Source organism: Solanum verrucosum, unplaced genomic scaffold, assembly GCF_900185275.1.
Source record: "Solanum verrucosum unplaced genomic scaffold, falcon-dt-bn FXZP01000102.1, whole genome shotgun sequence".
Taxonomy (NCBI): domain Eukaryota; kingdom Viridiplantae; phylum Streptophyta; class Magnoliopsida; order Solanales; family Solanaceae; genus Solanum; species Solanum verrucosum.
In genome coordinates, this window is record NW_026019930.1 from 2,610,716 (window position 1) to 2,682,094 (window position 71,379).

The window sequence follows — 71,379 nt, forward strand, 5'->3', positions numbered from 1 at the left end:
GGGTCGTGTCCCTACTTATGTTTTGTGACTGTGTCTAAGATGGTCATGTGAGACTTAGACTTCCGCTGTGTGTTTTTAAAGTTGTTTTAATGAAGTTTAAATGTGTGGATGTAAATAAGTTTTTTTTTATTATTCCGCACTATTTTCATTATTGAATGCAATGAATGACTATGTGGCTCGTATAAGACCCCTTCGGGGTCGAATACGCCATGTTACGACTAGGGGGTACTCTCGGGTCGTGACAATAACAGTAGAAAAATTTAAGAATAAGAAGATAGAGGAGACTCCTAGGGTTAAGCGGGAGTGATATTGAAAGAAGGGAAAATTATGTGCATAAGCAAACATATACTAGTTAATTACTTAACATAGCTATAGTTTGTCTTAATTACAATTCGTGATCTACTTTTAGCTATAATTCTACGGCTCGGTTTTTTAGTTTTGTATAATTCGCACGTCTGTATAATTGAAATTTGTATAATATAATTTGTATAAATTGGAATTTGTATAATATAATTTGTATAAATTGAAATTTGTATAATATAATTTGTATAACTGTTTACACTTCTGATGTTTGTAATTGTATAAATTCGTTATTTCGAGTTTATACAAAAATAAATGAATTATACAAATGTACCCGCGAATTATACAAACCTGCGAATTATACAAATGAGGCAGCTTAAATTGTAGTTACATCCCGTAAATATGCAAACTATAATTATGAGCATAATTAAACTTATTATAGTGGCTATTCGCAAAAGTTCCTCTTGAAAGAATTGTTTTAGGTCACCAAAAAATAACATTTGGGTTATAATTGGGTCATAGTGGGTAATTATGGAAGATGGGTGGATTTTCAAATTTTGCTTAAAAAATTAAATAAAAAAATTGAGTAAATTATTGAGATGAAGCCACATATCCAGCCGTTAACTTTAAGGGTACACACATGCCAAAAGATTGACAGTAGAAATATATACAACTTTAAAGGATAACGGAGAGTATATACATACCATTTATCGTAGTGTGGAGGTATTTATCCTTTTTTCCTTTATTGAAACACTTCAGAAAGTTCCAAAACTTGGAATTATTCTATGTACTTCTACCAACCATCAAGTTTGAGTAATTACTTTTTTTTCCTTTTTTTAATCATTCAAGATTGTAGTCAAGTGATAAATATTTCTTCATTTTTAATTAGAAATTTTAAATTTGAGCTCTAAAATATGAAATTATCTTTAATAGAGAGCGTTTTACCTCTTAAAGTAAAACTTTTCTAAATAAATTTAAATTAGTCAACCTCATATGTTTATCGGGCACCGAATATCAATTCAAAGTTGTGCTCCTTTTCATTCAGATCTCTATAGGCCTATATATGTTCGTTAAAATACAAGGTAAGCACAATAATTACATATTTCAAGAATTAATTAAGGCTTTATGCATGTTATATTCAATGGATGGCAGAAAAAATAATTGTAGACGCTGAAATTTTAGGAGACTTTATAAGATGTGCTTAATTTGAATTGGGACTTTAGAAGTTGTGTTCAGTTTCAATTAGATTTCTTGGAGGCTACTCAATCCTAAACCTTAGTTTATACCTATATAAAGGGTATTAAATTCCCTTAAAAGACATTTCGAATATTCTGCAAATTCATGAAATATTCATATAGAGGTCTAATCTAAATCATCCCAGTTGGAGAAATACACCACTAATGACCCTCGAATCATGGATAAATCTTAGGAGAGTAGAATCAAGGGAGGAACAGAATTGTATGCGCACTATTTATCAATAAAGTTAGGTTTCCTCATATTTTATTTGTGATTGCAATTTCTTTTTCGTCACTTTAAAATTTGTTGCAAATAATAATATCACTGAAAAGATTGAGCATCAAAAGTCTACAAACCTCCTAGTTGATTCCAACGAGTAAAATTTTTGTGTGCTTTAGAACACCATAATAACAACAACGAATACGCTAAACTGTTAGGTAGATCAGAAACCACAACAATTTTTTTTTAAAAAAAAAAAAAGTGTTAAATGGCTAGAAAATTTAAAAAACTATAATATTTTTTTTATTTTAAAATAAACTGATTTTTTTCCATTTTTTACTTAAAAGGTGTTAAAGTTAAAAGGGTAAAAATGTTTTAAAAAATAAAATATTATTCTGACCAAATTTTTTGACCAAAAAGATTTTTCCTAAAAAAAATATTAACTTCCAAATAAAAATCAAGCAAAATTCATGTGAAAGTAATTACTCTCTATAAAAAAAAATTAGAGGGGAGAGGGGCGCTGTCCCAAAGTGATGGTTCGTAATTAAGACACCACCATTTAGGACCCGTTTGGTAGTTAGATAGAATGATTCATGGATAAAAATTTAGTTCATCTAATACATTGTTTGGTTACTTCATTTAATTTAATTCATGGATTGCTTATCCATCATACGTGGTCTTATCTTATCCCTAGAAAATGGAGGGATAACTAATCCAAGGTTTGTTAAACCTTGGATAAGACCCCTAAATGACTAAACTAACCCCTTATTCCTTTTCCTAAATTTATTTTGTAATTTAATTTCCTTTTTATTTATATTGGAATGGTTATAAACGTTCTTTTTTTAATTTTTCAAATCCGTTTAGTGTAATTTAATGATTTCACTAATATTTTTTTCTCCATTTTTTTCTTGAATTTTTTTTAATTCAAGATAGTTTGTCGATTACCCGCTTGAACTATTTGTTTTTTTTAAAAAAAAAAAGCTTTAGGTATTGAACAATTTAAGTAGTCTTAAATCTATGTTAAGATTAAGATATACTTGACCAACAAAAAATTAGAAATAATTAATGATCTTCTTAGTAGTACATCACACCTTATAATTAATAACAATTTTATGTACACACACACAAGTCCTAAAAAAAAAAGTCCGGTCCGGTGATTATCTACCTTGACTCAATTATATGAAATAAACACTCATAATAACACAAAGGTATAATAGGAAAGAAATTTTTTTTGTATAGTTTAAATCAAACACAAAATTAATAGGAAGTAGTGAACCAAACACTTGACAAAAAATAATCTTTGCATTACTAATCTGTGCGTTACTAATATCTCCATTACTAATCCTTGCATTATCAATGTTTGTACCAAACGATCCCGTTAATGGCAAAATCATATCTTCTCAATTACATATTTACAAGCTTCAAGGGGCCATTTAAAGAGAAATATTTTTTGGCTTATTCACAGCCACACAATTAATATAATTAATCTGCCCAACACTATGTTTTATTTTAATTATTATTAATTAAAGAGAGGTGAGATCCTTTTTAAAAAAACCAATTATTTCTTGCCGCTCTAATTATTCTTTTCGGATCATTTTACTTGTCATTTTTATCAAATATAGATAGCTTAAAATCATTTTTACTTCAGAAAATTAAAATAAAAGTAAGTAAATTTTTCTCATTGTAATAATAATTATTCTTGAAATTAGAAATAATTATGGACTAATTAGCATAAAAAAAGCTAAGTGAAGAGAACATATACATATTTTAATATTGTGATTGTTTAATAAACTATTTTATTATTTGTTGAAGAGATATTAAAAGGAAAATATTTTATTGAAGATAAATTAATATTTTGAACAAATAAAGATAATAAATAAAAATATAATAATTAAAACACATAATTTCTTTAAAAATATGGTAGGTAAAATGAACCGAAAAATTGATATTTATGCATAGTCTATAATAGCCGCTTATCACATGGTCTATTATTTTCTAATGTAATTAAATACACTAATTAATCAAGAATAGATTATAGACCTACCTCCAATAAAGTGAAAAATTCATCGGCGGTTATGTTAAGCTATTTTTTGTCCTATATATATATTATCAGATCATGTCTATTACAGATAATTTCGTACAAAAAACATAGGTTAGGGACTTATAAGAAACATAATACCTACTCTATTATTTGGGGAGTTGAATAAAGAAAATAATTATAATTTTCTCAAAGAATTTTTTTAAAATCATTAATTGTATTGATTCATAATATTTATCGTATATTTTTTAATTTACTTATTTGATATTTTTTAAAATAAAATATTTCATATGTCATTTTTGTCATATTAAGAAAAAGATAAATTATCATTTTTCAATTTGTCCTCGCTATTAATTACTTATTTCTCAAATTATTTAAGACTATATATTAATTAATTTGAGTATTGTGGGGGAAATCGAAAAAAGAAGAAGAGTATTGTAGTAAATACTCATATTAGTCATTACAAACCTGAGTTGTAGTGTACTGGTGAGAGTGTTTCACCCTTTACCAAAGGTCTAATTTGTATAAATCATACTCCCTCCGTCCCTATTTAGTTGTCTACTTTAGAAATGACACACAGATTAAGGCAACAATGATTAGCATAGTGAAGTTACAATTTTACCCTTATAGTACAATTTACAATTCCAAAATAAATTAACTCAAGATAACTAATCAATGTTGGGAAGTTCATAAGTTTATTTACTTTATTTAAATAAGGGTATAATAGGAAAATATTTGTTGTCCTTTCTTGATTTGTCAAAATGGACAACTAAATAGGGACAACTAAAAGAGGAAATATGGGCAACTAAATAGGGACGGAGGGAGTATTTGTATGCTATAATTATAGTTTGTATATAATTGTGCTCCATAGCAAACTTTATGTTTGTTATGGAGCATCAAATTTGTATAAATCGCTGGCAGCCTCTCATTTGTATAAATCGCTGTCAGCCTCTCATTTGTATAAATCGTTGGCAACCTCTCGTTTGTATAAATCGTTGGCAGCCTCTCAATTCAATTGTGTATATTAACTACTATGTATATGCATCAATGAAATTTGAATTTGTATACAATTGAATCGAAATAAAACATTTGTATATCAAATCTCTCTCTCTCTCTCGCTTTATACAACACAAATTATACATTGTAATTTGTATAATTTGTGTTTGTATAAAGCGAGAAAGAGAGAAAATGCAAAAGAGAACTGGTAGGGGAGATCTGTATTTGTATAATTATAAGTGCATAAGACGAAAATATATGTATTTATATTTGTATATACAGTTTTCTCTCGCTTTATACAAACACAAACACAAACACAATTTATACATTTGTGTTTGTATAAAGTGAAAGAGGTGAGGGAAATGGCGAGCGAGATCTGGGAGAGTGGCGAGCTAGATTCGCTGGGGAGAGAGGCGAATGACAACTGTTAAATGAAACTGTAGTTATACCATTTAATTTGAATTAATAATTTGCTATTTTATAAAATTTTCCTTTTTTTCCCCTTAAATTAATTGATGCAACCAATCTATTACGTCAACGAAGATCTCTCTTCGACAAAAAAATATATTTCATCTTTCTTTAATTTCATAAATAAAAATGGCTATATTTTAAGAAAAAGAAAGATCTCTTCAACACATTGACGGTAGAAAATTGTATTTTTTATGTTGTGGGGTTGATATTAGATATTCAGTTATACATTTTTAACTTTTAGGGGCGTTTGATCTTGGCAACAATTATATTACTGGAATTTAATAATAACGGAATTATTTGATTATTAAACTTATTTTCTTTTAGATGTTTGATCCGTTGAATTAAAAATATTATAATTATTAATTACTTAATTAAATACAAAATAAAATAACTATAACATTTAGAATATAAAAAGATTATTTTTTTTTGTTATTTTACCTTTAACATTAACTACTAATTATTTTACTTGTTCAATATATTAAAAGTTGATGTATATCTTCACTTATCTAATTAAAAAATCAAGAGATAATTTATCAATCATTTCCTAATTTTTCCTTATCATAAACTATAATCATTTTTCAATGCAATTTTCAAAATATTAAATTTATTATATTCTGCACAAATAAAAATGGATAGAGGAAGTAACTCCCCAAATTATTTTTAAAAAAGTACCAATAGTCATGAATATTATAGTACAAACATATTTTATTTATTTAAAATTGGGAAAATTGTATGAAATAGCAAATTATTAATTCAAATTAAATGCTATAGTCATAGTTTATTTTAATTGTAATTCGCAACAAACATCCCTTTTTTTTTGTCATCTGATTCGGTACACAATTATCCATTTTCGGTATACAATTAGTTATTTTATATATTTCGGTATAAAATGTGTTTGTGTTTGTATAAAGCGAGAGAGAAGTGTATATACAAATACATATATTTTCGTCCTATATACTTATAATTATACAAATACAGATCTTATTATACAAATTACAATGTATAAATGAATTTATACAAAACTGAACAATTTGTATAAAACTGGATGTTTCTAGCGAATTATATAAATCAAAAGCTCCATAGCAAACAAAAAATTTGTTATGGAGCGCAATTATTCAAACTATAGTTATAACATACAAATATAATTTTTATGTTTGCTATATGTGAAAGATGTTCTTTAAAATTTACCAAATTCATTATGGACAAATAACTGTGAAATGAGAGAGCGTATTTACTCAAAAAACTCGTAATTAAGGCACCACCATTTAAAGAGAAATATTTATTGGCTGCCTAAAAAAAAGAAAATTAATTCACAGCGACACAAATCACAATCAATTAATTATCATTTGATAGCAATTAAACAGAGTAATCAAGAATACACCTACATTTAATAAATTGAAACATTCAATCGGCCGTCATGTTGTGTTATTTTATACTATTTAATATCAGATCATATAAAGGTCAATTACAAAGAATTTTCTACGGTTAACATAGGTTTTGGGCCTACAAGAAACATAACTATATTGAAATTAAAATTAAAATATTTTTTAAAAGAAAATCATTAACTATATTGATTTGTAGTATTTTTAGTATAATTTTTAAATTTATAAAATTTATTTTGAACAATTAAAAAAGTTATGCGCAAATTCATAATAAAAATTAAGTGTTTTGGACTCTTGTACTCCTAACGCCTTTACAAAAATTAAAACTAATACAGGAGTAAATAACTTATTGCAGTTTGTAAAATTACATCGATGGTGTAAATAATCGACAGTGTAAACATTGTTTGCTTTACACGCTCAATATACTCTCTGTTCACTTTTACTTGTTCAATATTTTAAAAATAGATTTTCACTTTTACTTTTCATTTTTAACATTAAAGAAAAACAAAAAAGAAATCATTTTACCCTCACCATTAATTACAAAACTCTCAAATTATTTTGTAAGACCAATACATCAATTAATATGTGAATTAAGATAAAATACTTATATTAATTATTTAAATTTTAAGGAGTACGAAATTTTTTAAACGAACAAATAAAAATAACAAAGAGAATATCTAATTAAATCTTGGGATATTTGGTAGATATAAGCCTTGTATTTATATTTTTTCATTTTTTTCTTTGAGCCGTGTAATTATCCTCTTATCAAAATATAAAGGTACAATAAATTTCTTATAATTTAATTCTTTCTTAAATCTCACATATATTGTGAGCTCAGTATATATTATTTTTAATTCTTTGATAATTAAATTTGTCTTGTTCCATTTCCCTAATGTTTTCACGAGCAGTCAATCCTATATGCAACTAATTCATTACGTCAACGAAGAATCTCTTATTGACAAAGAATATTCCATCTTTCTTTTATAAAAATTGGCTACTTTCAAGAAAAGTAAATCTCCAACCCATCGACAGAAGAATTTTTTTTTTTTTTTAATGTTGTGGGGTTGGTATTAAATTTTCAGTTTATATATTTTTAACCTTTTTCTTTTAGATGTTTTTAAAAATTCAATTACATATGCAAAGGCATACAATAAATATATATAGACGTATTTGGTTATTATATTCACTATTAATATATGTGTGGATAAGCAGACAACTTATGGTCACATGCATGTTTGTGTTACTTGCTTGTCATCAGTTGTTTGCTTATTTTCACTTAATAAATTCCAAATGAAATTAACATTATATTTTCTTACTTATCTTCTGAGACATAAATATCTCTTTCTCTTTTAAGGAGATTCAAATTTACTACAACAAATCTTTATCAGTCCAATAGTGATCTTCTTAACTTGTCCCTTTAGCCTCCAGAATACACCAATCCAATAACATTGTATAATCAACAAATTTTGGACAAAAATTGAGTACAATGCTCCATAAAAAAACACTCATTAAATAAAACTTTATTTCCTACTAACTACAATGTACTTAATAAGTTGGATAGTTAAATATGAGAATTATGACCTAGATGTTACATGAGATACACAACACGTTATAAGGTAGAATAATTGACAAATAATGAGCCAATGGTTATAGAATTTATTAGGGAAATTATAGTCACCAACTATATAAGTAATTAGGTAGATAATGTCCAACGAACAAAATGAAATAAAACAGAACAACACTTTGATATTACCAAATATTAATATTAAAATGCTACTTAATTCAACATCGTCAATTAAATTTGTCTTCGCACTAGAAATTCCACGTCGGGGTAAAATATTTAACAAAGGTGACTCCATATTCAGAGAAACTCAAACTCAAAACCTCTCGTTAAGGATGACTGAATACTTATCAATCCACCACAATTCTCGTTAGACGTCATATATAAGATTTTAACATATGATCTAATATATTATTTTTTTTCCCTTATATATATATCAAAGAAATATTCAACATATCATATGTTACTAAAAGTAAAATCTTTTTTGCCCTATGGAGAGCTCACTTTTTAAAGAAATTATTTAACTGTTAAATGTTAATTTAAAGTTGTTTTCTTATGAAAATTGGATGAAACAATTTTCTTTACATTATAATTTCTATCAAGTTCAGTTTTGTTACTAATGGACTGAGTTAGTTATTTATTTAATGACTTCTTCTTTTAATGATAAAGTCAACTATAATTAACGCCTAAATTCTTTTTTTTCTCTCCATTTTTCCTATTCTTCATCTTACGTGTTTTAAATTCTCAGTACATCATTTAATTTGAATTCGGTTTCATTTAATATAATTTGGCCCCAAACTAACAAAAAATAAAGAGATGAAAATCAATACTTTATTAGTTACAAGTTCAATGGTTTTTAATAATGAGTTTCATCTCATATTCTTCCAGCCAAACCATAATTAAGTTTTCTCAGAGGTAATTTATCTGAATTTAATAAGTTTTATTCGTAATATATAGAATGTAGTTAAGTTAGCGCTTGAAATAGTTATTCTAAAATTAAAAACTCATAAAATTGAATTATTGATTCCATCTTTATTTGTGGATAAACTTGAACCCCAATAACTAATGGGTTTTTAAAGGTCTAGCATTTGTTCATTGTTTTGAGACTAGTAATAAGTGAAAATACTCATAAAACTTGTACTTTCTCCGTCTCAAAATATGTATGGTTTTAGTTTTTTCACGTCTATTAAGAAAATTAATAAATACAAGATTTCATTTACTATAAAGAAGAAATAATTCTTTGATACAAAGGTATAGTTAGAACAATTATTAATTATTGTCTTGAATTTCTAAAGCTATAACTATTTTGATACTTTTTTTTATTTGGCCAGAATGGTAAAAGGACATGTTCACACTATAAACTAATTTTTTTTGGATATTTTTGCCCTTTAACTTAAATATTGAATATATTCTTCAATTATGTTTTCAATACATTGAAAATGATTAATGAGATTAATTATTGATGATTTCATAGTTAAACATGGGAAATGAACCACAAAATTGATCCAAAAAAACATAAGTCTCACCCATTCTTCTCACTTGAAATTTTCAAGATCTAAAAAAATAAAAATATGACAATAGTAGTAAAAAAATAAAGAAATATCTCTTTTTCAATTTCAAAATTTCCTCCTTTTTACTTATACTTTTTTGTGTATTTATTTTCCATTTCTTATTTCTTAATAAATAAAATAAAATTTAAAAGGTACAAAAGAGGAGTAAAGTGTAGATTATTTAGTTTAGTTTATAATTTCTAATAGTGAAAAGAATATCTAAATTTAAATATTAAAAATTTATATCTTTAATACTCCAAATTAAAAATCTAAAATTGACCGAGTTGACAAAACAATTACTCTTATTTATTTAAAGGAGTTGTTGTTAAGCATCAATTTTTTAGAAAAAAGTTAAATGATAAAAATATATTTTATCCGATTATACTTAGAATGTATGTGAGCGAAATATGAAGAAAACTGAAATTACCATCATGTTTCCTCTATTATGTGATTGCCTTCATATTCTCGAACGTATATGAATCACATCATACACAAATAAAGACTCATTAATTTTTTTATTTTTTATTTTTAGTACTAGAGACGTATATAAATATTTTTTGGATAAAAATGTTAATGGCACTTCGTTGAAAAATTATAATAACATGGAAAGGATATAGGAAGTTCTTTATGATTTCAAAATAAATTTTTATAAAAAAAATTGAAAGAAAAACATCTTCATAGTTCTCCGATAATAATGACAACACAAATTTGCTAAGCAAGAATTAGATCAAAGTTTCATCACATATATATTTTTCTCTATTAGTATTATTTGTTGTTTGATAAAAAATGTTTGTTATTAACTGATATGTTAAAATATTAAGTATACATAGTTATAGTCACAATATTATTATTATTTTGCTCTCAAATTAATATTTTTTTAAACTGATTAAGAATTTTTAAAATTAAGTAATTTTATTGTATTTATTATATGAATAAATTTAAATTACCTATTTAAATAATTATTTAAATTACATTTAAATGATTTTTACAATATAATGTAAAATAGTTCAATAATAACAGTCAAAACTCAAAATACTTTAGCACTGGTAGACATCGACACACATTAAAGAAATGCTAAAAAATCATATAGTTCATAAGTGTCGATCCTATTTAACAACAACCCAAAATAGTTACACATTAATGTTGTAGTTTTGCATATTTGTTAATTATTATGTTTTAAAAAATTAAACTACATATTTAAATATTATGTTTTAAAAAATTAAACTACATGTTTAAAACTACAATATTTAAATTAAACTACATATTTAATTGTTATGTTTTAAAAAAATTAATTATGTATTTCTATAATGTGTCGATGTTTATCAATTCTAAAGTATTTTGAGTTTTGATTATCGTTATTGAAATTTTCAAAAAAAATGTTTTTATTTATATTATTAACATGAATTTTAATTGTCTCCTTCGATAGAAAATTCTATATTAAATGAAAATATTTTTCAAAAAATGTATGTCCTAATTGTGTTAGACTTTATTTACATACATTAAACATATTGTAATTTAATATAGCATCCTACATAAAATACATCTATTTTAAAGTATTATAATTGATAAGTAGGTATTGAGTGATATTTTATTTATTTGTTTTGAAACATCCTCTTAATTAATATTATTGGAGTAACTGTATTTTGTATTCATGTTTAAAATTAGTGAAATAATTTCACCAATTTCTATATATCTTAATTCTTGTTTGGAATGATTATGATATAAAAAATTAACGTGTTATTCATGGCATAGTTATAAATGTCTTATCATCAATTATTTTTTAAAAATATCTAATTTTCAAAATAACATTATTTTTTCTCTTGAAAAACATCCATTGTATAGACTAATCTATTTAGTTGATTATATTTTTTTAAAAATCAATTAAAAATTACTATAGTTTACTAAATTTGTATTACAAAACAATTAAGTATAATCTTAAGTAGGCAAGATAGTCATTTGTAGTTAATATTAATGAGAAATTTAATTATTTTCTTCAATAAAGAGATTCATTTTAAGCGATTTTTTTTCTTCAAAGATATGCATTGGTACCTTATGAACATAATTGAGTTCGGGGGAGGTTTAGAGGAAGGAGTGTTAGTTATGTATATGTAGAACATAATTTGTATGGTATATAATGAAAAATATTAATGTTTAAAAACAAAATTACAATTTTTTTTTTTAACTAAAACGTACAATTTTTTTTTATTAGCTGAACAATATTTATTTTAAAAAATAAATCAAATTAACTATACACATACACCAAAATATTTTTTTTATTAACTGAACAAAATATTCAGATAATGATAAGAAAAAAATTACTTTCTTATTTTTCTAATACATAAAAGTCATTTAACTATTAAATTTATTTCACGAAACTTATCTTTCTATATTTATCACATAAAAGTACAAACTTTATTAAAAAAATATTTGTTATTATCTGAAAAAAATAATCTTTAAAGTTAATCATAAAAAAATATTTTATTTCTTTTTTAAAAGATGATTATGAAATATAATATTCAAATGAGTATATTAGTGAAGAAAAAAAAAATCAAATCATATACTTTTTAATATTGAAGATAGTGTATTAATTATACTATAGAGAAATTTAAATAAAGAAAACAAATGTAATATTATCCCCCAACAAAATTTATATTATGAAGTTAGATATTAAAGAATATTTTTTTTTATGTGCTTGATTTTAGAGTTGGATGATTTGTATATAATAGAAATAAAAAAATATTATTTTAAAAGTTCAAAATTAGAAAATCAATGATAAACTGTATTCAAAAATATCTTATGGAATTAGAATTTGTATAATAAAATTATTTTACATGTAATGGAAAATAACAGAGAAAGGATGACAAAAAAATGAAGAAAGAGGAATAAAAAAAGAGTGAATTAGAAAGAATTAAAAAAATGTGAAAGTTAGTTTTTAAAGGGTCTCACATTAGAAAGTCTATTAAATATAATAATTATTGTTCACACATATTTTTAGAAGTTTAGGAAATTGTAGTGATAAAGATTTGACTTTATTTTGAATAGATAAAAGGTTATAAAAAGACGCTTATTTTAAAACATTGGAAATATAACATATGGTGAGAAAACACAAAAGCAGAAGATCCTAACAGAATTCTGTATATCTAATTAAATAGGAGTGCTAGTTTTTTTTTCTTCTAAAATAATGATGGCGTTAGAATTAATTTTTCCACCTCAATTATATCACAACATATCACAAAAATGAATTCTGATAATGCTAGTTAAATATATTTTTTTTCAAAATTAAAATCTGAAAATATAAGGCTTTGGAAAAAATTGAAATGCTGTTAGAGTGTTTGTATTTAGCAATAAGTACAAACAAGTTAGGCTTTTTAACACAAATTTGTGTGTTTTGGAAAAAACAATGAAAATAAAGTACAATTCTCCCGCCCCAAACTGTAAATAACAACAACCTGCCCTGTCCTGCTTCGATTATAGTGACGTTTGTTGTCTATACTATAGTGAGGCTGTTCGAATAATCCTTCCAGCCTTTTTCGGAACGCGAATTGAGAATAGTCGGGCTCTAATGCAGATATTGAATATGAAAAACAAAAATAATACTTTTTCTATCCCTAGTTATTTATCTATTTTTGAATTGACACATCTATTAAGAAAATAATAATTGTCATAATGAGTTTACCCTATTAATTATGAAGTGGATCAGTAAAAAACTTAAGATTTTAAAAAAGTTCTACCTTTTTCAAAGTAATTAATTGAGAGTATAAGAATAATTTATTTTTTTTTATCTGTCAAAATGGACAAGTAATTAAGGACTATTAGGAACATAAGGAGTAATAAAATTTCTTCCAGCATTTAGACTATAATCAACTAATATGAATATTATGATGAAAATATTTATATTAATTATTATTTTTTAAAAGAAGTATAACAAAATAAACAAATAAAAATGAACTTAAAAATAATTTTATGTATCAATTTAAATTCGTTTTGATTGGCATATTGTGGAAACTAGATTTTTTCTTTTCTTCTTGCAAGAACTATTTAGAGTTGGACGTATGAAATATGGACAATATATTATAGATGACCCCAATAAGAAAGTAAACAATCTAGATCAATCTCAAAAACTAGTTTATAAAATTATAAATTTTATCTTAAGATAAGATAACAATACATTGTTTTATTCAGCTAATTAGAGACGATATAAGAACATATTCAAATATTTAAATTATTTTCCCACACAACTATATGTTGCACTCATGACAGATTAACCAAAGCCACACAAAAAACATATATCAAGAAAATGGTTACAAAGAGATATTATAAGTCATATACAATATGTTCCTGCGATAATATATTTGTACTTACAAATACTAATTATAGTTAACTCAGCTAAAGTCTGTCGTGTTTACAGGTTAAAGTCTTAAAAATACCTAATTACTTTGAATTAAATTATAGTGTTAATCTAATAATATTTATTTTTTCATTTAATTAATCAATATACCCTTCTAATATTAGTCAAAATTATAGTCAAATTTAGATTTTCAAAACATAATTAATAACGCTAGTTTAGTAGTAAAATTAATCAACTTTTTTAATGATGATATTAAATAAACATGAGTCAAGTAAAATAAAACGAAAAGAATACTTATTTAATTTCACACTCTTTCTCCTAGACTTCACTTGAAAGCTGAATTTGGCCTAATTTTTTTTTAGATATTTACAAATATTTTTCGTGAGTCCTTGTTGATTTATTTTTTTCATAAAATGAACTGAAAAATATTGCAGTAATGACTACTACAAAACAAGGACTAATAATTACTACATAAAACGTGAACTTTGTGGACACACTGCTGGAATCTTCGTTTGAAAATGATTACTCTCCTAAGTATGTTTTTCGTGACACTCTCTTAATACATCCAGCACATACCCCACATCTATTACAACCTCGAAATTGTCGATAGAGTCGTGTCAGAATCTTTATTAAAGAAATTCAAAATATAAATAAATAGATATATGAATAAATTAAAGAAATTTAATATATACATAAAAATAATTTTTAATTTATATATACAATTTAGTTTTTCGATGAAAGAGTTTGAGTAAATTCCTTTGCACACCTTGCTCCGTCCATACACGGGTAAAGAGTAAAGCTGGACCAAAAAATTGAAGATGATGGGAGACACCATCAAAAATAAATGTATTACGGTAGAAGCACCACTTCCTCAAATAAAATTATCAAATATATATAAAATCAATATACTAACACATATTTATATGATGATCGTATGAACTAATTAATTTTACATATATATTAAGATCATCAGTTATATGATTATAACGGGATCCAATGGCCCCTCACTCTTCCATATTGAATGGAGAATTATATTTGATTGTAAGTTTTTGTTCTTACATATCAATATTTAAAACCTAAATTCATTAAGAAAACAAAAATTCATTAGTGAAATAACAGCGACAAAATTGTGGTCTCAGAAATTGCTCCTAATAGGTTAGAGAAAATAATTAAAAGCTGCCAAAATATGAAAAAACAAGAAAAACGGCAAAGGAGGGGACACCCATCAAGAGGATGCCACGTGTCGTCAAACCAACGGTGATCTGGTCCACCAATTTTGTATGCGTCTTAAATTCACGGTTAAATTTGGACTGCCATCTCTTCACAACACACCCAACACCCCACACATTACATTAAAACAAAAAAAATCCTCTCTAAACTCTCTAATATTATTATCACAATAATTCATCTCCATTTAAGCAGCCAAAGGTGAAGTCACTATTGAAATTGAAAGAATTCCAAAAAAAATCATTACTAACATAGTAAGTATCCCTTCATTCTTAATTTAAAGAATTGATATTTGAGTTCTAGCGCTTTACCTCTAATACGAAATTTTTCAGTACGAAAATTGAAAATCTAAAGAAAAAAAGTAATAGTATAGTGTAATTTGGGTAAACCCAAAAAAAAACCCCCACACCTTATCCTATCATCTTTGTTTCAAAACCTTTCACTAGATTTCCTTTCACTGCTTTATCTATCTTCTAAAGCTATCTAAAACTTTCTCAATACTATTTAGTCTTCCTCTTCCTCTTTCATTCTCTCCTCCACTTTTCAATCCCTCTGTTTTTCTCTATCTATTGCATGCTCATTGCTCATTCACTACAACAACCATTTCATTTGATATGCATCAAATAAATTGAAGTTTTTTTAGAATTTTTGGTTCATTCAATTTCAGTACTTTTGGGGAATTTGGTTGTTGAAGGTTCATGGCACCAAGATCAGGCAGGGGAAAAGGAAACAGAGCTAAAACTGACAAAAAGAAGAAAGAAGAGAAAGGTTCAATACATGTTTCAATTTTTTTTGTTTTTTGTTTTTCAATTCATTTGTGTCTGGTATTAACATTTTAGTTTTTGGTTTCTTTGCAGTGATTCCGAGTGTTCTTGACATAACTATCATCACTCCCTATGAAACTCAAGTTGTTCTCAAGGTATTGATGAATTCAAAATTCAATTGAAAATAAAATTGTTATAATTTTTCGGAATTCAATTTTTATGTCTAAACGCCGACTAAAATTGAATTTGTTGAAGGGCATATCGACGGACAAGATACTGGATGTAACGAAGCTACTATCTGCCAATGTTGAAACATGTCATTTTACCAACTATTCTTTGTCTCATGAGGTTAGTTCAAAATTGATGATTTTTTCCTCTGTCTCTTTGTATATTTTGGAAGTTAGCTCAGTTGGTTAATTTTTGGTTTTGTTTATTTAGATTTTAATTTATTCAAAATAAGAAGTGTGTTAATATGGAAAAGTGATGGTGGTTTGAACAGGTGAAGGGACCAAAACTAAATGACAAGTTAGATATTGCGACTCTCAAGCCATGTTTGCTGAGAATGGTTGAAGGTAGGTTTAAATTTGTACATGTTTTTAGGGATGGAGCTATAACATCACCTGATTCAAATGAATTCAAAATATTTATATTTAAAAGTTTATTTCTTAAATATAAATATTTAACTATAAACACTGTTCATTTTACTTGACTCATATTAAATGGACACTCTTTAGTCTTAATTATACTCACCAGCCCAATTTATTTCTTAAGAAGTTTTGTTTTGTTTAAACCAATGGCATCGGTGTTAACAAGTCACTAATTAGAATAATTAATTTATTAAAATCTCACAATTACCGTCAAATATAAAAGCTTCACCTAACATCCCCACAATTAATATAAACAGAAAAAGGAAAAAAAAAAAAAAGGCTGTGTGGTATCTGTTTCAAGAGCCAGCAGAGAGTATCTTCGTTCCTTGTTTAATGTTGTTGTACTACTTCTGATTTTTTTTTCATAGCATCAATATGTATTCTGTCTGATGGTCCCATGCAAAATCATCGAAAATTCATTCACAATTTTCAGCGCGATGTATTTAATCAATAACTTCATATGTGTTTGCGCCGAAAAATTAGCTTATAATATAATTTTTTTAAAAAAAATTATTTGTAAGTAGTTAAAAGATTTTAATTCCTCCGCGCGCGAAGAGTTTTGATATTTTGCGCATTGCCCGAAATTGCTTTGTTATTAACAAAAATGCCACTAACTTCTCAGAGGACTACACGGAGGAGTCTCAGGTGGTGGATCATGTCCGGAGGTTACTCGACATCGTCGCTTGCACTACCCGCTTCGCTAAGCCCAAGGCCGGAAAATCCACCACTGCCTCCGCCGCTGCCGGCGGCGTCGGTTCGGAATCTCGGGCTAAGAAGCTCAAGGCGCAGCGAAATGCTTCAAGCCGACCAGCTTCGCCGTCAGATGGAGTGGCACCTACATTGGAGCCGTCAGCTCCGGCGGTGCAGGAGGAGAATGAAATGGTGGCGATTCATCCAATTCCTAAGCTCTCTGATTTCTACGAGTTCTTCTCTTTCTCTCACCTCTCTCCGCCTATACTGAGTGCGTATTCTTCTCCCTTTCGATTTTTCCAAATTTCAATCTGGAATACTGTAGAATTTATGGTGCATTTCTTCTAATTGAGCTATTTCAGGTTTGAAAAGAGTGGATTGTAACAATGCTAAAACAAGGCGAGATGGCGACTATTTTGAATTACAGGTACTTTTTTTTAAAATTTTGGTTTTGCATTTGTTGTTCTAGATTGTTGAAGATTTTGATGATGCAAAAATTCTCTGCAGATTAAGATATGCAATGGAAAGACATTGCAAGTGGCTGCAGCAGCAAAAGGTTTCTACACTTTGGGGAAGCCACTTATGCGAAGCCATTGCTTGGTTGATCTTCTGCAACAGCTCAGCCAAGCTTTTGCTAATGTAAGTACCTTCATAGCCTCAATATATGTCCATTCTTGCCAGCATCATTCGTATAATTTGCAAATATTTTATGTGCATCAAGTTCTTTATTCACTAATTAAACTTAATCACACTAATTATGATCGCATTTGCCATATATGTGCCATTATTTTCTTTGTGACAGCAGTTACTTTGTAAAAGACTACAAGTATGAACAGGAAAGCTGGTTCATCAATGGTATCTAATGGCAAGACACCACTCTATTTGATTGATAATGATAACATGCACAACATGTATAAAAGAGGCGGAAAATACAAGAAAAATCATGCCCTTTTTTTTGTCTGCTTGATTATCAGTACCAACTGAGACAATTGATACCAATTGCTTCAAATTTGTTATGTTTATTCTGTATAAATTATTTGTTTGTTGAATAAAAGCTTGATATTTTACTTTGCAGGCATATGAATCCTTGATGAAGGCCTTTACAGAACATAACAAGGTGACATCTTGTTTATTGCAAATAAGCATCAAGGGAAAATGAGGTGGTATTAACTGTGTGCATATTTTTCTGCTCTGTTGGTTGTTTTCAGTTTGGTAATCTTCCATATGGTTTCCGCACCAACACATGGCTTGTCCCTCCATCCATTGTTGATTCTGCATCAAACTTCATTCCCCTTCCAGTGGAAGATGAGAGTTGGGGTGGCAATGGTGGAGGTCAGGGAAGGAATGGAGAGCATGATCATAGATCATGGGCCACAGATTTTGCAGTACTGGCAAAACTTCCTTGCAAAACCGAGGAGGAGAGGGTGGTTCGGGATCGAAAGGCTTTTTTGCTTCATAATCTTTTCCTCGACGTCTCTATTTTTAAAGCTGTCTCGGCCATATACCAAGTCATGGATTCTACTTCGAGGGATACCTCAAATTGTGCTCTGGGTTCAGTACTCTCTGAGGATTGCATTGGTGACTTGTCTATTGTAGTTAAAAGAGATTTCGGGGAGGCTAGCCTGAAAGAAGTTAAAGTAATCGACAGTACAGATTCTAATGTATCTGCTGAGGATGTTGCTCAAAGAAATTTAATTAAAGGAGTAACTGCTGATGAAAGTGTTGTCATACATGTAAGTAACAAGCTTCCTGAAGAAAGATTTGAACTTGTAAAACCCTTATATAGTTGTTGTATGATTTGCCTTTTCTCCTTTATTTACAAGTAGACACATGACCCACCCAGGGGAAGGGGGTGGCGGGTTTAAGTCTTTTCACCTTCTGGAACATTCCCCCCCCCCCCCCCCCCTTCCCTTTTCTTCCGCTGCTGTTTCCATGGTGTGCATTATTTTTGACTTGGGTAATATCTGTAACTTCCATGATGTCAATTGGTTCTTGAACGTTCACCTTGTTGGTGGGGTTTGATTCCCCACCTTATAATCCCCTCATTTCTCCTTCTCCTCCCCCTTATGTATAATCTTTTTTTTTAAAAAATACTCTCCTATCTTTTCTCTGTCACCAATCATTTCAATTCTGGAAGTTGAAAGGATATGTTTGATTGGACAGGACACATCCTCATTGAGCATGGTGGTTGTGAAACATTGTGGTTACATGGCAATTGTGAAAGTTGTTGGTGACATTCAGGTGGATAAGAGTCTGCCTCACGATATCAAAATCGATGACCAACCAGATGGGGGAGCCAATGCACTCAACATCAACAGGTTTGACAAAATGCAATAAACCTAGATGAACTTTTATATGGATGGTTATTGGACGACTAAGAATTTTGTGTGTAAGAATGTACTTAAGTAGAGGTCTTTTGTTGAACATGTTACCACAATCAAGCATTTATGCATGTTTCCTCTTTCTTTGATAACTGTTGGTGCATGTATGAAGATGATACTTCATATAAGTTGGGAACCAACAACATGTTAAAGAGTTTGATTGGGAATCACAAGTCACATTGGTCAACAATGTCAATATTCAAAATTGAGTTTGTGAATGAGAATTTACATTGGTCAGTGATATCAATGTGTAGATCCAAGGGATCTTTTTGTTGAGGATGCACTCTTCTTTAGGACTAAATTGTTAAATTTTTTTCTTTTTGTCTCACAAGATGCTTGCTTCTAATTCTGAGTTTTAACCTTTTCCAGCTTGCGCCTTCTGCTCCACAAGCCAGTGACTGCTGGTTTTTCTGGAGGTGGTCAATTGCCCCCGTCTGATTTGAAAGACTCTGCAAATTCAATGTCTTTGGTTTATAAAATCATTAAGGATGGTTTGAGTAAGTTAAAGGGGATGGATGATAAATCCAAAGGGTCCATCAGATGGGAACTTGGTTCTTGTTGGGTTCAACATCTACAAAAGCAGGGAAAACCAGCAGAAGACACAGTTAGGAATGATGGTAAGGCTGAACCCATAGTTAAGGGACTTGGAAAGCAGTTTAAAATGCTCAAAAAGCGGGAAAAGAGACCAGGTAATGTTAGTTCCATGGATGACAATGAAGCAGATGATGTGACAGCCATCACTCTGAACACAGAAAGTGGCTCGACGGAATTAAGTAATGGCAATCCAAAGTGTGAAGTTGAATGGAGGAGATTTATCTCTCGAGAAGCTTACCTTCGTTTGAAAGAAAGTGGGATGGATCTACATCTGAAGGTCAATAGAACAGTTGTTATTTTGGAACATATTTTTATACTATTATTTTGATGAAAATTGTTGAGGAAGTAGCTATATCTTGTTTAATCAGTCTTTAATATTATAGCTCACAGTTAACTGATAACTATGCTTCTTGTTACAGTCAGTGGATGAACTTGTCGAAATGGCACACAAGTATTATGAGGAAGTTGCTCTCCCGAAGCTGGTAATTCAAAGTTTCGGATGTATTTCGGTAATGAAATGAAATTTTGAAATACATGAAGAGAAAAACTAATCTCTAATTCTATTTAGGTTACAGACTTTGCATCGTTGGAACTTTCTCCAGTTGATGGACGCACCCTTACCGATTTCATGCATTTAAGAGGATTACAAATGCGTTCTCTTGGTCATGTGGTAAGATTTATTTACTTCATCTGTCTCAGGCTTTGTTTGTTTGTCCGGAATTGAAACTTGTTGATGTCTTCTGATGAGCCTGATGTCATTGTGTAATCCAGGTTGAACAAGCAGAGAAGCTTCCTCATATACAGTCTCTTTGTATTCATGAGATGGTTACTCGAGCTTTCAAGCATGTACTTAGAGCTGTCATTGCCTCCGTTGACAATGTGGCCAACTTGTCAGCTGCTATAGCCTCATCCTTAAATTTCTTGTTCGGGTCTTCTCCCACACAAGAGAGTGATGAAAACCACATTCTCAAGATGCAATGGTTGAGGAAATTTCTGGTTGAAAGATTTGGTTGGACATTAAAAGATGAATTCCAACAGTTGAGGAAATTGACGGTCCTCCGCGGGCTTTGTCATAAGGTACTACAAGCTTGGCTGCATTAATTAAAATTTACCATTCAAAGTTAATGACATGTGTTTTTGGTTCAGGTTGGATTAGAGTTGGTTCCAAAAGATTATGATATGGAATGCCCATACCCCTTCAGTAAAAGTGATGTTATCAGTGTAGTGCCTTTGTGTAAAGTAAGCGTTTCTGTCTCTTCTGCTTCCTTTTGAATGTGAAAAATACTGGAAATGCAAGGTTCATTTAATTACTATCTGCTTTTCAGCATGTTGGATGCTCTTCTGCTGATGGACGAACTTTACTAGAATCATCCAAGGTTGCTCTTGACAAAGGGAAGTTGGAAGATGCTGTAATGTTTGGAACAAAGGTACAAATTATAAAATAAAAGTACATGCGCACACTGTGAAGTTCATTCCATTACTTTACTTGCTTTTGTATTTACTTGAAGGCCCTGGCAAAAATGATAGCTGTATGTGGCCCCTATCACCGTGCCACTGCAAGTGCATATAGCCTCCTCGCTGTTGTCCTTTATCACACCGGAGATTTCAATCAGGTAACATAAACTTTAGCGATTGGCTTTGATGTATGAAGTGGCATGCAACATTAAACTAGTCTTGTTTCTCCTTATTTTCATATCTTGCTCGTTAATTATCTATTTCCAGAATCAAGTTCCTAAATTTAATAAGAGTAGCTAATGAGTCGAGGAAGAAATATCTTAGGCATGCTTGCATATTGATGTTCGACAGACAATTTTGGAAGTATTCCTAAACATCTATGTTTTCTTTTTGCAATCATGCAAGCTCCTGCAGTCAGCTTTTTGGATTTTTTTTTCAATTGTGTATTCCGCCACACACCATTGCATTGGCATCCACCTATAAACGAAATGCAGACTCCTTGGATATACATAATTGCAGAATATATGATAATAATCTTTCTGAATGATTATTATTCTTGTTTAGGCAACGATTTATCAACAGAAGGCATTGGATATCAATGAGAGGGAGCTAGGACTTGACCATCCAGATACAATGAAAAGTTATGGGGATCTTTCTGTATTCTACTATCGTCTCCAACACATTGAGTTGGCTCTAAAGTGAGTGAGAAAAGATTCTCTTTTCTTGTTGGTCATATTTTGAAACTAAGAGTTATGTGTCTTGCTCGACCTTTTGATTCCAAATTTGTTGAGCTTTGCAAATTGTAATTTTAGGACTCAGAAGATTTCTCCGTCTGGTCTCTCACATTCCCTTTTCATTCTTGTTGAAGTCTTGACTGGTCCTACTATGTTCAGCTGTTAATTTATTTTTCTTATTTACATTGATAACTGAAGCAAATTCATTATTGATTTCCAGGTATGTCAACCGTGCTTTATTTCTTCTTCACTTTACATGTGGACTATCTCACCCAAACACAGCTGCCACATATATAAATGTGGCTATGATGGAAGAGGGCATGGGAAATGTACATATTGCTCTTAGATATCTACACGAAGCCCTTAAATGCAACCAAAGATTGTTGGGAGTAGATCATATACAGGTTTTTCTCTCTCAGTTCTCATATTCCAACATCATCCTTTTATTAAATTAGGTGCTTGTGAAAATATTCTTTACTTTCTGACATCTTTTGTTAACTCTGTTGCTGCCTCGGACAGACTGCTGCCAGCTATCATGCCATAGCCATAGCTCTTTCTCTCATGGAAGCATATTCACTGAGTGTGCAACATGAACAAACTACATTGCAGATTCTTCAAGCAAAATTAGGAGCAGATGATCTCCGCACTCAGGTGTGTACAAATCTAATGCCTGATTTCCCTCTCTACTAGTTACCACTATGGCTCTAGCATGTATTTCACATCTCAGTCTTTTCCGGAATGCTTCAACAGTTAAAAGATGATGACACTGCAGATAAATCTCTGTATCTCTCTCCCTGCATGGTGGTGCTTTCTTTTTTAAATGTATTCAGCAAATAACATATGATTTTTATTTTTGTTACATTGGGCATTTTCCCAGTAATAATGAGGTCCTTGATAGAAGATAATAAATGACTTGGGTCTTCTTAATAATCACCAATCTGTTGCTGTATTTTAAAGTTGGAGAGTTACATATGCAATATATATGTAGGATGCTGCTGCATGGCTTGAATACTTTGAATCGAAGGCCTTAGAGCAGCAAGAAGCTGCAAGAACAGGAGCTCCGAGACTAGATGCATCCATTGCTAGCAAAGGTCATCTCAGGTATTGAAACTATTTTGAACTGGTGTTACTGGGGCTTGAACTATCTTGCTTGCGTCTAAGGAACCAAAACTCCTTACTTTTTGATGTAGTGTGTCAGACCTACTGGATTACATTAGTCCTGGCCAGGGTTCAAAGACCATAGAAGAGCAGAGGAAACGACGTTCAAAGGTAGTTTATCACTCAGCATGGTAGTGTATACTTCATACTCTTGAATTCACTGAAACTTGTTACATTGAAAAGAACTCTAAAAAGAGAGCCGCTAACTTTCTGTATGTACTTAGGAGTTAGTCCTAGTACAAAATCTCACCTTAAGTTATTTAGACCATCAAACAGAGAAATGATATTGAGCTCGTCTAATGGGGAAAATCTGTCCTGCTGCACTTCAGCACATGATCCTTAACCCCATGTCAGGTATTTAGGTGACTGTGAAAACACATATCCTGGGAAACCTCCTTTTTGAGGAGGGAAGGGGTAATTTTGGCTGTGGTCATTTTGAGTTACTTATTATTGTTCCTTTCTGAAGCTGCCAATTGACGCTGTGACTCTTTCCTTGTTTATGGCCTCTTAGGTGTTGCCAGTAGATGATCAATCTCAAAAAGGACAGCATGATGAAAGAAGTAACAATCCCATCAATCATGATGTTACAGAAAATCCCGTGACCATAGTAGAAGTTAAAAAGAAAGAAGATGCCGTAGAAAGAGTCGCTACTCAAGAAGTTGAACGCATTAATATCACTAATAATGAGGAACCAGTGGAAATAATACACGAAACAAGCTCTGATGAAGGTTGGCAAGAAGCAAATTCAAAAACACGGATGGGGCATGGCAGTGGCAAGATGTTCAACCGAAGGCAACCTGGTCTTGCCAAGATCAAGACAAACTTGGAATACCTTTTCCCTCGAGACAACAGTTCCAGGAAAGAAGTTACTTCGCAGGGACAAAAAGTGGTATCTAAGAATGGTTTAGGAGAACTTTCTCCTGCAAAGCAACTAAAGGCTTCCAGCTTCACTTCTTCTGAAAAGTCAACCAAACTCGCAGCTAAAATGACTGTTGCCGAAATTTCTCGCACATCAAATGTCACTGTTCCATCTCCTCCTGCCTCTCTTGCTACCATGGCCTCAAAATCCTTATCATACAAAGAAGTAGCAGTGTCGCCACCAGGTACGGTTCTAAAGCCTTTATTGGAGAAAGTAGAAGAATTAAATGAGGATAAAACTGATTCCCAGATCTGCGTTAGTCCAACTGAAACATCAGAAGAAGATGGAAGGCACTCAGTGACCACAGAGGCTACACCTGCTAATGATCGAGACAGACATGGGATCCATGAAGATGAAGTCCAGATAAGTGGATCTGAGTCGGATAAATCTTCCCTGGAGTCTGAAGATGTTTCATGTTCAAGTAGTGAGGAAAAATGTTTACGACGAAATGGGAGCAAGCTATCTGCTGCTGCTGAACCATTCAATCCAGGTGCCTACCATTTGACTCATATGTTGATTTCTGCTGCTGTCACTAGTGTCTATGATGTTAGAGCCAGCCAAGGCATGCTTACTGAACCAGTGGGATTTCCATCAATTGCTGAGAGAGTTCCTTGTGGTCCCAGATCACCTTTGTACCCCAGGACAAGCTATGCTAGCATGAAAAACGGATATGTGAAGTACCAAAAGCCTGCTGCTGAAATAAACAGTTACGATTATCCAAGAATCATGAATCCACATGCACCTGAGTTTGTTCCAAGAAATACAAAGCCAACTACTGCTGCAAGTGAAGATTCAAAAGTGGCTATTGATGCTGATTCTTCCACAAGGTTGAATAATTCTGTCACAATAGTTTCAGCAGAGGAGAAGCTTGATAAAAAGGCTACAGTTAATGTTAAAAATGGTAGATCAACAAAAAGTAGTTCACATGCTGACAGGGAAGAGCTAGCTAGGCAAATACAAAATAGCTTCATTGTGAAGTCGAAACAGAATAATTCAGATGTTGCTAGTGAATTTCCAGTTAGTACAAAGAAGTCTGAGTTCTTAGTTAGCTCTGCCAAAGCAAGTGCAGATAGTGCAACTAAATTGCATGGTGGAAGTGAAGGGAAAAAGGAGCTTCCAATAGAAGCAAATAAATATAGCGGGCCAAAGACAGTTGATGTAAATAAAAATAAGCATGAGGATGGAGAGGGTTTTTTGCCTGTTGCAAGGCGAAGAAGAAACAAGCGGCAATTTGCCCATGGAATAAATGGTTTGTACAGTCAGCAGTCTGTCTGTGCTTAAGTATATTGAGAAAAGTGATCTCAACTAGAATGTGCTTCATCTCCAGACAACCTCCATGGGCAGTTGACGCTGTAGAAATGTGGAAGATAAACTGCAGTAGGACAACTAATAATTTCTTCTCTGAGGAGGTTGCTTATCTTGTTCACCCGAAATAAAAGACGAGGTGAGGAAAGAGATTGGATCAAAATGATAACAGATCTGGAGGTACAATTTTTTGTTAGCCAGGAGTTTCATTCAACTTCCTTTTTGTGCAGTCTTTGCTTCTTTCTCCATTGTAAAGTTCATCTAGCTTTATATGGATAAGGTACCCCTTTTTTTTTTGTTTCAATAAGGCGCCCTTTCTGAAATAGCCTCCCCTGCTATTGTAATTTAGGAAAACAAGTGATAATTTGTTGAGTAAATACCATCATACTTCTTGTTTCCTGGTAATTGATCTCCTTAAGTTATTTTGACTTGTTGTTCTAAGATTCTGCTGTCATATATAATATTGTAATGACGTTTACAATTTTGAGTTTATAGGACCATATATCATTTTCTGATCTGTTTTCTTTCGGGAAAAAGATCTAAGTAGAATCTCAACCAGCTCACCAACCTATGTAGATACCCACTCCCTTGCCAATTGTTTTTTTGGTTACACTAAAAAGTACATGTGATGCCTCTATAATTACAAAATAGTTGTTAAAAAAGCAAGAATTTCATGGCCAATACTCCCCGAAGCAACAATTCACTTGAAATGGATAAAAGGGAGTATTTAGGAACGGATGAAGTATTCTTAAGATACATGGAAAAGAAAATTTACGACAAGATAATTTGAGAAGAATAGCGTGTGAAGTATCACGATTTTTTAAAAATGCTTCACCACTTACCATGAAACTAAAATCGAAATTCAGAAGTATTCACGCCCTGATCAAGATACTATAAATTCATATAGCATGCACGAGTTCCAATAAAAATGATTTCACAATTGGGTAATGCTAAATGACCAGAAAATTTGGCTAGAATTTGGTTAGAAATTTTAAAAGTCTATAATATCCTTTTTATTTTAAAATAAATTGATCTTTTTTTCATTTTTTAATTAAAAGATAGTATTAAAGGTACAAGGGTAAAAATATTCAAAAAGATAAAATAACATAATGTGTAATATGTTGTTTTACCATTTTAGCCAAATTCTAATAAAATTTTCTGGCCAAAATGATTTTTCTTTCATAATTATTGACTTCCAGTTGGATCTTACCTACCCCTTAGTTATATTTAAACGGAAAAAAAAAGAAGAAAATCAAATAAATGGAAAGATTAATCACGGTCTGCTCGCATATGTATTTTCTGGCCTGATTAATTTAAATTTGTGTCGAAAAATCTCATAAATTTTCTTCTTTCAACTTTTAGTGGTGCTATTTGATCCTCCTAAGATTACTACTTACTTAATGATTAAGAGTAATAAATTGAAATAATAAATCTCTTTTAATTTATTATAATGGACGAGTAAGAATTTTTTGTTTTTTTTAATACTAAATTAGTAAAAGGGAACACAAGGATATTATACAAATTATTGAATTGGTTCATTTGCAACATAATCAATCTTATTTATCGCCTGTGAAGTACTTTCTTCGTTTTCATTTAGTTATCATGTATTAAAAAAATTATTCCCAAATATGTGTTATTTTAGAGAATTAATAGAGACTTAATTATGTTTTACCAAATGAAACAAAAGAAATATTTTATTATAATTTTATAATGAATATGCAAAATTTTTATCCCGATAACAAAATGAAAAATTGAAAATAGAAGAAATATTTGATACAATTGAAATTTGAAGTTCAAGAGTAGTGGGTAAATTAGGTGATTTTAGCTAAAAATTCATGTTGGTTGGATTCAAACGAATCTTTCACATTGCGATTTTAAACTTTATAAAGTTTCAAACCTTATGTAACTTATCCTCGAAAACTTTTATGTTAGAAGGATGTAACATAATAACTTGTTTTTCGATATATGAATCAAACATGATAAAATGAAATAGTTAATTCAGATAAGTTGTGTTGAAATTAGAAAGTGAAATCATAAAAAATATCAAGAAAAAAAAAAGTGAGTATGAAGGAGAGGAAGAATTAAAATTGAAAAGGAAGATATGCGTATCTTATTTAATGAGAGAAAAAAATATCATTATTTACTCATTCATCTGTATAACCTCAACAAATTAGTTTAAAAATTGTTAAAAATTTGAATCGAATAATTTAATTATGATTAAGTGATATGTTTTCTTACTTCCTACTTTATTATTTAGTTAATTGAGATTAAAATGACTTATCAGATATTTTGTGCGTATTTACTTAAAACAATAACGTCATTACCTTATCCTTCATCCACCGACCACCGCTATATCTATCCATCATAACAATCGGAAACGTGGCATTCAAAATATCAATCGTTACATTCATATTTATTACTGATCACCGTCAAACCTAATAATTTTGTATTTTCTTTCAAAAATATGTAAAAAAGAAAATTATAACATTCTTCTTGCAAATTCAATTTCCTACACAAGGTTTTATGTTTACACCTGCACAATAATCCTAATTTTATCTAAATACACAACCTATTTAAGAGAGGAATCGCTACATTAAAAGAATAAAGATATTTAGACCAAATTGCAACGAAATAATATTTAATGTCTATTTATTTTGCACCAAAGAATTGTTTATTTATTAATAGCCAAGATAATTGGATATAGATTTCATGTCCAAGATAACAAAAAAATCAAATAATCATCATAATAAGAAAATGTAAAATAGAAAATAATAATTCCATAAATAATAGAGTAATCAAAACGTACTTAAATTCTTTATTTATTATAATCCTCTCGATCTAGATTCTAGAGTAATAAACAGACGGCTATAAAACGCAGTCTCACTATAACTATCGTAAGGAGAGTTACACCTTAACCTTCCTTCAAATCCTCGAATCTCGTATAAAATCCTGTTTTCTCTTAATTTACCATTTTCCCTCTTTCTATTTATAGTAGTTTTATTTCTTTTTTATTTTTCTGCCGGCGGTTTCAGTTTCCGGCGACTTAGTTAGTGGTACATTGGGATCGGCATTGTTGTCGGAATTCGGTACAGAGATTGTAATTCCGATTTGCGCCGTTATCGGAATTGTGTTCTCTCTTGTACAATGGTACCTTGTCTCGCTTGTTAAACTGTCGCCTGACCAGGAGGTTGTTCTCCGAGAAACAACAAGAATAATGGATTCAACGAAAGTTTAGTTGAGGAAGAGGAAGGTATCAATGACCAAAACGTTGTTGTTAAGTGTGCCGAAATACAGAATGCCATCTCCGAAGGTGAAAGTTACTTTCTTTTAGATCCCTTTTGTTTATTGAAAGATCATGTTGTAGCCATAGTTGTGAATAGCTGTTCTTTGTGTGCTCATTTCGTCTTTTAGGGAGCTCCACTTGAGCCAACAGTGTCTTTCGGAACCAGTCTCTCTACCTCCCGAGGTAGGGGTAATGCTGCTTAGTTCACGTTAGTATTATGTCCTAGTGAACAATGTTGTGGCTGTATAGTTTTGTCTCTTCTATTCATTTTGCTAAATTAATCATATCCTTTGGTTTGGCACGGAAACTTGGTCAATTATTAAAGTTGGTTGAGCATGTAGGAATACATGCTATAGATGTTATTTCTGTTTCAATTCAGTTTGTTATCTCCAAATCTTTCAGAAAAAGGCTTCATCATTTGTTGGTGTGGACTTGGTGCTATTGTCTGGACTTGAAATTTACCTTTTTTCCGTTCATTATGCTATTTGTCTGCTTCTCTTAGCAGGTTCAGCCTAAGTATTGTTAAATCCTCATTTAAGGTGGGTTAAACCTTGATAGTTGACTCAGCCTCAATGCTGCTATCTGTCTATCCATATCACACGAGTCAATATAATGATTATTGTATGATTGTAGTTAAGTATTAATGATTTGCTGGCAACTCATTCCCTGGCAACTCCATGTCATTGCAGTCAGCCACTTCAAAAACTAAAAAAAATGTAAGGGCCAGTTCCTCAGATATTTATGCCCTGGTCAATAATGCTTGTCTTGATTAGGTAAACCAACGTGATTATCTGAGGAGAAGTGATATTATGTATTTTTATGCTAGTTCTATATGTGATGTAGCCTAGGGAGTATTCTATTCGTCATTGATCTCAATGTCTTTCCCTTGTATCCCTTATTTTTTTCAGCAGCTTCCTTTTGTCTCCTGTTTTTCCTATTTACTCACTCATAGGCATTGGTGTAAATTAAATCCTCTTGGCTAGACGTGAAATCTTTTGAGTTAGTATCTAATACTAATTGATTTGCTTATTGTGGCAGGGGCAACATCCTTCCTTTTCACTGAATATCAGTACGTGGGTATCTTCATGGTTGCTTTTGCAGTCTTGGATCTTTGTGTTCCTTGGCACTGTTGAGGGCTTCAGCACCAAGAGCCAGCCATGCACTTACAACAAGGAGAAGATGTGCAAGCCAGCCCTTGCTACGGCCATCTTCAGCACAATATCCTTCTTGCGTGGTGCTGTCACTTCAGTTGTTTCTGGTTTCCTGGGGATGGAAATAGCAACATATGCGAACACAAGGACAACTCTGGAAGCCAGAAAAGGAGTCGGGAAAGCTTTTATTACTGCATTCAGATCTGGTGCAGTAATGGGTTTTCTCCTAGCTGCCAATGGTCTCTTGGTTCTTTATATTACAATTAATCTCTTTAAGCTATACTATGGTGATGACTGGGAGGGCCTTTTTGAGGCAATTACTGGCTATGGGCTTGGTGGATCTTCCATGGCTCTTTTTGGTAGAGTTGGTGGTGGCATTTACACCAAGGCTGCCGATGTTGGTGTGACCTTGTTGGAAAGGTTGAAAGGAACATTCCAGAAGATGATCCCAGAAATCCTGCTGTAAGCTCACGACTTCTTCTGGTGTAGCTTCTGATATCCAGAAGAGAACTTGTCTGATATTTACTCTACGTGTCTTTGCAGGTGATTGCTGACAATGTTGGTGATAACGTTGGGGACATTGCTGGAATGGGTTCTGATCTTTTTGGGTCATACGCGGAATCATCCTGTGCTGCTCTTGTTGTGGCTTCCATCTCGTCTTTTGGAATGGATCATGATTTCACTGCAATGTGTTATCCCCTGCTCATAAGCTCTATGGGAATCCTTGTTTGTTTGATAACCACCCTTTTTGCAACTGACTTCTTCGAAATTAAGGCTGTCAAGGAAATTGAACCAGCCTTGAAGAACCAGCTTATCATCTCAACTGCTCTTATGACAGTGGGAATTGCAATTGTGACTTGGACTTGCCTTCCATCTTCCTTTACTATCTTCAATTTTGGCACACAAAAGGTTGTAAAGAACTGGTAAGTTTCAAGTTCTTTGTTTTGAAAATTTTTGATTAGACACCAATTTCCAAATTTTGCTGGATCAGGGCTTGCATTTTCTAATCTGTCTTGTCAAGTAATGCATTTCAATTTCCATTTCTTTTCTATGTTTTGACCTTTGTTGTTCGCTTGGCTTCTAAATTTTGCGCAGTATGGTTGTCTCTTTTCAGTAGAATTATTATTGAACAATCAGTGTATGTGATTCTACAGGCAACTGTTTTTATGTGTGGCTATTGGTCTTTGGGCTGGACTTATCATTGGATTTGTCACGGAGTACTACACTAGCAATGCTTACAGGTTAGATTAGTAGTTTGTCTTCATACTGTGATTTTATGTACTTGTTACAGTGATGTAACTTCATCTTATGTATGTTCTCCCCTTGTTTCTATTGCAGCCCTGTCCAAGATGTAGCTGACTCCTGCAGGACTGGAGCTGCAACCAATGTTATTTTTGGCCTTGCTCTTGGCTACAAATCTGTCATCATTCCTATCTTTGCCATTGCAATAGCTATCTTTGTCAGTTTTACTTTTGCTGCCATGTATGGTATCGCTGTTGCTGCTCTTGGAATGTTGAGTACCATTGCTACTGATTGGCCATTGATGCATATGGACCTATCAGTGACAATGCTGGAGGTATAGCTGAGATGGCTGGAATGAGCCACCGGATCCGTGAAAGAACTGATGCCCTTGATGCTGCTGGAAACACCACTACTGCTATTGGAAAGGTTGCATCTTATTTGTTTTGCTTTCCTCTCTGTGACCGTTTCTAGATCCATTTTAGACATATTGCTTGCACATATTTACACAAATGCATGGCAATAAATTTGTTTAGAGATCACAATTTTGTCATAGTGATGCATTTGGTACTTTCGTTTCTTTTTGGTCAATCGGATTTGAGATTACTTTTTTTGAGACACTTATCATGATTTGATTTTCATATTTGCATTCTCACAATGCTAAATTTGTTCAACATTTCTCCTTTTATCTAACCTAGTATGAACTTTTTAATTCCTAGGGATTTGCCACTGGATCCGCTGCACTTGTGCCCCTTGCCCTGTTTGGTGCTTTTGTGAGTCGGGCTTCAATTTCAACAGTCGATGTCTTGACCCCCGAGGTCTTCATTGGTTTGATTGTTGGTGCCATGCTTCCCTACTGGTTCTCTGCCATGACCATGAAGAGTGTCGGTAGTGCAGCTCTGAAGATGGTTGAGGAAGTTCGCCGACAATTTAACACCATCCCTGGTCTCATGGAAGGCCTGCCAAGCCTGATTACGCTACTTGTGTTAAGATCTCGACTGATGCATCTATTAAAGAAATGATTCCCCCAGGTGCTCTGGTCATGCTTACGCCCCTCATAGTTGGAATTTTCTTCGGAGTGGAGACTCTTTCTGGTGTTCTTGCCGGTGCTTTGGTTTCTGGTGTTCAGGTATAATTGATTCAACCCTCTTTAACGTTGTACATTTTATTTTCTGTTCGAGTTGGTTGTTTACCTTTCCAGAACAGTTCCTTTTTGGAAGAATATGGTGTAAGAATCTGCTCCTATCTGTCTCATTTTGTAGATTGCAATATCTGCATCAACCACTGGTGGTGCATGGGACAATGCCAAAAAGTATATTGAGGTAAAGAAATTACATCTATGCACTGATATTTTACTAGACACTCCAAGTCTGCTAACTGCCGAGTATGTGCCAGGCTGATGCTTCGGAGCATGCAAGGACCCTTGGCCCAAAGGGTTCTGAACCACACAAAGCTGCGGTTATTGGTGTCACCATTGGTGATCCTCTGAAGGATACTTCAGGTCCATCACTCAATATCCTAATCAAGCTGATGGCAGTAGAGTCGCTTGTCTTTGCTCCATTCTTGGCAACACATGGCGGTATACTTTTCAAGATTTTCTAAGTAGAAAGACACTTCACCAAGCCCTATGGTATTTCCATTCTTCACCAATCTTTCTGCTCTAATTTCCATAAGCATGGGATTTCTTCATTAGTTCTTAGCTAGTCACAGGTTTAGTTTGAAGATGACGATGGCGACCACACCTAGTTAATTAGTTTTCTTTGGTAGACCTAGTCTTTTAGTTGTCTGTAACGTCATTATCCATGTTTAGTACATCATTGTACGTTTATTTTGTTACATGAAGCAAGGTTTCATTTTTATATCTTACATTGGTAGTTGTGGGTTTGTTACTATCATTGTGTCTTTTTCTTTCTGCTCACTTAGTATTTTACAATTTTCTTGTTATTTAGCCTAGTCTAACTTAATATTTATTGGAATGCTTCAAGGAAATTAAAGAAAATGAGCTCAAATAAATGAGTTCCAATTCGCAAACCAAATAATCATTGGATGATTCATTTATTAGAATGGTGCCTTTTTCTTCCGAGCAACAAAACATACCCAATGAAATCCCACAAGTGAGATTTGGCGAGGGTATGTATGCAGACCTTACCACTACTTTATGGAGGTAGAGTGGCTGTTATCTAAAGACCCTTTGCTCAAGTGCAACAATTCTCGGTATAAAGAAGAAGGGACAATGAAGAGAATATAGCAAATAACAAGGAACAGTGCAAAAGTAGCCAAAACAACAATAAAATCACATGATAATCGAAATTTCATAAACAATATACTAGGATAGATTATTAAAAAAATAAACTAGTACCATCACAAACACTAGCCACCCTAAAAAAGACAACACTATACTATCTAGTACTCTTCTACTCTAATATGTGTCCTCCACACCCTACTATCTAGGGTCACTCGGTAACCTGAACCTGCATCTTACCACCTCTCTCCAAAACTTCTTCGCGACACAACATAAAGAAAACAGTGGAAGACATATATAGTAGTACTAAATGTGTGCAGTGTGTAGTGCTCTCAAACCACGCTGGTAAAACTTCCAGTGAGTTTCTGCATAATCTGTCACTTTCTTGTATATCCTTGGTCTGTCCATATTGACTAAGTCATCTTCTGGTCCGATTTCTTTCCCTAATTCAGGTGTGTAGAACATTGCGACAGAGATTCTATCCCTCTCTGAATTACTCACTACCCTATGCACCAGGCCCTTGAATATTCCATTGCTCATTACCTGTCAATTTTATTGTGGAAAATGGAATGTATCACTACAAGTAGTACATGTGCAATCCATAGAATACATGTATATTTATAGGAAAAAAGAAGAGAAAAAAAAACTTCTATATATAGTTACATTGAGCCATAAACTAAGCAACTGCAGGTGTGATCATGGTAGTATGGCGGGAAGGAAGGGACACAGTGGCGTGAGCAGAACTTTTAATAAGCTATTTCGACATTTGAAGAAGTGAATAAATAAACACACTAAGCCTGATAAGATTGACTTATTTTAGGTGCTTTTAAACCAATTTTTTTTGTATCTTTTTATAACAGAGAGTGTTTATGTACCTCCATTTGATCACCCATGAGAACAAACAGAGCTGTAGGATCTTTTGGTACTGTATACCATTTGCCATCCTTAAGCACTTGTAGTCCTACTTCATCTTGCAAAATAATTGTGTATCCTGTTCCATCAGCATGGGGTTTTAAGCCAAGAACCAAATCAGGCCTCTGACATGGCGAGTAGTAGTTAAACCGCGCATGAAGTTGTGCTTGTTTTCCAAATTGTTCCAAGAAGCAATTTTCTTCCAGCTTCAGTGACTTTGCCATAGCTTTAGAGGTAATTTCTGTGACCATTTTCATTTTCTCAGAATAATCTTCTAAGACCTCTCTGCACAACAAATGTAATCAGATGGCTACAAGTATGAGTGAATCACCATTAAAAACGAATAAGCAAAATATTCAAATTTTAGTTTATGGAGGAGCTAGCTGGAAAATTGTCTAACATGCTTATGCTTGAAATCATGATGTTACCATATGTCATGTCATGTCATGTCATATCACTTCGGATTCATTGCTAATTAGCTGCTTATAGAGTCAAATATTACTTGCTAGATCATTTTGTCTATAGACTGTTACTACAGTACTCTAGCTATCTTATAACGTGCAACTGATCAACTGTCCATTTACCTGAATGATATTGGGATTTGTGGCCAGAGGTTATACTCTCTTCTATCTTCAGGGAATACCTCGAGGAAGAGACGATCAGACCAATCAAGAGACTGACCTTGTTCCGGAACAGGATCAGCTCCATAACCTTGAAAATCATCAACTGATTTAGCATACTTGTTCTTCTCTTCCATTGGCTGTTTGAAGAATTCCCTTGAAACTTGGCGGATTTTGTCCAGGAAAGAAGTTTGAATCCCATGTCCTATTCCCTGCTCATCAAGTAAAACTCTTTGAATATCAAGAAAGTTGCAGAGTAGAACGAATTCAGATACAGTATTTGAAATGTCCTAAACCTGAAAACATCCCCAAGAAGATAGAGCTGATTCAAGTTTCTCCAACTCTTCTTCGCGTTCATTATCTGATGTTGTTGAAGAAGACAGGAGGTTTAGATCAATTATAGGAATTGGAGAAGTATCCATGATGTCTTCTTTTTCATCATCATCTTCACCACTTCTGCAAATATAAGGTCCTAGTGGCTCCTCCCCATGAAGGACCATTTCTTGAACTCTTTTTGACAGCAACACCTCTGAGGGTGGAACTGAATATGCAGCCATGCTAATTTTATGATCAAGTTACACTATCCAGTGGGTTTCCAATAAGAAGTTAATGAATTAGACTTCAGGTTCCAGGGTGATAGTATTTATATATAGTAGGCATATACATAAGCAACACTTAAACTTTGACCTTAGCTGGCAAGTAATTAAGCACTCCAACTTTGAGACCAGACACCTCAACTCGTCTCCACTCTATCAGTCAAACACTCTAACTTACAAATGTTCATTTAGACACGGATTCATGTGTCACATCAGTGTGGATGTCCACAAGACACAATGAAAACGAATTGGAGTGTTTAGTTGTCAATTGAGACTTGAGATCAAGTTAAGATGTCTAAACGTGTTCTCTTAAGTTGAAGTGTTTACTTACCGGCTGAAGCCAAATTAAAGTGTCTATTTATGTATTATGCATTATATATGTGTTTCTAAACAGAAGATAGGGATTGAACGTAAGATGAGTTCCACACAGCTAGCAAAGACAAATGCAATTGTCCCTACATGTGGAGGCGCCTGCAGACTTGCAGCCATGTTCATCCAAAACTTCTCATACTTGTATTTTCCCTTGGGAAGAGATATTTGTGAGGAAAAGGAATTGTAGCCAAAAATTTATACTAATAGTTAAAAAGTAAACTAAATATTTAATGGTGAATCCATCTTGTACAGTTGCGAGTGGCCTAAAGTTTTTGAAAAATCAAATATCTATTTATGGGCAAAAGTTCAAAGAAGAATATTTGTTGATTTATTCTACTTTTTTTTGTCCTACCATATAGTATGACAGTTGTCTATCGTCATGGACCTGTTACAGGGAACAAAGCCAATTGAAATAAGTCACAATTTCTGAGCTACTACTGTGGTTTTTCCTTTAAATGTGCTTATTGTGCACACATTTGTGAATATTTTTTCTTCAAAGACCTCATGGATTTGATATTTTAGACTTTAAACGTGTATGCAGAAAACCTGAGCTAATGTGCAATGCCTTTTTAGTTCATTTTTTCTATTGCTGAATCCTTGTCTAACTTAATATTGGAATGCTTGAAGGAAATTAAAGAGAATGAGCTCAAATAAAAGAGTTCCAATTTGCAAACCAAATCATCATTGGATGATTCATTTATTAGAATGGTGCCTTCTTCTTCCGAACATGAGGTGAAACAAATGTAAAGCCAAAATTGGAGTTGTAGACTTTCTATCCATGCCCAAACAACATGAGGAAGACATGTATAGATAGTAGTTCTAAATGTGTGCAGTGTGTAGTGCTCTCATATCACGCTGGTAAAACTTCCAGTGAGTTTCTGCATAATCTGTCACTTTCTTGTATATCCTTGGTCTGTCCACATTAACTAAGTCATCTTCTGGTCTGATTTCTTTCCCTAATTCAGGCGTGTAGAACATTGCGATAGAAATTCTATCCCTCCTTGAATTACTCACTACCCTATGCACCGGGCTCTTGAATATTCCATTGCTCATTATCTGCCAATTTCATTGTGGAAAATGGAACGTATTACTACAAGTAGTACATGTGCAATCCATAGAGTATATGTATATTTATAGAGAAAAAAAGAGAACTTCTATGTACCTCCATTTGATCACCCATGAGAACAAGCAGAGCTGTAGGATTTTTTGGTACTGTATACCATTTGCCATCCTTAAGCACTTGGAGTCCTACTTCATCTTGCAAAATAATTGTGTATCCTGTTCCATCAGCATGGGGTTTTAAGCCAAGAACCAGATCAGGCCTCTGACATGGCGAGTAGTAGTTAAACCGCGCATGCAGTTGTGCTTGTTTTCCAAATTGTTCCAAGAAGCAATTTTCTTCTAGCTTCAACGACTTTGCCATAGCTTTGGAGGTAATTTCTGTGACCCTTATCATTTTCTCAGAATAATCTTCTAAGACCTCTCTGCACAACAAATGTAATCAGATAGCTACGCGTATGAGTGAACCAGCATTAAATACGAATAACAAAATACTCAAATTTGTTCATGGAGCTAGCTGAAAAAATGCGCAATCTGCCTAACATGCCTATGATTAAAACCATGATGTTACCACTTACCATATGTCATGTCACTTCTGATTCACCACTTATTAGTTGCTTATACTGTTCAGTCTCTGAGTTTACAGTATTTGTGTACAACACATGATTAGCTGAGTGCTGAGACAGAAAACTGGAACTTGGCGGAAACCTTAGCTACTAAGCAAGAAAGCAGGCACCTTGCAGGCATACGTGACTTCACTTATATACATTGACAGTGTAAAGACTATTCATGCATTTTAACTTGTAGCAGGTGACCTGTGTTGTTCTCCCGGTTACTAATCAGTCTACTTTTGGGTGGTTACTTGTAGTGATATTTTAGGTGACAATAATGTAAAAATAGAGTTAAATATTAGCTTGCTAGATCATTCTTGTCTATAGACTGTTACTATAATACTCTAGCTATCTTACTAAAGTGCAACTGATCAACTATCCATTAACCTGAATGATATTGGGATTTGTGGCCAGAGGTTATACTGTCTTCCATCTTCAGGGAACACCTCGAGGAAGAGACGATCAGACCAATCAAGGAACTGACCTTGTTCTGGAACAGGATCAGCTCCATAACCTTGGAAATCAACAACTGATTTAGCATACTTGTTCTTCTCTTCCATTGGCTGGTTGAAGAATTCCCTTGAAACTTGGCGGATCTTGTCCAGTAAAGAAGCTGAAATCCCATGTGCTATTCCCTGCTCATCAAATGAATATCAAGAAAGTTGCATAGTAGAAAGAATTCAGATAGAGTATTTGGAATGTCCTAAACCTGAAAACATCCCCAAGAAGATAGAGCTGATCCAAGTTTCTCCAACTCTTGTTCGCATTCGTTATCTAATGTTGGTGAAGAAGACAGGAGGTTTAGATATTATAGGAATTGGAGAAGTATCCATGATGTCTTCTTTTTCATCAACATCTTCACCACTTCTGCAAATATAAGGTCGTAGTGGCTCCTCCCCATGAAGGACCATTTCTTGAACTCTTTTTGACAGCAACTCTTCTACAGGTGGAACTGAATATGCAGCCATGCTTATGCTATGATCAAGTAACACTATCCAATGGGTTTCCAATTAGAAGTTCAGGTTCCAGAGTGATAGCATTATATGTAGGCATAATACAGACACTTAACTTGGCCTTAGTTGGCAAGTAAGTACTCCAACTTTGAGAGTGGACATTTAGATACCTCAACTTGTCTCCACTCTGTCTGTTGAACACTCCAACTTACAAAAAATGATAATCTAGACACTTTTAAAATTTATATGTCACATCAGTATTGGGTGTCCACGAGATACAAGAAACGAGTTGGAGTGTTTCTTAACAGAAGATAAGGATCAAACGTAAGATTAGTTCAACACAGCTAGGAAAGACAAATGCAACTGTCCCCACATGTGGAGGGGCCTGCAGACTGCAGTCATGCTAATCCAAAAACTACCCGTACTTGCATAATTTACCCTCGGGAAGAGAAATTTGAGAGGAAAATGCTGTGTTGCTTGAACCATTAGAATATATTTAGCTCAAAACAAAGAAGCCAAAGACTTTTTGACATGTTGCCCTAACTGTCTCTTGCAAGCTGTAGCAGATCTAGAGCACAAACTATAGATACGCAGAAACCCAATAGCTTTTAGGCATATAAATATTCGATTGTGAACTCAACTACTATTGTACATTAACTTGAAGTTGTACTAAAAAGCAATAAACTTCAAATCCTGAATACGTCTATGCAACGGTGGCCTAAAGTTTTTGAAATATAAAATTATCTATTTATGCAACTGCAAGTGGCCTAAAGTTAGCTTTCTAATAAGGCCCAAACCATTTTCTGCTTTGGGAACATAGCTTGGAATAAATTTTTTGCTACTAATACATCTTTCATCCTCAGATAAAAGGCTATATACTCGGAGACATTAACCATGAGATTTCTGTGAGCTTAAAGGCCGGCTTTACTCTTGCAATTCTTAAAAAGAAATCAGCAACATTGATATACATGGAAAATGCGATGAAAAAGAAACAAGAAAAGGACGAATATCCATCTTCTAAGACCTCATAGATTTGATATTTTAGACTTGAAACATGTATGCTGCAAATTATATGCCATGTCTTACATTCAAGAACAATGTAGAAACTATAACTTCAGTAATTACTGTGAGATACGTAATAGAACTACATTTGTGGCAAAACTACTGAATTTGGTCACAAGGTACAGAATAAGCTAACATATTTTGCATGTTACAGTAAACAAACGAAAATTAGAATCAAATTTCTCCACGATAACCTCCAGAGCCAAAGTAGTCCCGCCTTGAATTTGCAATTTGTTGGCTTCTTTGGTGGTCTAGTTTGGGACAGTCCCGGATACGATGACCAAGCCCACCACAATAAGCACAACCCTTTACTCCACTTGCATCTGTGATGGCATCTACATCATCCATGGGATCATTGAGTTCTGCAAGGACTGGAGGGATTCTCTGCTTTGCTTCTTGCAGCAAGTGCTTTAGATCAAGCAGAGTTGTTTCACTCTGGTTCTTGTTAATAAATGTGGTGGCAATTCCTGTTTTTCCACATCGTCCTGTTCGTCCAATCCTGTGCACATAGTTTTCAATTTCAGCAGGCATATCATAGTTAATCACATGTTGGATATCAGGAAAATCCAGCCCCTTTGAGGCAACGTCAGTGGCAACTAAAACATCTTTCTTGCATGCTTTGAAAGCTGCAATTGCATATTCTCTCTCTTCTTGATCCTTGCCTCCATGAACAGCCACAGCTTCAACTCCTTTTAAGAGCAAATACTCATGGATATCATCCACATCAGCTTTATTCTCACAGAAAACCAAAACAGGAGGTGGTGTTTTTTGCAAGCATTCGAGAAGGTAAACAATCTTGGCCTCCTGCTTCACATACTCCACTTCCTGGATCACATCAAGATTGGCTGCTCCAGCTCTGCCCACATTCACAATTACTGGTTTAACTAGTGCATTTCTTGCAAAGTTTTGGATCTTTGTGGGCATTGTAGCAGAAAATAGAAGAGTTTGTCTTTGAGCTTTGAAATGATCAAACACCTCCCTAATATCATCTTCAAAACCAAGATCTACCAGTCTGTCAGCCTCATCTAGCGTTAAGTATCTGCAAGAAAGCAACAATTTGGTAAGCACTCAAAATTTTCAAATAAAAAAATCTGGAATAATCATGAAATGTTTCACATATACAAAATAACATATGGCTGGAAAATGTAGATTTGTTGCTAACTGTTTGTGACACATAACGCAAAGGCATCTCTCTTTTCCTCTCATATGTGAACCCAAGTAAATGTAGCAACAGGTACACACAGAATAGAAGAACATATTGTATGAAACACCCACCGGCCAGAAACATACACGTGAGTAGGGGTGTGCATTCCGTTTTTCGGTTTGGTTTTACACTATTCGGTTTGGATTTTCGGTTTTTGGTTTTGTAAAAGTGTAACCCAATCCGATCCCAAAATAAATTTGGTTTGGTTTGGTTTTCCTCTATTCGGTTCGGCTTTTTTCGGTTTGGTTATTCGGTTATGTCAATAATTAATAACATATATAACCAAAGTAATAATATTTAATCCCTTAAATATTCTTTCTAATATAAATCATAACTAAAACTTAAAACACAATACTTATAAGTATACCTATTATAGATGTAATTCAAACATAAAATATAAACGTAATCATCATGAAAGACAATAACCAAAAAGGGACAAAAGTGGTTAACTCCAACTTAATTCTAAACCTAGACATTATATATATATATATATATATATATATATATATATATAATTTGGTTTTTTTCGGTTTTTATTTTTTAAAATCCGAAACCAAACCAAAAAACCAAACAAAGTAATTTATTAATCCAAAACCAATCCAAATAAAAATTCGGTTTAATCCGAATAGTGCACACCCCTACACGTGAGTTATAATAATGAAGGCCTATGATCCCAAATGGTGATGATCCCAAATGGTGGATTAATTACAACAACAACATACCAATGTAATCCCACAAAGTAGGGTCTAGGAAGGGCAAAAGTGTACGCATACATTACCCTACCTAGGTAGAGAGGTTTACAATAGACCTCACCTCAAGGAAATAAACAATCCAAATCAATATAGAGAAAAAAATAACGGAAATGAAGAAGTCATGGCAAACACTATATATCAACCTGACAAAGCATCTTGAATAGTAATCATAACAAGATAAAATGATAATCAAAGTACAAAAGACAACAGATAATAGCCAAACTCAAGGGACAAGAAACTACAAGACTAATACTACAACTAATAGTACGGCTAATAGCGCAGAGGAATAATTGAGACAGCTCTTAACTATCTAACTAACCTTCTACCCTAATTTGTGTCCTCCATAACCTCCTAACTAAGGTTATGTCCTCAGTAAGCTGAAGTTGGTCATGTCCTATCTATTCACCTCTCTCCAATACTTCTTCGGCCTTTGTCCTTGTAATGGTGGATTAATTAGAAGCCTGTATAAGTAACTAGCTGATTTTGAAGACACTTTTCTAAGCAACAGAACATTTTTAACTACATCAGACAGAACCAGGGACAAAATATCGCCATTGCCCTATGTTTTTTCATCAAATACTGATTCTATTTAGCCGATGTCCCATCCAGATGAAAAGTCCCTATTTAAGGGGGGTAATTCCAAGTTAAAACAGAACATTTAAGAGACTCTTCAGATAAATTTCAACTAAAAGTGTTGGTCCTCACCTGCAGTTGTCAAGGTTCATTTTCTTCTTCGCTAGCAGATCTTTCAGTCTTCCAGGAGTAGCAACAACAATATGAACTCCCCTCTTCACAACATCAACTTGGGACTTCATATCAACTCCACCAATACACAGCAAAGGCCTCAATTCCGGATAGCCACTCTCCATCAGAGGTTCTATAAACTGTTCTATAACTTCATATGTCTGTCTGGCAAGCTCTCTAGATGGACAAATAATCAAGCCAAATGGTCCTTCCCCAGGGGCAATAGGCATCAAGATTTCTTCTTGCAATGCCACCATGATAAGTGGCAGCACAAAAACTAATGTCTTACCTGAACCTGTGAAAGCTATACCTATCATATCCCGACCTGATAAAATTACTGGAAGCCCCTGCACTTGGATTGGCGTTGGCTGAATAATACCCTTTGCTCTGAGTTTCTTCAGAATTGGTTCAGGGAACCTCATATCCTTGAAGTTCTTGATTGGTGGGGTAACATCATCCCCTTCCACAATGATATGCCACTGTTTTCGAATGGCATCACAAGCTTTCTTTGAGTTCCGTCTGATGGCTAAGGGTGGCTTCCATCCAGTGCACAAAGGCTCTGTATAAGTAATGCCCTTGGCTAGTTCCCGAACAGACATCAACGTTTTCTTATCAGATAAATGCTCAATCATCTCCTTCTCTTGTTGAAACACTTGTTCAGCATGACTTATCTCAGGTTGCTCTTTCTTGAGCTGAGATGCCTTGACAAGTAAACTCGGTTTCACTTCAACAAGCTTTATTTTCTCCTCTTCTTCTTCAAATGCTTCAGATTTCCCCTTGCGCTGAAGGATCTTTTGGGCCTCAATTGCCCTGCGCTTTGTAACTGGTACATACTCAACATAATCATCCTCCTCTTCAATCTCCTACAAGCACAACACTGAGTAAGAAGAGCTGGAATACTCAGATATCACTTCTTAGTACAACACAAGAAAATAGGTACGATCCATTACACACAGAGAACAGACAAGCATGAAATATTGTTCTCCAAGCTTAAAAAGGTTCAATATACCAAAGAAGCAGCGTATGCGGAGGACCCAAAATCAGAATAAACTACATAATATACTCTAATACACAATACAATTAGCAAAACCCCATAAAGCAATCAAAATCAATTTCTCAAAAAAATCCCAAATTTGAGATATCCCAAATGATAAAATGCAATATTTCACTGAAAAACTGAGAAAGCAAGAATCTACATACCATATTTAAGTGGTCTGCCATCTGAGCAATAGCTAAAAAGTGGGTAATTGCAGAGAAACTAATTTCCGCTCGAGTAATTGCTGGGAACTAAATTCCGGCGACCTGTCGGCGACCACTAGTATGTTGCTGCGTTAAATAAACTACGAGGTCCGTTGCCGTTCTGATGACGGATGAATCAATTTCAGGTATTTATAGGTCAGATTATAGTTTGCGACTGAATTTAGGATCCAAAAGATAAATAAGCCGACTTCTCCAAAAGAGAAAAAGAGTGGAAAAGAAAAAGGAATTTTATTGTGGTCTTTTATTTGCCCTTTAAATTCATGTTTTAATTTTGTCTTTTAATATTTTAAGAAATTAAAAAAAATAGCTGAAAATATTAACGAAGTCGAAAAAAAATGCATAATACACAAATTATGTTTTTTAAGAAAAATCACAATATACACCTTGTGTTTTTACAAAGACATAACTTAATTTCTATAAAATGTATGTCGATAAAATTAATATTAAAAAATTTTCACCAAGCAAAATTTAAAGTTGAGAATAGTCAAGCATAAGTTTAAGCCCAAATATTTAAACCGCACAGCACTATGTTAATTTTAGATACGAAATTACTTTTAGTCATTCCTAACTTATTTAAAGTTGAACAATCTTAAATTTTAAAAAATGAAATCTCTTGCTCTCCCCCGTATGAGTTTCATATTATTTGTGATGGGATTACATTTTAAAACTTTATAAAATTCGATAAGGAAACTTAAATAAGGCCTAATAATTTGTGCACTTGCTTAGAAAGAAAAAGAGAAAATAATCCTACCACCCATTCAAGCTTTTAACTTTTATCCAATCTATGGCCAATGCATTTCTCAAAAACCTCACCTTTCCATCACTCTGCAGAACCCTACATTCCGCCATATCCACATCTCCTAACCCCACAATTACCTCCATGGAAGTAGAAGTCAAGCTCCGTTTACCAAACGCCGTTACTCACCAACGTGTCTCCTCAATTCTCTCACCTTACCACCTCAAAACTCACGCCCAAGAGAACATCTTCTTTGACGGAGCCAACTCCGCACTCTCCTCCAAACTCGCCGTTCTCCGCCTCCGATTCTATGATCTCGACACCCAATGCATTATCTCCCTCAAGGCTAAACCCTTAATTTCAAACGGTATCAGTCGCATTGAGGAAGATGAAGAACCTATTGACCCTTCTATTGGCCGGGCGTGTGTTTCGGAGCCGTGGCGGTTACCGTTGATCGATTCTTCAAGGATAATACGGAGGGTGAAAGAAGAGTATGGAATTGGGGAAAAGGGTTTGGTTTGTTTGGGCGGGTTTAGGAATGTGAGAGCGGTGTATGAGTGGAACGGGTTGAAATTGGAGCTAGATGAAACGCATTATGATTTTGGAATGAATTATGAGATTGAATGTGAGAGTTGTGATCCTGAAAAAGCTAAGGATTTGCTGGAGGAGTTTTTGAAGAGTCATGGCATTGAATATTCCTACTCCAATGCTTCTAAATTTGCCATTTTCCGCTCCGGAAAATTGCCTAAGTAAGTAATAGTAGTAGTAATACTGTTGTTGTAGAACTTGGCGGAATTCGTTATTGGTGTATTAGAGAAAACATTATACATTCCTTTTCAACATTGATTCTTTTCCATAATTGATTATGAATGTGGCAACTACTATCACTATACTAGTGATGTTTCTAAAATTGGTTGTACTGATTATATATGGTAGCAGCCTCAGATTAAAATGGCAATGTGGAATGAAGATGAATATGTTTGATACAACATGAATAGTAAGAATAGAAGATGATGGTAATCGACAATCGTCATTAAGAAACTGTCTTGGAAAATCGGAATTTCTAATGCAGCAACTTGAACCTTTTGTTGAAGATACATTGTGTGTCATTATTGTCACCAGAGAGAGTTATTTTTCTGGGAGGACTAAATTTGAAGTTCAATTCTAGGTCCGTAAACCTGTTATGCACCCCCCTGGATTTAAAGGTATTTACTAATTCCCATGTTGCAGACAAGTTGGCTTCTTTGGGTCAAGTTTATTGATGCTTTACAGTTTTTACTCAATTGGAAGCCCTGCCGAGGCAAGTTAGAGGACTCGTAAATGTTGATAGATTGAACTTTCCTTGGGTTAGAATCATAAAGAGAAGACCTAGAATGCTGGTTTATGATCCACCTTAGGTTTATCTATTGTATTGCCACAATTTTTTGTGAGCCTTATTGATCCAAATCTCATAGAATCTATGGAACAGATCATTTCTATCAACTAATTCTAGGAATTCTGGAAATTTTAGTACGATCTATTCATTTTATCTTCCTATATGGTGGTTGATTATCTTCTTCCTCGTCATCCTCCTCTTCATCATCCTCATCGTCATCATCAGAATCGCCATCATCATCTTCGTCATCCGAATCATCATCACTCCCTTCATTTGCATCAGCATCATCTCCATCAGAATCCTCTTCATCATCATCATCATCATCATCCTCACTTCCTTCATCATCATCCTCTTCATCATTATTGGTGTCTTCATCATCTTCATGTTCATCATCATCATCAGTTTCACTTGAATCCTTGGGTTCATTATCTGGCACCGTAGCTCTTTTAAGCTCACCAAAAGGAAACCTATAATATGATTTGGGAATCCAATGAACACTCAAACTCTAATACAAACAACAAACAAAAAGGACGATAAATTGAGCAGGGAAGAACAGAATTTTTGATACCTCCTCTCTACTCCAACGAGGTCCGGGTACAAGCTTAGAAACTCAATCTACAAAAATGGCATCTGATTTAGCAACAATTTATCATTGAAAGTAAATAAAACAGTACTGTCTATACAAACTAGTCATGGAGCAGCAACTACAAGAACTATAAAGCAAGTTGCTCCAAACAATTCACATTTCTATTCCAAGAAATTTCTTGTCTTCTTCACTTCCGTTATTTCTTTTTGCGTATGCTTTGAACTGTTTTCTCTGAGCATCAAAAAAACAGTCTCTTTACTATTTTTCTTCGAGCCTAGGATATATCGGAAAAACAATCTCTTTACCTCCAAGGTAAGGATAAGGCGTACCTACACTCTAGTTTTGATACAAATACAGAGCTAATGTGGATAGGAAAAAGCTTCAACAACACAACCCAATAAAAGAAGTTCCAGTTCTTCATCACTTAAACTAAAAATGACATTAAGAGAAAGGGCTAAGAATTTACCATGAAGAGAAGAGAAAGAAGAGATTTTTGAGCAGTTTGAAGCAGCAATGAGCAAATCATTGTCTGCACAGTGACATTGCTGGTGGGAAATGTCTCCATGTCCATTGAAGAATGCTTAAACAAATATGTAAGAAAGACTCAGAGTTGGCAAGTAACTTTTGTTTTTTTGTCCAAAACGAAGACTTTTTATTTTAAAAGAAAAAATAAAGAAACCATGTGACCAAATCTAACTTTGTCTCCTCAACTGTCCAAGTGGATCCAAAAGATAAAAAGTATACTCTCTCCCTCCGTTCACTTTTACTTGTCACAATTTAACTTGACACATCTATTATAAAAATAATTAATGATACATGTGTTTTACTAAACTATCCCTTATTAAATAATGTCTTGAAAAATGATTTGGAAAATAAGTATTTAATGCCGAGGATAAAACATGGAAAAAATTATTGTCTTTTCTTGATATGTTAAAAGTGACAAATAAAAATGAAAATCTATTTTAGGGATAAGTGACAAGTAAAAGTGTGAACGGAGAGAGTAATTTCTTATTTTTTGTACCCTTCATCCAACATAGTTGTCCACTATACTATTTTGATATGTCCAACAGTACTTGTCCACTTTATGAAATCAATGGATAATTTTACATTTAGTTTATAATTTACCTTTATCATTAATTATAGTCATTTTTCTATTATATTTTTCTTAAGATATTGTATTTATTATATTTAAAGTTAAAGGGTGATATAGTAAAAATTATACTGTTATTTATAGTTTATTAAAAAATGTACAAAGTTAATACTAATAGTTATTTATAGTTTATTAAAAAATGTACAAAGTTAATAATAGTTATTTATAGTTTATTAAAAAATGTACAAAGTTAATAATAGACAAATATTAGTAATTGTAACCGTACTACCTAGTTTATTGGAATTTGCAGAAAATGCTTTTAACTTCCCAATAAGCACCACAAGAATATTCAGAAGCTCATACACCAATGAAAAAGTAGTGTTTTGTACAACACCAACCACTTAATCACCCTACAGTAGGACTACTCAAATCTCATTTCTTTTGTTTATCGGGTTTTTGGTATTGCTTTGGGACTCAATTAATTTGAATATAGATTTAAAAGTTTTCTTTAGAAGTAGAGTGATCCATACCAAAAACAGACTTCATTTTGAATCGAGGTTTCTAACTAAGAATTATAGAGTATTTATGATCCGGCCACAAACTTTGGTAATTAGGACCTCAAATCTAATGTTCATTGATAAATTAATACTCTTTTCGTCCATCTTTATTTGTCCACTATACTAAATATAGTTGTCAGATAATATTTGTCCAATTTGGAAAATGAAGAGATAATTTCTCTTTTTGTGTCTATTTTACCCTTGCTATTAACTGCTATTCAATATCAATACATTTTCCAAAGAATTAAATTTAATTTATTCAAAAGGTAATGTAGTGATATTACTCTATTATTTGTTGTTTCTTAAGTAGGGTATATATCTGATGTTGAAGTTCAGACATAAATGTTTCAAAGTTGCTTAGTACAAGCAATATGTTAAGCTTCTAAGATAAAATTTATAACTTCAATCGCATATTTCTGAAGTGATTATGAAGTGTCTAAACAGACAAAGTTTATAAACTTCAATTTATGTTGTAAGTGAGGTCCCAAAATTAGCTAATGCGCACTTGACCCCATTATTTTGCCACCTAATAGCATTGACTCAAAATAACAACATATTCTATGAAATTTCACGACTGGGATCCAGAGAGAGGCAGTCTAAAAATCTTAAAAGCTAAATTTGTGCCAAGGGTAAAGAAACAAGCTTTTGTTTGTGACAAAAAATCCAAATCGAAGGTTGCTTTTATCACATGGGTAACAGTAAATTTGATTTCAGTTTTTTGCCGGTCCGTGACCTATTTTCTCAAATAATAACACGATGAATGCTGTTAACTTTAGAAACAAAAAAAAACATTGATAAATCATTATTTTGTGCACTTTTAAAAGCATAGTTGTTTGTTGGGTTCTTTCAAGAAATCACATGACAATAATACTACTACTTTTGTTTAACTTCAAAAGGAACATTATGTGTTTCACTAACCTATGAAACATCTACAGGGGTTCTTGCTTACAATCATTTCTACCCTCTCCCAATAAATGTATTCTACTTTTTTTTTGTTTAAAGCAAAATCGTAGACGTAAATGGATTCAAAATTTAAAATCAGTGAGTGTAACGTACAGTTTGACTATATAATTTAAAATTAGTTGACGGAGTATTGTCTAAGTTAGTATTGTGAACGTCCATACTGATGTTAGTAACACATTGGAAATTAGCAAGGATGATGGCACGCAAAACCTGACTTTGCAAATTAATTTGAGTCAAACCTCATTTTAATTAACAATAATATATGCATAATCAAACCTATACTTTTGTACCTTGTGGAGAAAGCAGATTCTCAGTCAAAGATCTGGAAAAGGTTTGTTCCATTTACTCAAAATGTATTCCCAACCGACAAATTCTTGGAGGGAAAAAATAGAGAAGAAATAAAAGTCTTTGAACATGAAAAGTGCTTATTTTGCAACCAAGGATATAGCCTAACCGTCAATGAAAAGTGCGATGAAAATTGTAAGAGATTAAGATTTAAATCATAGCAGAGACAAATGTTTGGTGATTTCTTCTCATCTGTCTTAACCTTTATTAGTTAAGTTATATGATATGCTTGTGCTAGGTGAAGTAAGCAAGTATCTGATGAAATAGTCAAGATGCGAACAAGCTAACTCTAGCATCACCGTTATAAAAAAAAGACATTGCTTAGAGGAAGGGAAAAATTTATTACGTAAACTATAGTACACGTGAATTCATGGTCTCCTCATAAATCTAGAAATTTTATGTATATATCCTAGAATTCATGTAATATTACATGTTGCAACTCATACTTGAATGGTAAATTATTTAATTTAAGAATTTAGGGATCATTTCCCACTTGATATTTTATTTAGTGGACCACCAATATTCTAGAAATTCTAGATTCGTCTCTGCGAGGTTAATTAGTGTCTAATTCTCAATAATATATATACTAGAAAAGGTTTCCATTGCATTTTGGAGCGACTATTCCATTGAGCAAAAGGCAAAGGAAAAGTAAAAGCAGAGTAATTCAAATGTATCCAAAACTTTTTCCACGCCGTGATTGATGGCCATATATAAACTCAAGATTTCTTATTTTTCACTCTTTTTGAAGTGTCACAATTGATAATTTGCCCAATTTTGGAGGGAACAAACATGGCCTTCATGAGTGAAAAGACCCCACAAAACCATATGCAATAATCCCATCTTTTTTCTTTTTAGTGATCATTCTCAAGTTTCAACTACCACCTCAACAAAAGCAAAGCCACACACGCTACATCAAAATTGATCTTTAGCGACAGTTAATTAACGACAATAGCTTAATTACCGCTAAATATATATATTTTTAGCAGCAATTAGTACTCTTTGTAAATGTTCATAAAACCTATAACGACATTGAATATAAAGACAATTAACTAATGTATGTAAAGAGTTTAACACTTTTTATTAATGTGTTTATCAATTGTCGCTAAAAGCTTTTTTGTTGTAGTGACGCAACACACATTAAGGGGGAATAAAGCATAGTCCAATTTCTCAACATTTCATTAGCCTTTTACCTTTACCTTTTCTTTTTTCCCTTTAAGATGTCTCAACTACTTTCAACTTTATAAATACCTTCAAACACCTCTATTTTCCTTTCAAAAACAAAAACATGGATTGGTTTTCTTGGCTGTCAAAAACAGAGCTAGAGCCATCTCTTGTTTATGAATATGGTCTAGCATTTGCTCATAACGAGCTAGAACAAGACGATATCGCGTATTTCAATCACGAGTTCCTTCAAAGCATGGGCATTTCTATAGCCAAACACAGGCTAGAAATCCTCAAACTTGCCAAGAAAGAAAGAGGAAATGTTCCGAATTCAATGTCAAAGATTCTCCTGGTAATGAAACGTACAAAGAAACGTTTTTCAAAGTATTTTAGGACGTGGATTCATCGCGATGAATCAGCACTTGCACTTGTGTCAAGAAGAAGTTACAGTTCAAGAATTTGGAAGAGGACAAAAATGATGAAAAGGAACAAGAGTGTTGTGGCACCAGCAAAACAGAGTAGTAGAAGTAGTACTTTGCTGCTTACAAATGGTAGTCCAATATTTATGTCGAGTTCATTAAGAATGGATAGTTTTTCGCGCGCGATGGTTCATGAGAAGATGGAGATTGATTGTGGTGATTATTGGGGTTCCTCTGTAGTTGAAGAGATCAAGTGGGATTCAATGTTTCAAAATATGAAACCAACTTGAATTTTCTCTTTCTCTTGTTTTTGGTTATGTAAGATAGCTTTAATTGGTGAGAGATGACTTTTTGGTTCTTTCACCAAATTTTCAAGATTTGGTTTGGTTGAGTGTTTTAGTTAGTGCTTTTGTGTTGGTGGTGGGGATAAAAACAGAAATCCACTGATTGTGTGTTGAAATGATGAGGATCTGTATTAGAAATGAGATTCTCTTCATGATTTTGCATATTTATTATTACTATCTCTTTATCCAAGTGTTATTTGAATCCATCTTCTAAATTTATGGAAACATTCCCACAAGTGAGGTACGAGCACGGTAAAATATACGCAGCCTTAACCCTACATCTATGTGGTAGAGAGGTTGTTTCCAATTCCTCGACAACCCTTCACCTTCATCTAGGATTCAAACCAGCAATGTGAATGATCTCACATAGGCGGAGTTTGAAGCCATTACATATCAAACAGAAATTTTCTCTACTGCAAAAATTGTACAGTAACACACTGATGGAATATTTGTATTACATCATTTCTTGAAAGTACTCATAAGTTCCAAGAAAGAAGAGGAGCAAATGTTTAAAAGCATCTCTTTGATTTGTGAACTACAAAATTAATCCAATATAAGATTGGAAAAAGGGGGGAAATAAATGCTGAAACTAACAAAGTGAATGATCAAGCACAAAACATTCTGTATAGATAGTAAATAAAAAATTCTGGGGAACTAGAACAACAATCAGTCTTTAAGAAAGAAACTCATGTTACAATTGAAGTTCTGGAATTCAATTTCCCATATCACCATAACGCAGAAAAATATAAAAGAGATGAAAATGAATCATCAATAGCTGCGACCCCAGTATGTCCACTTCTTAGCAGGTTTACCCGAGGCAAAGCACAAAGTACCTACGATGGAGAAGAGATCGCGGTTAAATATGACACAGCAGTACTATCCAACTTTGAATTAACAAGACCACCCAAAAAAAACAGTATAATTGGCAGGTCCACATATATGCATTAGGAATGCTTACTTTAATTTTGATGTGTTTTAGGTAATAGTTTATACATACTACAAGAATAAATAGAGTACCTTCAGGCAGCTCAGGCTGGTCAAATGGAGAACAAAGAGTCTTCGCTGCACCCATCTCCCCTTTTGTGCGTGTCTTTACTTCTTTCTCAACATCCTATTAGAAAGTACCAAAGTTTATATGAAACGAATTCAAGCAGGAAATAGCAAATCTAGCTGGGAACAAAGGGATCACCTCAATTCCAGAGGAACATGCATCAGGGATAACAAACTTACTAAGTATGCGCAAATTCATATTATTATCACAAGAGAAGGAGAACCTGCACTAACCATGAAACAAAGTGCTCTAGAAGGATTTCTTAGTTTAAGTTCATTATCATTTTAATTATTTTTTGGCTGTGAAAAGGTGGCATCTTTGGCAGGGTAGCCAAAATAGTCTATTTCAGCAGCTCAGGCATTAAAACAACAACTGCAACTAGCACATCTTAACCTGTTTCGATAAAATTAAGTGCATGATCTGTCCAAACCAGACCTTCATTATTTGTTCTGCATACACGTGAGTTCTTCTTAATCAATCATGGAAGTGGTGCCACTTAAATTGGGACAGAGGGAGTAGTATTTACTTGGAGCACTTTTGGAACATTGGTCAACCACAAAGTACTACTCTATATACACAAATATGCTTCTAAAACTAATTAACCACAAGTGGCACTATCCAAAAGTACTTTTTCGAAAAGTACTTTTGACAAAAAAAAATTCAAAATAAGCTGATTTTAAAAGCTTGGCCAAATAGACTAAAAATCAACCCTACTACTGTGTGGCATTTCAAGATCAAAACTTGCTTGATGCAGTCTTAAAGAAAAACTCCATATGTTTCCGGCCCAAAATTGAGGAAATTAAAAGATTCAGCTCATATGCAACTAGTTTGAAAGGGTTTTACCTCCTCATCACACCAAGGAGCCAATATCAATTTCTTTTGGCCCAATGCTTCTGCAAATTCATCCCAGGTCTTTACAACCTGAACACAAGCTTCCCGCTTTTGTTTTGCAGTTTCAAATAGATTTTGTTGGATAGAATCGAGCACATCGTTTACTTGTTCGACTAAGTTTGCCACAGGAATATCAGTTTTGGCTCCATTGTCACGGCGAACAGCTCGTACCTGGGAAAGTGATTTAGAGTTTTGGATTAAAAAACATAAAACAAATGTACAGCATTTTATTTGGCTGCTTTCACAGCAAACAAAAAAATTTCACCATAACACACAACATTTCTACCTTTTGTTTTCATAAACAGCTGACTTAGTAGAAAGTAAACTATAATTCTCACCTGGTTATTTGCAAGATCTTTTGGTCCTATTTCAATCCTAAGAGGGACCCCCTTCATTTCCCAGTGAGAATATTTCCAACCAGGCGAGTAGTTGTCTCTGAAGTCAGCCTCAGCACGAATACCTGATTCATTCAAGCTTTTAACAGTGGCAGCACAGGCATCATAGATTCCTTGAGTATTAGCATCCTTGTATGGCACAGGGATAACAACTACTTGAGTTGTTGCAACTTTAGGAGGTAAGACCAGGCCTTTATCATCTCCATGAGTCATGATCATCACACCAATCTGTCACGGTACCAGAAAAAAGGAGGGAGAGTTAGTTTGACATCTGAATTATCAATAGAGAGTTGTTCATTAGCATGGAATGCCCACCGTTCTGGTAGTATAGGCCCAGGAGTTCTGCCAGACCATAGCCTTCTCTCCCTTCTCATTTTCAAAATTTATCTCAAACATCTTCGCGAAATTTTGGCCCAAACAGTGTGAAGTTGCACCTTGGATACCACGACCAGTATTAGGGATAAAAGCCTAGCAAACAAAGCCATGAACCATGTAAAAGAATGACAGATAAGAACAATTTTACCAACAGTTAAAGGAACAGCCAGATACTGTCCCTGACAGAAGTATCATCTTCTATACCTCTACTGTAGTCGTGTAGAGTCCTCCAGCAAACTTCTCAAGCTCACTTTTCTTTCCCTTACTTACTGGAACAGCTAAGAATTCTTCATATATACGTCTATACAACTCCAAGATGTCAAGAACCTGAAAAGACCGTCAGAATATCAGCATTTATTAGAGAGTAGTACTAGTAAGGCTAGATTCTTACACGTCAATTCACAATCCTTTCAAGGATAAATCAAGGCACCTCAGTTTCAAGCAACCAATTCTCAGTACAGCAATTTAATAATACAGAATTTGCTTAGACAAGTATTGACGAGATTAAAAGAAATCACTGCAAACAAAAGATGCACAAGTCAGAGACACCAATAACGAATCTTCACTGATGTTGGGAGAACGCTAGGTGATAACAATCTCCAAGTATTTTTCAATTGCTGTAGTAACTTTCCAGCAACACCAAATAAGAAGGAAAACAATCCTGGAAGCTAAAGAGCTGTACAACTATCCACCAATAAAAAGGCAGTGGAAACTCGCATTTCCCAAAGTTTCAGCCTAGGCCAACAGTCGCAATTTTCACACAAGCAAAATTTGTCCATGAAACAAAGCCTATAAAAGCCCAATTTTGACAGAAAGTGGGACCACATCGATACATGAAAATGGCGTATTTGCATGTTGTGATATTCGTCCCTAATTCTACAAGTGATTATTGTATACATGGGGACACATTTCCATAATACAATTGAGTTAAGTCTTTTCACAAATTTAGAAGCACATTTCCCTTTTGGAATATCCCAAGATCCTTCTCAAGTTAAAAGAGGTCCTCTTTCGTCCTTCCAGTACAATTTTTCCTCCAATTTAAACCTGAATGAAAAAGGTAATACATAACCCTCATTTGAATTGAAACAAGAGCAAAACATTTACAACCTTGCTTTGCATCAGTATAATGTTCATTTCTAGACAGATTAACAGGCACTGATATCATCTCATGCCAAGACAGGTGAGCAAGCTGGTCCATGTAACTCAGACTAATTGTCAACTAGAATAGGAATTGTCCTAGAAGTAAAGTGTCTTGTGGTGCTGCCTTGAGCTTAGAAAAACTATAGTTCTCATACTTCTTCGCACCATTCCAAACAGAACAAGCAAATACTATTTTCTCATGATTAATATTAACTGAAAAGAATAGAAGAAATCTCATTCAACACTATGTCCAAGCATGATACAACCACAAGCCTCATGGTTTGATGCAAACAGGTCCAGAAAGATTAGTTTTTCAACATAGAACTCCAAGCATAGGACAAAGGACGGAGTAGGAATAAACAGAAAAATACTTTTACAAATTACTAAATTTCAGTTAGCATCCAATGCTTTTGAGCTATGTACTACTCTGTATAGTAATTTTAAAGAAGCTTAAGAAAAAGATCAGTTTTGTTTAAGAAAAAAGATAAATGACTCAATTGCATACTCTAACATATAACCAAATACCTCTTCATCTGCCTCCTCCTTAGTTGCAAAAGCAGTGTGACCTTCTTGCCAGAGGAATTCACGGCTCCTGAGTAAGGAACATGTGCAAAAAGTGTTACACACAGCTTGAAGATCTCAAATGAATAGGTGGTTTTTGTTTATAATGTATAAGATAACTATACATAAGGAGAAGTGAAAGAAAGGAGATGACAATTAGGTCCATCCTCCCCAGAAAGACTAAAGCAAGTCGAAAAACAAATGGTTGCAGTCAGCACACCAATTTTTTGATGAGAGACAGGCGAAAAAAGATAAAAACTTCGAAAAGCAAACCTGATGAAGGGGGTGGGGTTGCTAAACTCCCATCGCACAACGTTGCACCACTGGTTAAGTCTCAAGGGCAAGTCACGATGTCCCCTAATCCACTTCGAGAAATAAGGATACATCACAGTTTCACTTGTTGGTCGAATCGCAATGGGCACCTCCAGATCAGAGTCTCCAGATTTTGTAACCCAAGCAACCTGTAGAACGAACACAACTGGTTGAGCATAGTTGATGGAGAAATGCTATACAATGTTAGATTGCTTATGAGAATGGTACTAACTGGAGACAATGATTGAAGTTACCATTACTGAAATTAACAACACTAGAGAAGTGTCTTACATCTAGGAATCATATATTGCCCAAATTTGTGATAACTTTCTAACTATATGACGCCCTTTTTAAGGAGATCTAAGAGAACAGAAAATAGAAAATCCCTTTTCACTTTTTAAAAAAGGAATAGGAGCACCAATTACAACCTAAATATATTTGGAAGATATAAGGCAATTTCACAAATCAAGGTGTCAGAAAATGGAAATGAAACATGAGGTATAGAAGTATCACTTAAAGCCTCCCAAGTGATTCACAGACTGGAAGAAAACAAACTTGAGTTTACCAAACAAAAGCCAAGCCTCACCTCAGGAGCAAATCCCTCTATGTGGTCCTTTTCCTTTTGTAGAACAGCAGGGGACACAAAGAGAGGGAAGTAGGAGTTCTTTATCTTCATCTTCTTAATTTCAGCATCGAAAAAGGTCTGGAAACAGAGAATTAAGAATGCATTATACATGTAATGGAAAAGGATTTACAATGGTCCAAAATTAAGACGTCAAACGCGTAGAATCTCGTAGATAACATTTTCTTTTTCAAAAGAATTGTCACCATAGCTGACATTAAAAAGGATTTCAATCCAGTATAAGGCCGGCACCAAACAGTCAATTTGAGGAACAAACTTACCTGCAATATCTCCCAGATGGACATTGCCCATGGCCGTAAGATATAACAGCCAGAAATGTCATAGTACTCAATCATTTCACCACTAACAACCACCTACATTTATTAGTTATGGAGAAGTCATAATCATGTTAAGGAACTTGCAATAGCAATAAGACAGGAAGTACATAGAAAAAGCAGTAATATTAACAAATGCATCATGCTAATGAGCAGACAAATACCAAAGTCACAAGCTATTAAAGGCATATATGAAATTGAGCTTTTTAATTATACTACTGGTCTGATAGAACACATTCCATGAGCCAAGGGTCTATCGGAAACAGCCTCTCTAACTCCTAAGGTAGGGGTAAGATCTGCATACACTCTATCCTCCCCAGACCCACTTGTGACACTGGGTATTGTAGTTTGTTTGTTTGTTTGTCAGATAGAGCACATTAAATTTTCTAAAAAACTGGAGATACAGGCAAGTTAAACGTAGCAAAGTAATATACTCCCCATGTCTTAAATTTCCTTTTGCTACTCTTCTCATTATGACAGCATTTGTATCCAGCAAAACTCATTTGGCAATAAGGCATTCTAATATATACAAAAGGGAGCCAGGAACTTTAACTGAATATTAGTATAAATAGGTAGGTTGTAACTTCTAAGCTCCTTGTCACAAAAAATTTTAAAAAAAGTATTGCATAAAATAGGCCAGTTACCTTTTAATCTCACAAAGAAAACATGAAAATCAAAAAAGACGGGATACGACATAAGATAACAAAATTCCGGAAACTCATGGCTAAAAGTGTCTGGAAACTTAAGCCATGACTTTCTGGGTACAATGCAAAATGAATAAAGAAGAACCTTGATACATTTGATCTCTAATAGTTGTATATTTCAAGCTTACCTCAGAATACCACTCTCCAAAGTTCTCATCTTTCTTGTAAGAGAGACCAAGACCTGTCTCTTTCTTGACTTCTTTCTTTTTTCCATGAACTACCTCTTTCTTGCCTTCTTTCTTTTTTCCCTCTAAACAAAAGCAAGATGGATAATATTATACAAAGTGCAGACCTAAAAAATTGAAGAGTGCGAACAGAAAACTTGTGTTAAAAGCAATCAGCAAGTGAAAAGTACTTACTATCTGCATCTTTACCAGCCATGGCAGCAAACACCTCAAACGACAGCTAACAATGTTCCCTCCAAATTGCCAAGATACTATTTTAACAGCAAAACAGGGAAAATATCAACTTGCAGAAGTAGACAATTATCATACATTTCTTTTTCTTCTTAATTTGATTTATCAATCCATTCAAGAATATGAAAACTTTGCACCCTTATCAATATATGCATCAAAATTTCCATCCAGATCTGCCTTTCAACACTAACAACTACGGAATTACTCAAAATAGAAGCTGCTAGCTGTGAATAACGCCCAAAAGGTAGTTTCAAGAAGGTCCTACATCAAAAGATTTAAACTTTTGCCCATCTAAACAGGTATGACTTAAAATCATGACAATAATGAAAGAAATGGATTTTAGCACACCTCAAAACAACACAATAACCTCAGTATTGCACATAATACAAAAAGAACAGCTACATAATTAGACATATAAAAAGGCTTCATATAATGTAACACAAAACCTCATTAAACCCCATTAACATGAAATTAGATAAAGCATCAAATCTAACACAATGCACCCAAAACAGAAAAAAGATAAATTGAAAGGAAAAACACAATAAACGAGGTTTGGGCATTAGCAATCGGAAAAACCGAGATTGGCAGCCATCTCAGACTAACCTTGGCTATGAAGAGAGACGAAAACGATGTCGTAATGAGGAGGGTTTGAGGATGAAGCGGCGGCGCAGCACTGAAGGAGAAGAGAGTGTCAACGCTAAGAAAGAGTAACGAAAATGCGACACTGCGTTTTATCTAATTTGACCCAACACTGTAAATATGCCGATTGAGTTTCCAAAATGACAAAATGGTCTATTATCTTTTGTGGTAGGTTCAAAATAATCCTCTGAGTATCATTTGAGTTATTCCAAGCCTTTTGAGTTTGATAAATGCAATGTTTGCTAAATTCTCATAGCTTAAATTGGGATAAGGCACAAGTAGCCCCTAGACTAGGACCGAAATTCTAGAAACATACTTTAACTAAATTAAGGTTATATTATCCCCAAACCCATTTTTTGTAATTTCGTACATCTTTTTGGTTTGCGTGGCCTTCAAACATCTCACGCGTCTCAACTAAGTGGAGTCACGAAATGTGTCACATAAGTCAAAAGGTGTACAAAATTACAAAAAAAGAATGAGTTCGGGGTAATAGAAACTTAGTTTAATTAAGGTGTGCCTCTACAATTTCGGTCATAGTATAGGAATATTTGTCAAAACTATGAAAATAGAAAATACTTAGTAGGAATTCACATTTGAGAAGTACTAATTTTGTAGTTTATGTTATGTTTGGTTTGTTTTAAGAGTTGGATGTAACCTTTTGAGATGTAATCTCTATTATTTACTATTTACTTTTGTATTTGATGTAGTGTTTTATATTAGGGGTTGAGAATTTGATAAAAATTTCTCGGTTTATTTTATAATTCTGGTGAAATTTAACAAATTAGAGTTTGGTAATATTTGATGGAGATTAAAAATACGCACTTTCGATAAATTTAAAAGATCAAAATTATTCAATTGATACTTAAACAACTACTTTTAATCTACTATCAAAGATGATGAACCATCTTTTGTCATTTTCCCAATTTTGCTCTTCAATTTATCCGTTACATAGTTATAATAAAAAGAAAACTAATGTGAAAAAATATTGTAACAGTAAATAATTATGAATAGGCATTCAAATTTTACTCTACTGCATCAAAGTCAATAAAAGAAAATGGAACTGTAAGGTTTATAATACTTCTGCAATTCTTTATGCAAGATCCACTAAGAGCGCAAATCTAATATTTTTATTCTAGGCCAATACTATGTAACATATCTTCTAATCAATCAACTATAATTAAAGTTGCATATATGGTAGATATAGATTGTAATTGATCTGTGATTAACACTTCTTAGGTTTGCTTATTTTTAGACCTCGATCTAGTAAAATTATTATTTCTTTTAATCCGTTTATCTTATTATCAGAAACAATTTTCCTATCTTACAAGATAGAAATAAAATTTGTGTTTACTTTACATTCTCTAAATCCAACCTGTAACATTATATTAGGTATGTTGTTGTCAATGTTGAGTTGATGATTAATTTGCTTATTAAAAGTCATGAATTTCTTTTCTTGTTTCTTAACTAATGAACTGGCCTTGTTCTTTGTCAAACAAATTGCAGCATTCTATTTATACGCGTAAGGAAAAAGATAGTAGAGTAATTTGATCATCTTTTAGTTCATCAAATCATTCACGTACCTATAAAAATAGTATACTATTAAATTTTAACTATCAAAATTAAATTGTTTGGTTTGATATAAGTATCTTTAGACTTCACTCACTAAACCCCTTGTGTGGACATATATATACAATAATTCTTATTTGTTTAAAACGTATCCCTTTGTTTTATCTAGAAAAGGACAACAGTTGTGGAAGAAAAATCTATGCTAGAGTGACCAAGAAGTCCATAACAAACCCCTCTTCTAAGCCGTGACTGATGGCAAAGACAAAAAAAAAATTATATTGTCTGTTTTGATCAAACTCGCACAATTTTCACAATTTTCTTATATGTAAGACTTTGTTCACATACACTCAAGAACACATTTCCTCCTTATCACTCTCAGAGATTGTTTAGTATGCGAGATGAGATAAGTAAAGATATCTCATGAGATTATTTTATTTCACCTTCTATATGAAATAGTAATTTAATAATTCTACCATTTCAGTAATAATCATGAAATTAGCTAATTAATACTTCAAAGTTCAAACCAAATATATGATAAAGTTAATTCCAAAATTTTATCGGACACGATTATATATCCTTATCTCACTATCAAATGACCCTCAAAGTTCACCTACCATTCAATTAATAAACCAAGACTTATACCATCAAATATTATAATGAGCGACAAATACGCCGTCATTTTTATTAGAGATTTTGAGATCTCGAATTTAAATTCCGAAAATTAATGATATAGTCTTTGGTAGCTTACCTTTTAAAGTGAAAAGTTGTCGATAAGATATCAAACACGAAAAGAAAATAAACAGGACTTATCTTTTATTTGTTTCTCCAACATTTATAACTGCTACATTTTGGCCATGGAGTGGTGTTCATGGCTCTCCAAAACTAGCCTTGAACCTTCTCTTGTTTATGAATATGCCCTTACTTTTACACACAATGAGCTTGTACAAGATGATATAGCTTATTTTGACGACGAATTTCTGCAGAGCATGGGCATTTTTGTAGCCAAACATAGGCAAAAAATACTTAAGCTTGCTAAGAGGGATCAGAAGAAGAGTACTACAAGTTCAAGAAACCATATGTTATGGTTAATAGTAGCCATAAAGCAAGCAAATAAACTTGTTGCTAAGCGCTTAAAAATGTGGACTTGTCGACCAGATTCAATTAGTTGTAATTTTGCCGTTGCTCCGTTGAGAAATTACAGTACAAGATGGAAGGCAGCTATGTTGAAGAGGAATACAAAGCTGTCAACTGCTAATTAACAAGAAACTCCTACTAGAGTTGTGTTTACGAGCCGGAGAGTGCAGAGGTAGAGTCAAGATTTTTAGTTTATGAGTTCTGGTTCATATTTTTGCTAACTAAATATAGAATTTGAGCTAAAATTATTGAGTTCTGTTGAACGCGTAACAAAATGGCTCCGCGCTCTGCACTACTAATTGAGTATGTTCCATTGAACTCTTTAATCTAGATCTCTACTTGCACCATTTGTTGGATGACGGGTATATATACACCACTTTTTAATGATATATCTGCTCTAAATCTAAAAGTTGAAGATATATTTACCCTTTTTCCTTTTAATTTCCTTGCCACATGAAGCAACTGATATCTCTTTTTTGGGCTTTGGTACCATCTTGTTGAAACAAGGAGCCGGCCCAACCACATGCTTGGCAAAAGCCCAATTTTATCACACACTGAATCCTATGTTCTTGTTTTGTGCTTTGGTACCATCTTGTTGAAATAAGAGCTGGCCCAACCACATGCTTGGCAAAAGCCCAACCACATGTTTTTTTGTCTTTTGCTTTGATAATGAACCAAAAGAAAAAAATCAGCGTGTAGAATAAGCTAGTATACGTAAAAACAAACAAACAAACGCCACACAAGTCCTTCCCTTTTTCAGCTGGAAGACTTTCTTAGGGCCCGTTTGGCCATGCGATATGGTATCATGATATGAAATCATGATATGGTATCATGATATGGATCATGAGATGAAATTGAAGGTTTGTTTGGACATGCGATATGGAATTTTTGTATTGTATATTTTCTCATAAACATAAAAATCCATAAGTTGTAAAACTATTAAAATAGCCCCAATTGTTTATTCAATCTTATCAAATAAACAAAAATTATAAAATCGCATAATAAATTATTACAAAGTTATTTGTTCTTCAGTTAAATAATTGTTTCATCTAACTTTAATTTAATTAAAAAAATTGAACATAAATTGTACTTGATATGTTCATATCTCTCAACTACTCTTATAAATAACCTATAAAGTAGAAAAAAAAACATACATTAGTGAGTAAATATTAACTTAAAAGTTAAATGCACTAAGATAAAAATTAACAAACATCACTAACTTCTAACTATTTACAAGAAAAATCAATAGTTAAATATTATTGAATAACGAAATTTTAAAAAGTTACCACAAGTTTGAGTCAAAAACACGTCTAATAAAATTTAATCAAAAAAATTATAACTAGTCCACTTGACTAAATATTAATAACTAATTGATCAAATTTTCCTAAGTCCTCAATCAATTGGACTTGATATCCTTCAGTCATGTGAACGAACATTTTGCAAATACTAAGATTAAGAAAGTGCGGCACCGCCAATGAAAATTGTCTTTTATCAATATTATGCTTAGTCATAAGATTAAGACGTTTTTTTTAATTATGAAAAATCAAAAAAATATTACTCCCTTTGTTCTCATTTATATTCACCAAATGAATTTCTACTTTATCATTTATATTCACCAAATTTAAAGTGATAATAAGTTTTATATTGGTGAAAATAATAAATTTTAAAAAGTAATGATGTGATTATAAATTTTATTTACATATGAAACAAATGGTTAGTAGATATAAATGTGGGGTTGTTTTAACAAAATATAAACTCATGGATCAATTATTATATTAAAATATCTCAAATCATGATATGAAATTACATGGTGATTCCATATCATGGTTTTTGGAGAATATGATATCACCTCTCATGATATGGAATCATGAGATGAAATCAGCATAAAATCGCATGTCCAAACGCTGATTTCATCTCACGACACCATATCGTGATATGATATCGCATGGCCAAACGCCTACTTAGTATCTTTTGGCAAAGCGATAGCAATGTTTAAATCAGCTCATCTTTCATAGAAAATAGTTTTATTAGTTTGGCTCTGTTTTCCCGTTTCTGATTTGATTTGTTAATCTCTCACAGTCACACTCTATATTGCGAAGCTTCTCAAGTCCCTCGATTACTTCCCTGTCCTCATCAGCACATATTTATCTTACTTGTTCCAACTCACTTCGATGGAGAAGAGGTGTAATGCGAGCTTTGTCTGTGAAGAACAAGCTGGTTCTCATTCTCTCAAATACATTTCTTATGCTTGTTTAATTTCTTCTGATGCCCAATCATGCATGGCTTCCTTGTTTCATTTGTTGATTAATCAATAAGAAAATATATGAGTGATCTATTTAACTAAATATGAATTAAATGCACTCCTTTTTACCGGACTGAAATTGCGACTTTGGATCACCTAACATATTTGACTTTCAGGTTCATGATCACTTCAGGGAGATCAAAGTTGTTACAACCCCTGATAATTAAACAAGAAAAAACTAAACAAATATTTACTAATTAATCCTCCCCTTAGTTGTAACAAAACATACTTGAATCAGTGGAGTCAGTAACAGTTGCATCTACCCTTCATAAGTTCAACCAACCCACCAATCTCAATTTGTTCAGACTTTAAAAAGCTCCAAAAAGAAAAACTAGCACTTAATTAATGGCACCTGAGCAATTACACTTAAAATTGATAAAACTGTGATATGCTACCCTCATTCTACTAGTCCAAAATTAAACTACTATATTTATATACATAAGTATATATACTAAATTTGTTTCCTATTCACATTCAATCGAATAGTACAAAATTATGGTTCTGTAAGTAACAAGAACAAAAAAGGGGCAAATCAACCCAACTAGTCTACAGTAACTGTACATCACAAGTCTAAACTTCGGCCTTTGACATGACGGAGAGCCTACTAGGCTTAGGCTGAAAATCACATCTACGCCTGAGTTGATGAGAAGACGGTCGAATCAAAGCAGCAAGTGCTCTCTTCACCAATTCACCTTCCACAGTTCCAATTCGAACAAGCGAATTCGTCATCGCTGATCTCCTCATATTCAATTGATGACTCGAGTAATACGATTGACCGCGACTCCGATTAGGAGTATGTTTGTGAAGGCTACAACGGAATGAACCTGGATGTGTCGTCGGCGAACACGTGCAGTGCTTCTTCTGATTGGAAGCGGAAGGTAATGGATGACTATTCTGCTGCGGCTTACGAGGGAAAACTGAAATTGAACGGTTAGGAGAGCTGGAAAATCGTACAGACGGGGAAGGGGATACTGATCGACGGAGATTAACTCGGGTTGGAGAGGTGGATCGGGTTAACCAATCGGAGGTTTGAGTAGAGAAGGTGGAGGAAGATATAGTGGAAGAACAGAACCGACCCGATGGTGAAACGGATCGTTGATAATTATGGTGCAATTTGTTTTTGGACGATAACGACTCCATTGTTTTACAGAACTTGTTCACTGAATAAATTTCTGCAAACCTAAGAAAGGAAGGAGGAGAGGTTTATATAGGAGGTGAAAAGGATGGCAAACTAGTGATTTTAGTGAAATTTGAGGGTGAAGGTAAAAGGAAAGTCGGTTCGACTTTTCAAAATTGTCAAAGCGAATCGGAAGAACTTCCAAAGTTTATGGACTCTACGAAGGCAATTACATAAGGTAAATCCACGCGACATGAGAGCAGTGGCATAGACGCGTTATGAGTTTATGTCAATTATGGCGCGTTACCAAATGTGTAGGCACATAACGACTTCTTTTTGTTTTTTTATTTAGCTAGACAATTCTCTCATAATTTTCGCTTTAATTTTTCATGAGTATTTATAAAAATATTTTTTTTATTTAATAAATATTTACCGGCAATCTATGTTATTTATCCCATTTATTTGGCAAAAATTAAAGCTATACTCTTTTATTAACATAGTTTTGAAGCAATTTTGTTTTCTTACCAGGGTCATAAATTAAATTACTCTTTAGTTACCTTTTTTTTAAAGACAAGTATAAAGGAAATGGGGAAGTACTTCTTCAGTTCTATATTAATTGATTTTTTTTATTTTGTACTGTGTTTGAGAAATCATAAATAAAAAAATAATTTTACTACTTCACCTCTTAAATTTTTTTTTGGGAATCTTACAAATAAATATGAACCCAAGAAGAATTTATTGTAAGAATAATATAGAAAAAAATTAATTAATACTTTCTTGATTTAGTAAAATGGATAGTAACTAATATGTAACAACTATTTTCTCTGTCTTTCTAATTACTTGTCTAATTTTTCTTTTTTACTTATCCATTTTGACAAATCAAGAAATGACAAAAATAATTACCAATTATATCCTCAATTAATTAATTTTGAAAAATTCAAAACATCTTGAAAATCTGAAATTTTTAATTCATTCCGTTCATAAATAATAAAGGTAAAATGATAAATTCTCAATTATTATTTTGAGAAAATCTTTTCTTTTTAATAAAGTATAATGTTCACTGACACGGAGTGTTTGGAACAATGACGAAAAGAGTGGCGTTGAATTTTCGTCACTTGTCAGTAGATTTTAGGGGCGCTCAAAGTCTGACACGCAATCACATGACCGTTCAATGTTTCCCCAATAATTGGAGGAAACTACAGAACTACTCACACAACTTGAGTTGCGAGAATATTCTCCATTTATGGCTCAAATTTACTGTCAAAATAACTTCCAAGTTAACTTCATCAAAGATCCTGCTGAAGTGATAATTAATTTTTTAATTTTAATAAATTGTATTTGTTAAAAAGCATTTTGTATGTCAATGTGAGGTTTGTTGGTATGAATCTAAACTTAATTGAGTTTAAAGACAACGAATGATAAAATAAAAAAAAGGACTTTAATTTAATGAGAAAGTGATTTTCAATAATTAGTGGTGGTCGGTGGATTCAGGTTTTCATTCATGGGTTCGAAAATAAAAGTGTAAATGTGATAAGCCAATAAAATACAATTTCAAGGAAGTGGTTGAGGTCTTTTAGCACGTTTGGATTTTTTAGGGTTTAAATCTGCTTTTTTTGTACGTTTTTTTTTTTTATAAAAAAAAGATAAAAGATTGATCCTGAAACTAAAGGAAGAGAACATAAAAAAGTAAAATGTTCACAATGGGGTTTGACGCTAGGGTCAACTTTAAATGATACTCCCTCCGTCCCTATTTACTTGTCCATATTTCCTTTTTTAGTTGTCCCTATTTAGTTGTCCATTTTGACAAATCAAGAAAGGACAACAAATTTTTTCCTATTATACCCTTATTTACACTTCTTGAAAATTGTAAAAGTGTATATTGTTTCCCTCCAATTTATTTCACTTGAATTCAAATAAGTGGTTGTAATTTTGAAGTGAAAAGTTGTCATAAGGGTAAAATTGTAACTTCACTGTGCTAATCATTGTTGCCTTAATCTGTGTGCCATTTCTAAAGTGGACAACTAAAAAGGGACGGAGGGAGTATTAATACTTTAAAGTTAAGAATATTAATACTTTTTCGATCCATATTAGGTGATGTTTTTTTCAGATTAGATACATTTTTAAAGAATTTTTTTACTTTTAGATAGTAAAAAATGTTTTTATTAACTTATGTTAAACTAAATTGTACACGTAATTTTTTAGGTATATAAAAACCCACTTTTCTAAATAGGAAAAATAATAATTAATATTTTCTTAATTATGTGAAACATATTTTATTTCAAATTAATAAAAATACTACTCCCTCTGTCCAATATTAGTTGTTCACTATTGACTTGACACACAATTTAAGAAACTATAAATAGAAGGTTAGTTTTTCTATGTGACCTTTTGAATAATAATACAATGTCTTGAAAATGTTAGATAATGACTATAATTAATGGATAAATTAGAAATTAAGAGTAAAATAATCCATAGATTTCATAAAGTGGACAAGTATTATTGGACATCTAGTTTTAATATAGTGGACAAATATTGTTGGACGGAGGGAGTAGTTAATATGGACATGAGAAGGCTTAAGAAGGCACATGTAGATGCTTTTTCAAAGAGTAATTGCCAAATGTCCATAATTGTCGAACTTTTAAATGTAATTGTTAATGTTCTTTAACGTACAACGTATTTAGAATATTGGAAGTTATTTGGAAGTTAAGAGTAATTTGTAAGAAGTAAGAACGTATCAAAGGAAAAAAACAATTTTTTAGGTATTTATTTATTTATTATTATTATTTAAATTTATGATTTTTTAATGAGAAATATTGATTTTACACTTAAAAAATCTATTTTTAAAATGGGTTATTTTCTTATATTTAATTTGTAAGTGGTTGAGATCTCATTTCCCTCTAATGTTTGGTGCAATGTATTTTTTATATGCTAAAAATGTTTTGTTACTTAAACAACGTTATAACTTTTATTTCGTCAAGCACAAGATAAAAAAACAAAATGATTATACACCTTTTGTTTCAATATATATAATATAGTTTGACTATACACAATTTTAAAAGAAAAAAGTATATTTAAAATTTGTGCTATATAAATATATTATAATATTTATGTTATAAAATTTATAAAACTTATGATATTTCAATTGTATTACTATTGAGATAAAATAAAAAAAAACATGTATTTAATTTATTTTATTTTATTAAAAATAGATCAATAAATAACTAGTCAGGCGTGGACCACCACAACTAATTTTCTGCAACTTTGTGAAATTTTATTGGAAACTTACACGAAATGAAAAATATCTAGAATATATTATGTAATATAGCTATAATTTCAATTATTTTTAATATGTGGCTATAGTTTTACGAAATTTGCTATTCGGTTTCCTCATAGTATAAATCTAGAATTTGTATAATTCGGTCTCTGATTGTATAAATCATGAATTTGTATAATTCGATTCGTGATTATATAAATCCTGAATTTGTATATGCTTACCCTATCCATTTTGTATACGATTTATGAGAAAAACATAATAAATTACTCTGTTTGTTGATTGACAAGCGAAATATACAAACGGAGTTCTGAAAATATTTTAGAAGTATAAATATAAAATTTGTATATATTTACTCTGTTTGTATATTCGCAAGCGAAATATACAGACCGCAACCTCTATTTGTATGTACTTGTCCTGCTTATATATTTGCAAGCGAAACAAACAAACTGCAGCCTCCATTGCAAACAAAACTATAAATATGAAATGTTATTACCAAAACTATAGCTATAGAGTTTTATTATGTCTATTATCTTTGCTATTTTTGAATATTTCTCAGTTTTTATTTATTTTTTTATTTTTATTTTTTTGAAGCAAGGTGGGGGAGGAAGCCAACTCTTTTTGGGCCCAAAATAGTGAGTCGTGGGCCACCATTCTGTGACAGGCACCGACTACTGGGCCCTGACTAACCGGCCCATTCAACGCAGGAAGACCATCTGCCACAATACACCAAGTGGCAAGTCTACAATCATAAAATTATTTTTCATATATTTCCACAACTTCTTTTTCTTTCTTCTGTCGTTATCATTTTTATCCTTTTTCTTACAATAGATAAAACAGTACTTATTACGTGTCGGTCTCACAAGCAGGGGCATAGCTATGTTATAGTCTAGCGTCCAATTGGATACCCTTCGTCGAAAAATAATATCGTATATATAAATAAAATGATATATGAAGTGATTAAATAACATAATTTAGATAATCTTGATCAAACAAGGTGTTGTAACCCAGTAATTTTAGACGTCTTCAAAGTATCAATACTTAGAATGCTCATATGTTTGAGACTCACTAGCAACACTGTTAATTTTTTCCACTTTTTTTGAACACCCTCCAAGCCTTCAATATAATTAACTACTTTAGAAATGAAAGTATTATCCCTAAAAATGAATCAACCAATGCATGAAATTAGATTAATCAAATTTTAAATATGAATATCGAATATTGGACGTAATTTTTTATTTTTTTTAAAGGGCTTCAAATACTGTTAGCTCTGGACTAGAGCACAGGAGAGAGTTGCAGGAAAGGGGGCTTAATTATTTTTTAAAACTAAAGGACTTAAATTATTTATTTTATTAAGGCTTAGTATTAAAATTTGACACTTTTAAACCTAGCACAAAAAAAGACAGCTATAGTTTTTCCATATTTTAACTCCCAGCATTAATTACTTAGAGCTTATTTTACATTGCTCCTAAAAATAACTTATTTTACATTTTTTTTTTTAAAATGACTTTTTAAAAAAGTGCTTTAGCAAAAAAAAAACTTGGCTAATTTGTTTGAAAATTATTTTTCATAAGCAAATTACGTTTGACTAATTTTTTTTTAAAAGTACTTTTAAGAGTCAAATTACAAAAAAAGACAACCATTAATGTACTTCTAATATTAAAATTATTTTATAGAGAGAAACTATTTTAAATATCTATTTAAAAAATCAATTAAATTTTTATTTTCATAAAATTAAAATTTACATGTTTAAATTTTCAATCAATATTATACCTTTTTGGGAAGATGAAATCTTTAATTGTTATTTTTTTTTCCTGTTTTCTGATCTTGCAAAAATATTGTTGTTACCTTTTTTCTAATTCTACAAATAAACGTAAAATAAATTATTAAATTTATTATATAAAAATTAAAAATAAAATTCTTAAATGAAATTTAACAAAACTTATGAAATATGCTAATTAATTAATAAGAAATATATTGGTAAATATGTATATATGAAAAAATTATTTTAGTCTCAAGAAAAATAATTTTTTGTTTTTGAGAAAAACTGCTTCTGCTTCTATTTAAAATTACTTTTACTAATGTGCCAAACAATTAATTTTTCAACATAAGTGTTTTTTTTCTCTCAAAATAAGTGTTTCTAGCCTCCCAACATCAATGCCAAATAGGCTCTTATTCTCCAAATCATTTTGCAAGATCTAATACTAAATATCATTAATATGAATATTATAGTAAATATTTATAACAGTGTTTTTAAAAGGACATGCAAAGTCTAGATAAGTAAAAGTGAACAGAAAAAATATCTTTTAGCCTTTGACATCCATTAATTACTTTAGATAAAATCTTATGGGTTAATCATAGTCAGGATTCAAGTAGTTAAATTGGTAGATTTAGGTCAAATAGGGTGTATATTATTTTTAATGCATGGGATTGTGAGAATAACAAGAAGTACCTTCATATATATCATCTAACACATATAATTTAATAATGGGAAAAAATATGCCTTCGAACTATCGTAAATGGTATACAGATACTTTCCGTTATACTTTTCGGACATCGGTACCTCTACAGTCCAAAAATCAGAACATATTTGCCCTTCATTCTAGCATAAGACTAATTAGGTACATATGACGCAATCCTACGACTTAACCCGATTTGACCAATTAATTAACCCAAAATTCAAATACCTGCCCATTGATCCGTTTAACCCAACCGACACCCATTACTCAGACTAATACTAATCTATCTAAAAACCTAAAATTAAAAAATCCCTATTTCTCTCAACTATATCGTTCATCTCACAAACTAAAACCCTAGTCCATCATACGTAAACTACTCGCTTGTCTCCGTCGATTCTTGGTGGATTTACTCCGATACGGTCATAGGCACTCATACTTTCACTCTATTCATCTCATTGTTCTTGTTTGTGTTCGATTT

The 71,379-nt window shown here is 32.7% G+C and overlaps 7 protein-coding genes and 3 pseudogenes across 9 annotated transcripts; 4 read left to right on the top strand and 6 right to left on the bottom strand.

The window, feature by feature from the left end:
* The first annotated feature begins 15,888 nt into the window (after positions 1-15,888).
* On the top strand, positions 15,889-26,416 carry LOC125832179 (protein REDUCED CHLOROPLAST COVERAGE 3). Its single transcript, XM_049511331.1, has 23 exons — positions 15,889-16,096; positions 16,186-16,247; positions 16,348-16,440; positions 16,592-16,664; positions 17,362-17,700; positions 17,792-17,856; positions 17,937-18,068; positions 18,505-18,546; positions 18,638-19,162; positions 19,593-19,747; positions 20,180-20,681; positions 20,824-20,886; positions 20,973-21,074; positions 21,176-21,481; positions 21,551-21,643; positions 21,730-21,831; positions 21,913-22,017; positions 22,424-22,557; positions 22,814-22,997; positions 23,113-23,244; positions 23,582-23,694; positions 23,784-23,862; positions 24,263-26,416. The coding sequence occupies exons 1-23, from the start codon at positions 16,027-16,029 to the stop codon at positions 25,949-25,951; spliced, it is 5,160 nt and encodes a 1,719-aa protein (XP_049367288.1). The 5' UTR covers positions 15,889-16,026; the 3' UTR covers positions 25,952-26,416.
* Positions 25,981-33,502, top strand: LOC125831369 (pyrophosphate-energized vacuolar membrane proton pump-like; annotated as a pseudogene).
* A 444-nt stretch (positions 33,503-33,946) lies between these two features.
* LOC125832361 (protein SRG1-like) lies at positions 33,947-36,209 on the bottom strand. The gene is made up of 4 exons (XM_049511507.1): positions 35,719-36,209; positions 35,387-35,634; positions 34,766-35,087; positions 33,947-34,433 (listed from the first exon to the last, which is right to left on the bottom strand). The coding sequence occupies exons 1-4, from the start codon at positions 35,977-35,979 to the stop codon at positions 34,197-34,199; spliced, it is 1,068 nt and encodes a 355-aa protein (XP_049367464.1). The 5' UTR covers positions 35,980-36,209; the 3' UTR covers positions 33,947-34,196.
* Positions 36,210-37,055: 846 nt separating this feature from the next.
* On the bottom strand, positions 37,056-39,077 carry LOC125832350 (protein SRG1-like; annotated as a pseudogene). Its single transcript, XR_007443223.1, has 4 exons — positions 38,770-39,077; positions 38,448-38,695; positions 37,553-37,874; positions 37,056-37,446 (listed from the first exon to the last, which is right to left on the bottom strand). The product of XR_007443223.1 is annotated as a protein SRG1-like (transcript).
* Positions 39,078-40,042: 965 nt separating this feature from the next.
* On the bottom strand, positions 40,043-44,193 carry LOC125832226 (DEAD-box ATP-dependent RNA helicase 35-like). Of its 2 annotated transcripts, none has more exons than XM_049511379.1 (3): positions 43,976-44,193; positions 42,737-43,638; positions 40,043-41,114 (listed from the first exon to the last, which is right to left on the bottom strand). In XM_049511379.1, the coding sequence occupies exons 1-3, from the start codon at positions 43,994-43,996 to the stop codon at positions 40,250-40,252; spliced, it is 1,788 nt and encodes a 595-aa protein (XP_049367336.1). In that variant the 5' UTR covers positions 43,997-44,193; the 3' UTR covers positions 40,043-40,249. The 2 variants fall into 2 exon arrangements, with proteins under 2 accessions (XP_049367336.1, XP_049367341.1); XM_049511384.1 differs by having other exon boundaries at positions 42,737-43,652; positions 43,976-44,096.
* A 642-nt stretch (positions 44,194-44,835) lies between these two features.
* On the top strand, positions 44,836-45,611 carry LOC125832595 (triphosphate tunnel metalloenzyme 3-like). The gene has a single exon (XM_049511789.1). It carries the CDS (start codon positions 44,916-44,918, stop codon positions 45,522-45,524), a length of 609 nt encoding a protein of 202 aa, XP_049367746.1. The 5' UTR covers positions 44,836-44,915; the 3' UTR covers positions 45,525-45,611.
* Positions 45,612-46,151: 540 nt separating this feature from the next.
* Positions 46,152-47,315, bottom strand: LOC125832615 (uncharacterized; annotated as a pseudogene).
* A 3,637-nt stretch (positions 47,316-50,952) lies between these two features.
* LOC125832605 (uncharacterized) lies at positions 50,953-51,560 on the top strand. Its single transcript, XM_049511800.1, has one exon. It carries the CDS (start codon positions 50,973-50,975, stop codon positions 51,555-51,557), a length of 585 nt encoding a protein of 194 aa, XP_049367757.1. The 5' UTR covers positions 50,953-50,972; the 3' UTR covers positions 51,558-51,560.
* Positions 51,561-52,215: 655 nt separating this feature from the next.
* Positions 52,216-59,137, bottom strand: LOC125832263 (proline--tRNA ligase, cytoplasmic-like). Its single transcript, XM_049511410.1, has 13 exons — positions 59,017-59,137; positions 58,357-58,433; positions 58,126-58,247; positions 57,240-57,332; positions 56,923-57,039; positions 56,298-56,485; positions 55,989-56,055; positions 54,528-54,650; positions 54,264-54,416; positions 53,892-54,176; positions 53,506-53,724; positions 52,629-52,722; positions 52,216-52,444 (listed from the first exon to the last, which is right to left on the bottom strand). The coding sequence occupies exons 2-13, from the start codon at positions 58,376-58,378 to the stop codon at positions 52,380-52,382; spliced, it is 1,548 nt and encodes a 515-aa protein (XP_049367367.1). The 5' UTR covers positions 58,379-58,433; positions 59,017-59,137; the 3' UTR covers positions 52,216-52,379.
* Positions 59,138-64,501: 5,364 nt separating this feature from the next.
* On the bottom strand, positions 64,502-65,214 carry LOC125832624 (uncharacterized). The gene has a single exon (XM_049511821.1). It carries the CDS (start codon positions 65,192-65,194, stop codon positions 64,625-64,627), a length of 570 nt encoding a protein of 189 aa, XP_049367778.1. The 5' UTR covers positions 65,195-65,214; the 3' UTR covers positions 64,502-64,624.
* Positions 65,215-71,379: the final 6,165 nt, after the last annotated feature.

What these genes read in the sequence shown, in the direction of transcription:
- LOC125832179 (XM_049511331.1), top strand. Translation starts at nt 16,027, where the DNA reads ATGGCACCAAGATCAGGCAGGGGAAAAGGAAACAGAGCTAAAACTGAC. An exon ending in GCGACTATTTTGAATTACAG is followed by an intron (nt 17,857 to 17,936) that starts GTACTTTTTTTT and finishes AATTCTCTGCAG; the next exon opens with ATTAAGATATGCAATGGAAA. An exon ending in GCTAGCAAAGGTCATCTCAG is followed by an intron (nt 23,695 to 23,783) that starts GTATTGAAACTA and finishes TTTTTGATGTAG; the next exon opens with TGTGTCAGACCTACTGGATT.
- LOC125832361 (XM_049511507.1), bottom strand. Translation starts at nt 35,979, where the DNA reads ATGGCTGCATATTCAGTTCCACCCTCAGAGGTGTTGCTGTCAAAAAGA. An exon ending in CAAATCCCAATATCATTCAG is followed by an intron (nt 35,088 to 35,386) that starts GTAAATGGACAG and finishes TTTGTTGTGCAG; the next exon opens with AGAGGTCTTAGAAGATTATT. An exon ending in TCATGGGTGATCAAATGGAG is followed by an intron (nt 34,434 to 34,765) that starts GTACATAAACAC and finishes TAAAATTGACAG; the next exon opens with GTAATGAGCAATGGAATATT.
- LOC125832226 (XM_049511379.1), bottom strand. Translation starts at nt 43,996, where the DNA reads ATGGCAGACCACTTAAATATG. An exon ending in TGGCAGACCACTTAAATATG is followed by an intron (nt 43,639 to 43,975) that starts GTATGTAGATTC and finishes TTGTGCTTGTAG; the next exon opens with GAGATTGAAGAGGAGGATGA. An exon ending in ATGAACCTTGACAACTGCAG is followed by an intron (nt 41,115 to 42,736) that starts GTGAGGACCAAC and finishes GCTTTCTTGCAG; the next exon opens with ATACTTAACGCTAGATGAGG.
- LOC125832595 (XM_049511789.1), top strand. Translation starts at nt 44,916, where the DNA reads ATGGAAGTAGAAGTCAAGCTCCGTTTACCAAACGCCGTTACTCACCAA.
- LOC125832605 (XM_049511800.1), top strand. Translation starts at nt 50,973, where the DNA reads ATGGATTGGTTTTCTTGGCTGTCAAAAACAGAGCTAGAGCCATCTCTT.
- LOC125832263 (XM_049511410.1), bottom strand. Translation starts at nt 58,378, where the DNA reads ATGGCTGGTAAAGATGCAGATA. An exon ending in AACCCCACCCCCTTCATCAG is followed by an intron (nt 56,056 to 56,297) that starts GTTTGCTTTTCG and finishes TTCCTTACTCAG; the next exon opens with GAGCCGTGAATTCCTCTGGC. An exon ending in GGGCCTATACTACCAGAACG is followed by an intron (nt 54,177 to 54,263) that starts GTGGGCATTCCA and finishes GTACCGTGACAG; the next exon opens with ATTGGTGTGATGATCATGAC.
- LOC125832624 (XM_049511821.1), bottom strand. Translation starts at nt 65,194, where the DNA reads ATGGAGTCGTTATCGTCCAAAAACAAATTGCACCATAATTATCAACGA.